This window comes from Papaver somniferum, chromosome 10 (assembly GCF_003573695.1).
Source record: "Papaver somniferum cultivar HN1 chromosome 10, ASM357369v1, whole genome shotgun sequence".
Lineage (NCBI taxonomy): Eukaryota > Viridiplantae > Streptophyta > Magnoliopsida > Ranunculales > Papaveraceae > Papaver > Papaver somniferum.
This window is the reverse complement of record NC_039367.1, coordinates 137517977-137588933: the sequence shown is the minus strand read 5'-3', so window position 1 is coordinate 137588933 and position 70957 is coordinate 137517977. Positions and strand designations below refer to the sequence as shown.

The 70957-nt window shown below is 37.8% G+C and overlaps 3 protein-coding genes, 4 long non-coding RNA genes, 13 other non-coding genes and 1 pseudogene across 24 annotated transcripts in view; 16 read left to right on the top strand and 5 right to left on the bottom strand.

The window, feature by feature from the left end:
• Positions 1 to 21172: 21172 nt before the first annotated feature.
• LOC113318124 (uncharacterized protein At1g51745-like) lies at positions 21173 to 25834 on the top strand. 2 transcript variants are annotated; one of them, XM_026566251.1, is made up of 4 exons: positions 21173 to 21253; positions 21613 to 21883; positions 22050 to 23005; positions 24279 to 25834. In XM_026566251.1, exons 2-4 carry the CDS (start codon positions 21705 to 21707, stop codon positions 25427 to 25429), a joined length of 2286 nt encoding a protein of 761 aa, XP_026422036.1. In that variant the 5' UTR covers positions 21173 to 21253; positions 21613 to 21704; the 3' UTR covers positions 25430 to 25834. The 2 variants fall into 2 exon arrangements, with proteins under 2 accessions (XP_026422036.1, XP_026422037.1); XM_026566252.1 differs by lacking the exon at positions 21173 to 21253 and adding an exon at positions 21266 to 21414.
• A 646-nt stretch (positions 25835 to 26480) lies between these two features.
• On the top strand, positions 26481 to 30329 carry LOC113318338. Its single transcript, XR_003344438.1, has 3 exons — positions 26481 to 26711; positions 26809 to 26897; positions 28566 to 30329. It is a non-coding gene; the product is annotated as an uncharacterized LOC113318338 (long non-coding RNA).
• LOC113319885 lies at positions 27083 to 27172 on the top strand. The gene has a single exon (XR_003345861.1). It is a non-coding gene; the product is annotated as a small nucleolar RNA snoR31 (small nucleolar RNA).
• Positions 27261 to 27362, top strand: LOC113319850 (annotated as a pseudogene).
• LOC113319809 lies at positions 27602 to 27692 on the top strand. The gene has a single exon (XR_003345795.1). It is a non-coding gene; the product is annotated as a small nucleolar RNA R24 (small nucleolar RNA).
• On the top strand, positions 27766 to 27856 carry LOC113319808. Its single transcript, XR_003345794.1, has one exon. It is a non-coding gene; the product is annotated as a small nucleolar RNA R24 (small nucleolar RNA).
• LOC113319811 lies at positions 27946 to 28036 on the top strand. Its single transcript, XR_003345797.1, has one exon. It is a non-coding gene; the product is annotated as a small nucleolar RNA R24 (small nucleolar RNA).
• Positions 28184 to 28265, top strand: LOC113319840. Its single transcript, XR_003345821.1, has one exon. It is a non-coding gene; the product is annotated as a small nucleolar RNA R11/Z151 (small nucleolar RNA).
• LOC113319846 lies at positions 28374 to 28484 on the top strand. Its single transcript, XR_003345826.1, has one exon. It is a non-coding gene; the product is annotated as a small nucleolar RNA Z152/R70/R12 (small nucleolar RNA).
• On the top strand, positions 28869 to 29009 carry LOC113319902. Its single transcript, XR_003345874.1, has one exon. It is a non-coding gene; the product is annotated as a small nucleolar RNA snoR134 (small nucleolar RNA).
• LOC113319839 lies at positions 29123 to 29206 on the top strand. Its single transcript, XR_003345820.1, has one exon. It is a non-coding gene; the product is annotated as a small nucleolar RNA R11/Z151 (small nucleolar RNA).
• LOC113319922 lies at positions 29297 to 29378 on the top strand. Its single transcript, XR_003345893.1, has one exon. It is a non-coding gene; the product is annotated as a small nucleolar RNA SNORD25 (small nucleolar RNA).
• Positions 29500 to 29640, top strand: LOC113319903. The gene has a single exon (XR_003345875.1). It is a non-coding gene; the product is annotated as a small nucleolar RNA snoR134 (small nucleolar RNA).
• On the top strand, positions 29758 to 29838 carry LOC113319843. The gene has a single exon (XR_003345823.1). It is a non-coding gene; the product is annotated as a small nucleolar RNA R11/Z151 (small nucleolar RNA).
• Positions 29976 to 30084, top strand: LOC113319816. The gene has a single exon (XR_003345800.1). It is a non-coding gene; the product is annotated as a small nucleolar RNA Z103 (small nucleolar RNA).
• Positions 30204 to 30328, top strand: LOC113319847. The gene has a single exon (XR_003345827.1). It is a non-coding gene; the product is annotated as a small nucleolar RNA SNORD14 (small nucleolar RNA).
• Positions 30330 to 31045: 716 nt separating the features above from the next.
• LOC113318337 (class V chitinase-like) lies at positions 31046 to 32464 on the bottom strand. Its single transcript, XM_026566480.1, has 2 exons — positions 31333 to 32464; positions 31046 to 31233 (listed from the first exon to the last, which is right to left on the bottom strand). Exons 1-2 carry the CDS (start codon positions 32429 to 32431, stop codon positions 31211 to 31213), a joined length of 1122 nt encoding a protein of 373 aa, XP_026422265.1. The 5' UTR covers positions 32432 to 32464; the 3' UTR covers positions 31046 to 31210.
• A 1708-nt stretch (positions 32465 to 34172) lies between these two features.
• LOC113317540 lies at positions 34173 to 36727 on the bottom strand. Of its 2 annotated transcripts, XR_003343625.1 has the most exons (5): positions 36474 to 36727; positions 35922 to 36281; positions 35495 to 35818; positions 35149 to 35257; positions 34173 to 34666 (listed from the first exon to the last, which is right to left on the bottom strand). It is a non-coding gene; the product is annotated as an uncharacterized LOC113317540 (long non-coding RNA). The 2 variants fall into 2 exon arrangements; XR_003343624.1 differs by having other exon boundaries at positions 35922 to 36726.
• A 7365-nt stretch (positions 36728 to 44092) lies between these two features.
• LOC113316454 lies at positions 44093 to 47094 on the bottom strand. 3 transcript variants are annotated; one of them, XR_003342994.1, is made up of 10 exons: positions 46808 to 47094; positions 46643 to 46713; positions 46435 to 46519; positions 45998 to 46168; positions 45703 to 45790; positions 45433 to 45524; positions 45205 to 45350; positions 44953 to 45113; positions 44721 to 44858; positions 44093 to 44463 (listed from the first exon to the last, which is right to left on the bottom strand). It is a non-coding gene; the product is annotated as an uncharacterized LOC113316454 (long non-coding RNA). The 3 variants fall into 3 exon arrangements; XR_003342993.1 differs by having other exon boundaries at positions 45998 to 46519; XR_003342992.1 differs by having other exon boundaries at positions 45998 to 46713.
• A 7021-nt stretch (positions 47095 to 54115) lies between these two features.
• On the bottom strand, positions 54116 to 55410 carry LOC113317605. The gene is made up of 3 exons (XR_003343761.1): positions 55270 to 55410; positions 55112 to 55162; positions 54116 to 54287 (listed from the first exon to the last, which is right to left on the bottom strand). It is a non-coding gene; the product is annotated as an uncharacterized LOC113317605 (long non-coding RNA).
• A 14968-nt stretch (positions 55411 to 70378) lies between these two features.
• LOC113319559 (class V chitinase-like) overlaps positions 70379 to 70957 on the bottom strand; it is a 1471-nt gene continuing 892 nt past the window's right edge. The window contains exons 1-2 of the mRNA XM_026567812.1: positions 70705 to 70957; positions 70379 to 70577 (exon numbers count right to left, since the gene is read on the bottom strand). The exon at positions 70705 to 70957 is cut by the window's right edge and continues 892 nt beyond it. Of these exons, the coding sequence (XP_026423597.1) occupies positions 70555 to 70577; positions 70705 to 70957 (276 nt within the window). The 3' untranslated portion in view covers positions 70379 to 70554. The remainder of the gene's footprint in view (positions 70578 to 70704) is intronic.

Sequence of the window (70957 nt, the reverse complement as noted above, 5' to 3'; positions counted from 1 at the left end):
ACTAAAGACACAAAGAACATGAACAAGAGTGATAAAGAAACAGTTGCATACCAAGGCCTAAGCCAAGGGCAGTGATGTGAAGAAAATAGCAAATGAAAGAAAGAAAACAGTAAACAATGGAATGAGTCTAAACATGAAAAAGAGCAAAATAAAAACAAAACAGTGAAGATAAGAGGATGAACTCAACTAATCATGCCAATTCTTCCTTAAAGCAGGTAAAGGTAAAGGTTCAAGCCTGCCTTTTACCTAAGGTGTTTCACCAATGGACAGTTGAATCACAACTAAAGTGTCAATCCTAAGCACTAAATGTCTGACTAAAGCACAATTAGTCAGAGAATTTGACAATATCAATAAGGTATGAGTTGTGGTAATATCACATAGTTTTATCCTAACTACAATGCATACATGATATGCACTGTGAGAGTAAAATGTGGTTTACCTTGATTCAATTATATCCTAGAACATTTCACACATCTAAGAATGACATGAACAACATGAGAACATTACAAGACAGAACAGAACATACACATTAAACAGGACAGGAACAGTAAGAACAGAACAGAATATGTTTTGAACAATAACAGAACTAAAACAGAACACACATGATAACAATGCTAACAGAATGGATGGAGAAACAGTGAACATACATAAATTCAGAACAAAAATTAACAGAACACAGTTCTGGACGCTGGCTATTCCAGCATAACCTTTACATCACACCCACAGTCCCCTTTTTATACCCAGACACCCAATTTGGGTTTTCCCCCAAATTACAAAATTAGGGTTTGGTGAAAATCAAAATTAAATCAAAATAATCCTACCTAATGTCACTGAATCTACTCAATAACACTCACCCATGCCTCTATTTCTAGTTGTAATCATCAATTCCTAAGAATCCCCAATTTGTAAAATTAGGGTTTCTTGTTGAGAAATAGGAATCGAAATTACTCACCTAACAACTCTGATTTCTTCCCAATAGTCTCGACCCATGCTTCCTCAACGTCTTCTGCTCCTTCCCATGCTTCTACTTCTTCTCTAGCCCTAGCTATTGTACCAATTTCTTTCCTAGGGTTTTCTGAGAAAGAAAAGAAAAGAAATTGGTAGGATAGATGGCTAGAAGATGGGGGGAATGATTATAGTGGAGTTGGTGGTGGTGTTTAGGTGGCTATGGAGTAGGTGGTGGCGATGGCAGTGGCAGGGTGATGGTGGTGGTTCTGCAACAGGGATGGGTGAAGAAGAAAGAAAGAAAAGAAGAAGAAGTGGTCGATTTGGAGGTATAGGTATTAGGTTTTTAGAGTGTTGAGCGGCTTCATCAAATTTTGATGTTCTGTGACTCTGAGCTGCGGGATGCGAAGATGGTTGGTAGATCTAACGGTGAGATGAGAGATGAATCGATGCAACCGTTGGATTTTGAAACGCAACGAAGTCAACGGTGTTAGATGATGTTAGGTACTGTAGTGTAGATCGGGAGTATCTAGTTTTGATGCACAGGCCTAGAAGCGATCGTTGGATTCAACTACAATCTAATCTGAAGGCTTGGAATTTATGCGCTGTGGTGTTTGGCAGAGACTTCAGATTTTGATGCTCTATGAATGAGCGACCGTAGGATGATGAGTTGGATCCAATCTGACGGCTGAGAATGGAGGCGGTTTTGGTTATAGAAAATGGGTTTGGGTAAGGGTTTTGGGCCTTGGGTATGCCAAGCCCATATCTTCTTTAAGAGAAATTCTTACTTCTTGAGCCCATTTCTAGTCTTTTGGGCTTATGCGCACCATTCTTCGCGGCTTCCTTGTGTAATTCCTCCCGGATTTTCACTACTTTTCTGCTCTTTTCGTTCCGCAATTCATCCAACCTTTATTTACAACCTAAAAATGCAAAATTAAGTAAGAAAAATATTTATTCTTGAAAACAATGAAAATACAGAATATGGGATAAAATGTAGAATTACTGCACAAAAGATGAGTTAAATGCCAACAAAAAGGGATAAATATATACATTATTTGGCACTCATCAAATACCCCCAAACCTGAATTTTACTTGTCCTCAAGTAAAACAAAACTAAGGAAATCCTACCTATACCACTGTCGCTGGTCTCTCGAATGCATTTAGCGTATGCACTAAGCCTTTTAAACCACTAAGTTTCCCTAGTGGACGAGTTAAGTCTCGTGAAGGTTTGCTTAGAACGTACCTACAAAGTTCTAGGTCAAAATATAAGCTCAGATTCCATCAAATGTGACATGTGCAAGTCAGTTAAGCTCACAGAAAAATGGAGATGTCAATCTAGCTATCGAAGGAACAATCCTAGCACTGATAACAAAAAAAGACATGTGATAAGAGTGTAAAGTGTATCTACACATGTGTAAAGAAAGATCGGATGTTATGACTACTAATCACCAAGAGATAGTTTCTCAGGCTAAGAACCAAGGTCGAAATCTAGCTAGCTGTCCGGAATTTACGAGAATTGTGAATGAGTTGGAGGTATTTCACAATTACTCGCGTTGTACATCAATGGCATACACCCTCCTTGCTTATTACAATGAAACAACAAAATGACTCTTTACATGACTCTTATTTACATTGACTACTCTCTTTTATTTTTGGAACAAGAGAGGATGGAATTGATAAATACTTGATTTTTTTGTATTTTTCTGATTTTTTTTTTTTTTTTTTTGAATAAGGAAACACTTTTGATACAAATACAAAAGAAAACAAAAGATTACATGACACTTTGCAAGAGGTAGCCCTTTTTGATGCACCCAGTTAAATTCGATGGTTGTCTTTCTTAATGTAACCTCCACCTTCTATCCCAACCAACCAAAGAACAAGCTAGTCAAGTTTCGTTCAGTATTCTAAAGTGATTGGCAATCGTAACTTCCTATCAAACACCTTGAAGATCGAGGCCATACATGTATTGGTAGATCGTGCGCGTGCAAATTTCTTATCACTATGTGAATTGTGCTAGAATCAGGGTGCCTAAATATCTAGACTAAGACTCCTAATAAAAATACATATTTGCACAAGAGTCAACATTTCAAGGTAAATGAGCTCCATTTTTTATGATTTTTCATTTTTTTAATTTTTTTGAATTTTGATTTTTTAATTTTTTTGGAATTTTTCAATTTTTTCAAAAAGAAGGAGTTTTGTTTTCAATTATAGCATATTATCGTGGTATCTACTCTATACCCCCAAACCTAAACTAAACATTGTCCTCAATGTTTCAAAATATGGAAAGGATTAAAATGCAACATATGGAAAGGGACATGCTGAGTAGAGTAAAAGGAGAGAGAATACCCGATTTCGGCGAAAGCAGAATTAAAACTCCGTTATTCAAGGCAAAAATCCAACATATTTCAGCCGAGATCATATTGGATTAGCAAAATATATACAAAAGGAACAAAAGGTTTTTAAAATTTATCTACTGGATTATATACAAAAAATTCACCATACACCAAAAGTCTAAAGAGTTGAGGATCAACCCAAAAGAAAAAGTGTAGAGACATAGAAAGTTTCAAAACACTAAAATTGGACTTAAATGGGAGTGAGAGTGAAAAACCGAATGAATCACCCCTAAACCTAAATTTTTCAATAGGTTTACTTTTAAGCACAAAATCTAACAATTTTAGGGGTGCAGGATTCACAAGGTCTAACTGAAAATGGACTTTGTTCGGGATGGGCAAAGAAATGCATTCCAATTGTGGCTCTTTAAAAGTGTTATATTTTGAAACAAAATAGTCCAAGAGGACTTGGGAGGCACACAGTTCCAATCCTAGATTGGGAATTTTCAGAAAAGTTGGTTTAAAATTTTTGTTGCAAACCAAATCTAGGTTGGGTGGAATAATCTCGATTTGAGATTTAGGTAAGAAAGTGGGTACATCTAAAGTATTTTCATGGGTACGATCAATAGTACCAACACATACTTTCCCTAAATCAGAAACAGGTAAAACATGCTCACATTCATCGAACAAAACATCAAGACCTAAATCAGTATCATGATTGTTCGAAGTACTCAAATCATCACCGGAAGAAATAACATTTTGTGACTTAGGCAAGGAATCAGACACATCAAATTCGTCCTCATGCATAATAAAATTAGTGTCTACAGAAGATTCAACTATTCCTATGTCATGTTCATCTTCACAAAAGAATTGTACAAGCTTGATCTGTCACATGACTAAATAAGTTCGTAAACTATCAAAACAGTTTGTGAACTAAATCGTCGTCTCGTAACTTTTGGAATTTTTATATTGATAAGTTCGCAAACTGCGCGAAACAATATGTTTACTTAAAAATAAAAAGTGTACATGAAACATCAAAAATCATCTAGTTCGCGAACTGAGGAAATCAGTTCTTGTACGCTACAATACTGTCTCAAAAAATATCCAGTTCGTGAACTGAATCAGTTCAATTGAGATTTAAAAAAAATATCAAAGTCTTTACATTACAAGTTCAAGTTTGTGTTTTGGTGAAATGTTGGTGAACTTTAAGAACTAACTTAACTACTCCTTATAGATTGCAATCTTCTTTCCAATTTTCATCATAATATTAAAGTCACACGATGTGTCTCAGTTGATAGAAAGGTAGATATTATGAGCAAATAAGATATTCGGTCTTCACATACCTTTGTTAATGAAGTTTCTGTTGATCCCGTCTTTAGTCTTCAAATCATTTAAGGTCGATTGGTGAATTATGATTCTCAACTACCATGCTCTAATCCTAGCCCGGGACTGATTTTAGTAGTCTATAAATCAAGACATAGTTTTGATCAACTAAAATCGATAACTCGATTCACACACCAATACTTGAGAGTTTCACCCAGCGAAAGTCTAACACTCTTCCATCATATCAGAACCTCGACAATAACCAAAGAACACAAACTTGCACTCAAGCTAGATATTCAAAAAGCATGTGATAGCATAGACTGTGGATTTATCATGAGAAGATGTACCAAACTAGGAGTCCTGGACACCTTCATTGAGTACATAATGTTGTGTATTAATTTACATGGCAGCGAGAGTACTCCCACTATATATATTGTACAATGGACCAATGAATAATTCAAACCAAAGACACGGAAGCATAACAACGATCTCAGTAGGCTAGACCTTCGGGGCCAGGTTGGTTAAAATGAACACAGACAGAGCAGCAAGAGGTCATCTCATACGTGCAGAAGATGGTTTCATCTGCAGGGACTCGCTGACTACGACCCTCACAACTTTGGAATAACCTTTGGGGATTACAACTGCACTTATGCAAAACCTACGCCATGTTGATGAAATTCGTAAAAACAACAGAGAAATAATAGACAAAAGTCTGCTTCATAACATATCAGAAAAGTAATTAATGTGATTCATTAAAAATAATATGATTCCTCCTTGGTACCTATTAGGTATGATAAAATAAATCATGCAGCAATGAATCAGATACGAACCCTGCAATAACCCATAACTGCATGAAAGGAAACCAAACGATGGATGGACTTAGAAACCACGCAGCGGTCGGAAGCCAAATGAGAACTTTTTCAAGCACCATCTGAGATTATATGGTCCCAATGTTTTTAAACAAGATGTATTGAAGGGGTCATATCCTCCTCATTTAACCTCTATTTAATTTATCTTTCAAAAGTCATTCAGAATTTACTTTTCAGACTAACTTCTTATTTGTCGTCTTAATTAAGTTAAAAAGTTATTTTTTTATGTAATAAGTTTGGATATCGGAATCAAATGTGCATCAGAATCAAAAATATTTTGCATCATAAGTAGTTAATTTTTTCTTTTGCCTTTACAAGTCATTATGAAATTATAATCGCAAAACTAATTTTTTTATTCAAGGTGTATCTAAATCATTTAAACAGGTTCTTTTGCAAAATTTCCTCGAACTACTAACAATTTCCATTGTAGTTTTATCATATCCAAGATTTTTTTTTAAAAAAATACCATAGTTAATTGTTGTTTTTCCTTAGGTCTAAACATGATATCAACAAATGTCATTGTAGTATACTAGTGTAGACGATGATTTCCCACGACAAAAAATTAAGGAAAAAATGGTTATTTTGGAGCCGACCAATTTTGTTCCAAGCCATTAAGGCATTAAGCTTGCCAAGGTGTATTTGGGTCTAGCGAGCGTGCCTGAATTTCCAACCTATGTGTGGGTAAAATACCCGACGACCACGTGTCAACATCCCAAGGGATGAATATATGATGAGTAGATGAGGTTGGAACACCGAATCATCCGTGGAGAGAAGGATTTGTCTCAGTCGAGGCAACTGTACAAACGCCGCATGAATGACGCGTGTGTGTAAACGTCTAATCTGCTCAGACGGTCAAGTCTAAAAAGCAAGACCGCATTTAATGAAGGATAAGAACAGGACTTGGGTAGTTGGGCATCGTGAAAGAAGACTCGTACAATCTATACTACGACCCAGAGGTGATGAAGCACGAGGTTCTCCACAGAAGGGAAGCACGATCCAAGGGAGAGCGAGATAACTCGGAGGGAGAACCAAGTATGCCACCACGAGGGACGGTATAGAGCGAGTCTGAGGGATCCAGGACGAAGGATGACAACTCACCCAACTCGGATGATCAAGCGACCACGAGTTTATTCTATCTATAAGTACCAGTCCATGTACCAGGAGATGGACAACTTATGTAATCTTGGATGGTTTTTCTACAGAGAATTCCTGAGAGAGATTTATATAGAGAGAAAGTGAGAAATCTAGAAGATATCTGTAACAGTTTCAAGGGTAAGACCTTATAATTAATAAGAAAACATCTTCTTCTCCGTGGACGTAGGTCTTCATGGCCGAACCACGTTATATGCTTGTGTTAATCTTTACATTTCATGATATTTACATCTTGTTCATGATGAATATTGTATGTTTAAGTAGTTTTTAGTCTTTAATCTTACTTGGGTGTAGTAGTCAAAAAATATGCAGCTACATTTTGGCGCTAGAAACAGGGAGGTATGAAGATGTAATCTACCTCCCTAACAACAGCTCTATATTGTTTTCATAATCTCTGTAAGAGAAGTGTTTTCACACTACAAAGTAGATTTATGTTGAGATGAATGAGTAGAGATCGGACTCAAAAATGATCTCCAGGATCTAAGAAGTCTAGGAGAACCTCAAGATCAACAGATCTACGTTTTTTCACTAATTTTATTTAAGATTTCTTGTTATTTTCAAGATTTTCAAAGTGTTCCTCAAGTAGCTCAGGAGAGTTGTAGGTCGGAGTGAATATGAAGTTTTAAACACTTCGGTGCTCAAACGATCTCTTCCATGAAAGAGCTGGGAAGAGATGCTAGTCAGTAGACTACATAAGGAAGCAATCACCTTATGAGAGTTGAAAAAGACAAACTTTTCTTGATGTTCATCATCAAACTCGCCATAATCTTGGAATCTCCTTCTTAAGAATTTGAATTTAAGTCAAGGGGAGGAATTAATGAGTATATAATTAGTCATCAAACTCAAAATTTTGTTTGAAGTCATAAGTTAAAAGATGATGAGATATATTTCCTAGAATGGGAAAACGTACTCAGTCGTCATAATTATATTCTTTCCCTATAGGGGTATGGCTTGTTGAGGGAGATAGTTCCTCGAAAAAAGAGGACTGAAAAAATACCTTTTCTCCATCATCAACACCTCATGCAAATAGGGATGTTTTGACATTTTTACATGTCTCCAAAATCTACTGCAAAGTCTTCCTGTACTAAACTGTCCAGTCTGAGCTATGACTTAGTAATTGCATGTGACCTGCAAATATAGGGTCCCACTTTTCTAAAAGAAAAGACAAATTAAAAATTATTGCATATGTTGCAGGGAAGGTAATGGTTATGCGACGATCTACTCGTGCGATCCAAGGAGAAAATGGTAGATCCCAAACAGAAGGACTCGACGATATGGAGCCAGGCGAGTCTCTGATCCCAGGCGAGGGACAACCCGATGACCAATATCGGTAAGGACTAACTGATAATTCTAGCTCCGAAGGCGAGGGAAACCCTTCGAGAAGCATGATGATATTCATCTTACTCAGCTAGGAGGGTTGAGTCGCTTGTCGAGGCAAGCGGCAAATGGTGGGGTCAAGAAGGACAACCCTTCAGACCTCGCTGATGCTAATGCTTCTTGCAGCCATCCTGAAAACCCAAGAGTCACAGGATAAGAGAATGATGAACTTAGAAAGGTGAAATAGAAAACTGGAACGGAGAAATCGCAGGCTAAAACACAAAGTAACAAAGAAGGTACCACTCACCACCATTGAAGAAGTCCCGGAGGAGGAAAACCCTTTCGAGCATCTGCAAGACAACGAACGAATTAACATCCCTGACACCTCGAACGAGGAAACATCGGATCGATTCCCAAAGGGAAGTGGAGGTGTGCCTGACCACGAGGGAAGCCTATCCGAAGGGTCATCAGACGTTGATCCCAAACACATACGAAACAAGAACCAAATCGACGATGTAAATATTGACTACGAGACCGAGAATCTCGCAGCCACAAACCCAAAGCGAGGGGAGAGATCGAGGTGAACTCGCTCTAAAATCTTGTCATACATTGAACAATCGGACGATGACTCAGCGCGATCAAGGCATCGCCCCCATGAACCATCTTTCTCTCCTGAGAGAGATCTGGGAAGAAGAAAGAATGCCGAAACCAGGCGTGATGAGGACGAACTCCAAGCCCGAGTCAACTGACTCGAGGCAATGTATAGATAATCTACATAGAAGCAGGAGAACAAGAAGTTGGCAGTGGTCATGCAAGAAGCGGGACAATCTCCCTTATCTGAAAATCTATTAAGATTGCCATTCCCAAGGAAGTGTTCCCTAACGGTGTTCACACCCCCATTCAAAGGAACATGAGATGCAATTGAACACCTTAAGACTTATCGTATGACATTGACCCAATGGGACCACTACGATGTGGTGTTGTGTAAATTTTTCCCGGGTAGTCTAAGAGATAAAGCCCTATTATGGTATAATAATCTACCCAAAGGATCAGTCAAGTCGTTTGCTCATCTATCCGAGCTGTTTTTAGAAACATATATTCATAACAGTCGAGTCCGACCAGAAGTTGATGCGTTGTTTCAAATATCTAAAGGACCGAACGAGTCGCTTCGTTCCTTGGTCACACGATGGAGAAAACTCTGCGCTGAGATCGGAAAGGTCCCTGAAGACTATGCGATCTTAGGTTTCAAGAATAGTCTTAGAAAGACAGACCCTCTTTTTGTCCGCGTGTATGAAGCCATGCCAAAAATCTTGGGAAAATTAAGAGAAATCCAAGAGGACTACATAGTCTTGGAGGAACTCCAGGATGGAACTTGTGATAAGGTGGCAAGAAAAACTAGTAGAGGAGCAAACGTGGTAGAACCACAGAACCCACCAGTGTCATCCCAAGAAGCAGGGCGATCCAACAATGGGTCAACCCAGTTCGATAACTGTCGGACTGGAGGATGGAAATGAACCATTCCCAACAGAAGAAAGGCAAGTTCATTGACCCAGTTTATACAAAATTGAATACCCCCATATCCGAGATCCTCAAGAAGATCGACGGACATCATAAAATCACTTATCCATGGAATAGAGGTCAGCAACCAGAACAAACTAAAAATAGGACTGACTTCTGTGAATTCCACCAATTTCACAGCCACACGACAGACTCGTGTAGGGACTTAAAAAGGCATTGCAAGATATGATTAATGAGGGAAAACTCCAAGAATACATTGCACAACCAACAACCCCACCCACCTACTGGGGCACCCGTACATCGTGTGGAGATCCCTCGGGAGGCAAAGTATGTAGGCTGCAATACCATTTCCCACTCGGCAATAACCACCCTCATACGAGAGGGAAATATTACCGGAAGAATTCACAAACGAAACTTCAAAGGTGATGAAGTTTTCAGTGTAACCAGAGAACCCACAATTGAAGATTGGATGAGGGTGCCCATCAAATTTTCTGCCTCGGAGGCACCAGAAGGAGGACAAAACCATAACGACCCGCTAGTGGTCACGATGGCCATCGCACTCCCCGAGCAGGAGGGCGAAGAAGCGAAGACTAAAACACTACCCTGGGAAATGCCCAAAATTTTGATCGATGGTGGTAGTTATGTCGAAATCTTGTTCTATGAAACATTCAAACAAATGGGCCTCAAAGACGAGTGCCTCATACTCTCGACTTACAACATATTTGGATTGAACGGGTCATCAACCCGTCCAAGAGGAGAAATAACGTTAGAAATCCGGGTTGGAAGAATCCTTACCTTAACCACTTTCTGTGTGGTAGATGTATTGTCACCCTACACAGCCATTGTCGGACGATCTTGGGTCCACGGAATCAAAGGAGTGGCCTCGACTTACCATCAAAGGCTAAGATTTCCTATGCCTGATGGAGTGGTAGAAATTATTGAAGACTCTGGCGAAGCAAAGTATTGCTACAAGATGGACGTCCAAAACGGCGAGAACAAAGTAAATTCTCCAAAAACACAGGCGAGGAGGGCTAGAAGTATTGACTCCTCAACTTCATGCAACACCATAACCTCGGGACCGTCCATACGACCCTTATAGCAATCACAGAACCTCCCCGATGAGGGAGAAATCGAACCTCGTCCTCATAACAAGGTCGGAGGCACACCTAAGAAAAGTCATGGAGAGTATCACACATGAATTAACCTTGAACGGAGAATGTTGGTCCACAACCAACAAACAACTTTTAAGGTGCTAACTCAGCCAAGATCACGATACATCATGCTATAGCCACCATCATCTGGCAACAACAAGCCATCAACAGGAACCATGGGAAACTTTTCCCAAAAATTGTCTATTGATTGGATTATAGACGTTGCGTCCACGAGCGCCTTACTATCCTTATTGGACAGTTTCTCGGGTTACAACCCTTGCCTCGAACAAAGATGTCCACCTCAGTCGGGCACAACATACACAAAGGGAGAGCACACCCTCTCCAAAGTCCTCGGCGATACATTAAGTCCTTGGCCATCCGTTAAGATGGCACAAATATTGCCAAGCCCAAATAGGCTCTTAAGAAAGGTTACCTCACAAAGTAGGCTGGAAGAAAATCCCAAAATGTTGCTTCAAACTAATGAGAAGCATTAACGCAATTATAGCATATCTCTCACTAAGTACAATATACATCCTATGAAGGTTGATATCCAGAAGTCAGGGCTTCGAGCCCCTCCTTGTAAGCAGGTCATACGACCTCTCTCGAAATGTACTAAGGGATCACACCCTCTTTTGGAATTAATAAAACTACTCCTTCTGTGTATTGCTTGTTTACATTATGTAGATTTAAATTCTTATCATCGCATGTGTTTACTTTCCCTTTCCGATTTATATATGCATATAGGATAGTTGCATCATACTTGCATTTCCAACAAACACACCAATACACTCAACAACCATGGCACGGTGCTGGCCATACCTCCCATTCTGCAACAAAGCAGTGCGGGTAAAATCACCCCAAGTTACCTTACACGGACAACAGACCTAAGGTAACGTCGTCCCGATCATGATATCGGACGATGTCCTGATATGACAGGAGATACCCAGATTTGACAACTCTATCTTACGCCATAGTAAGGATTGATCAACCAAGGTATCACCCTTGACAATATGCTCCAACAGCAATCTCAAGGAACAAGTGCTCCTACAATTGGCACTAAACAAAACATACAAGGCTAAACGAAGTTGCTACAATCCTAGTCTAACACCATAAGAGATAGCATGTCTAATAAAGGAATTGATCACTCCTTGGATATGTTACCCGGGGTTGGACCAACAATGTACAATCGAAACTCTTTCACAGCCAAAAACGAAGGTAGTCACCAAACGGCACTGTCAAAAAGCAATTAGTGAAAATATCAAAGGTGCCTCCCACATACGAGGACTTACCACAAAATAACAACAAAGTCATTCCTCCCACAACTGAGGACTTTTCAATAAAGACTAAAATGTTTCCACAAATGTGCATATGAACCTACAAGACTTTGTTCAACATGAGAAACTAGGAGAAAGAGGCTAAAATGAGCAAGCTTGAGTTTGTTCACCATCAGGAGCCCCTTGATCGTCTTCCCCTTCATCCTCGACGTCAGTAACAATCTGCACAGGATCGGACTCGACAACCGGGGAAGGGACCATGATATTCGCAGCAGCAGTAGCAACGGCTCGTTGACGCTCTCGAAGGACAGCAGCCTTACAAGATTTTGTCATCAACACCTTATACTCAGCATGAAGGTTATTCAACTTCTCATTCTTCTCCGCTTGAGCAACATCTAATTCTTCCTCATCACTGTTCACCAATTCACTAAGATCCTAATCAAGGCCCCTCCTAGCCACCCTCTCTTCCTCCAATTGACGCTCCAACTCAGCCTTTTGCTTACAAACCTCTGCAATATCAAAGCAAAAAGATTAACTGATGCCAAATATCATGGTGAAACAATACACAAACTGATGTATAAGTGACCTTCATTTTCAAGCAAAACGGCGGCTAAATTCTGTTCTAATCGAATCTTTTCGGCATCTAGAGCACTAAGCCGGGCTTCTACAGGAGTTAGGGCCATGTCACCATGAGGACACGATCGCATATGCCTATCACGCTTCTTCTCCAGGGCAACATACTCCCGCTTAAGCTTTCTCAGTTCTTCCCTATCACCTTCAGCTTGTGCTATGATGGGCATATGATCACATTTCCAATTGATAAGCCCATCTTTCTGCGCTCGAAGCACCTTGATTTCATCTGAACTCTCCACAGTTGTTCTCTTATCTTTCTCAAGCAAGTCTCGTAGCTCCACAGTGCGTCTCCGATGTACCTCAACATCCTCACGCAACTTCACATTCTCTTGCTCTAAGGAATCAATCTTACACTGATGCGCGCTGACGTCAAGTCTAAGACCACTGCGCTCTCTAGCATGTCTATGACCAACATTATCTAACTGCCCCTCCAATCGTTTGACCATAACTACCAATACATGGACTATTTCAGAAGTCTCATCCCTATCAAGAAGGTGCAATATTAAGGATATGGAACGGGTAAATACCTTCTAACTCCTTCTTATCCCGGTGAAAGGCTGATGCTTCATCCCTCGCCAATGCCAATGCAGTACGAAGTAGTTGAACCTCTTGCTCAGCAGCTTTGGCCTTCCTCATAGCAACACGAGCCTCGGCTAGCATACCAATCCTCAAATTGTTGAGATAAGAGTACAACAATACCAGTGAAGACTGGGGCAAAAAAAAAACCGAAAAATCATACAGTGATGAAAAACTGAAACAAGTTAAACACCGCATACCGATATCACCAGCTGTTGCTCTGCAGACCTATCCAAAGACGCCAGAATACGATCTTGCTCGTCATCGCTCAGCAGAGCATACCTATCCGAGTATATGATCTTCATCGACTCGGATCCGCCACTAAACCAGGGCGTAGAAGAAGAAGCACCAGACGGACCCACTGGAGCAGAAAGAAAACCACTAGCAAAGTTTCTTGGTACACTCGGGGTACCACCACCAACACTCGGAGTCACAATAAGACCATCGCCTACCTCGTCACCAACACCTGCACCCCTGCCAGCGATATCCCTCGCCTGGGGCAAAGTTATCTCCGATACAAAGGAAGCACCAGGATCGGAAGGATCAACCAACAGAGTTTGATCAAGGTCCTCGAAGAATGAATCGGAGAAATCCAACATTTCATTCTCACCAAACAAAGCATCCACGTCCACGTCCACTTCTATGACATGTTCAATAGCAGCAGCAGGAGCATTCGACGGCCCAACACCATCAACTAATCTTCTCCTCTGCCAAACCACACAAATACATTGGTTTCTAAGGAGAAAAAAACAGGGCAAGGTATATATATATACGTAAAATATCAGGACAAGTATTTTTTACCTTAGCATCCTCACTAGCTCGGGCTGACTGAGACAAACCCCTACGAGGGATAACCCACTTAAGCTCTCATGGCCTATAGGCAGGCAGATGGGTGTGCATCTCAGGAACACAAGGAAGAACATTACCAAGCTCATCCCAACCATAAATGTAAGGGCTCACAATTCGGATAGGAGCAATATGCCACTTGGGATCGTGAGTCTTGCGAATAGTACGCTGAGTAGCAACAGGAGGATCCAAATCGGATAGATACTGGGAATCTCGGGCACTCTTCCGAGACATAGAAATCCCAACTCCAAAGCCATCATAAGTATCGGATTGGTGGCACCGGTAGTTCTCCACAAAAGTATCAGAGTTATATAGATCCTTCTGATCGGGAGAAAATCGATTCAACTCGTGCTGAGTAACCTTGCCTTGACTTCGGAGATTACACTCTCGGGCGATCCGACAAAAGTTATCATTGGGCTGATAAATGGCTCCTTGGTGTTCAAGCTTACATAGTACCTTGTACTAGAAGGAATTCAACGGACAGTACAGAGGAAGACGAAGGCCGGCGTCAAGTTGACCCACCGAAACTATGATCTCGTTAGGACCACAGGGGTTCTTCTCGAAGAGATCCTTGGAAAGAACACCAAACTGCCCCTCAGGAGTGGCAAAAGAAATATTGAACCGCTGGAGACGATGCCTAACCCTCGCCGAATCCAAAAACGCCTCATCAGACAGGCCGGAGAAACGCTCAGAACTGGGGGCCCTCATCGGAGATTTTACAGGACTGATAAGAAAGCAAACGGAAGCAAAGAAGTAAGAACAATGGCTAACATGGCAAAGAAAAATCAGATTGAAACAAACATACACCGACAAGAACTACCGTAAACAATGGCGGCAAAAGCTTCACAACCAGAGCAAACGAGGGAGGTTACCAGTCAAAATGACTGTAATAATCACATAACCCAAAAAAGGGAAGAAAGAAATGACAAGAATCATTGATACTAACAAAACCGGATGATTACAGACAAAAAGAGATCGGCGATAATCATCGGAGAAAACAAAAGTAAAGAAAAAGAGAAGGGACCATACCGTCTTGAAGAGCGAGATGGGGAGTTCCTCCCAGACATTATAAATCTCTTTATAGGAGACAAGAAGTTAAGAAGAAACAACAAGAGACAAAGGAGAGAAAGAATTAAAAAGATCTAAAGTCTGAAAAGAGATATTAAAGGCGACATTCTCTCCTCCCAATAGATTTTATAAGAAACCAAAGGACCACCAACCGGCGCCTCAAGTCCTACGGGTAAAAGCGCATTAAAGTTGCAGACGTGGCATAAACCAGGGACGTGGCGGAAAAGTTGCGACGGTTACATAGTTTTCTTCCCATCATGCCCTCGGCAAGTTGTAAAGGAAAGGAGCAAAATGTGTGGGTAAAATACCCGACAGCCACGTGTCAACATCCCAAGGGCTGAATATATGATGAGATGATGAGGTTGGAACACCGAATCATCCGTGGAGATAAGGATTTGTCTCAGTCGAGGCAACTGCACAAACGCCGCATGAATGACGCGTGTGTGTAAAGGTCTAATCTGCTCAGACGGTCAAGTTTAAAAAACAAGACCGCATTTAATGAAGGATAAGAACATGACTTGGGTAGTCGGGCATCGTGACAGAAGACTCGGACGATCTATACTACGACCCAGAGGTGATGAAGCACGAGGGTCTCCACAGAAGGGCAGCACGATCCAAGGGAGAGCGAGATAACTCGGAGGGAGAACCAAGTATGCCATCACGAGGGACGTTATAGAGAGAGTCCGAGGGATCCAGGACGAAGGATGACAACTCACCCAACTCGGATGATCAAGCGACCACGAGTTTATTCTATCTATAAGTACCATTCCATGTACCAGGAGATGGACAACTTATGTAATCTTAGATGGTTTTTCTACAGAAAATTCCTGAGAGAGTTTTAGATAGAGAGAAAGTGAGAAATCTAGAAGAGATATGTAACACTTTCAAGGGTAAGACCTTATAATCAATAAGAAAACATCTTCTTCTCCGTAGACGTAGGTCTTCATGGCCGAACCACGTTATATGCTTGTGTTAATCTTTACATTTCATGTTATTTACATCTTGCTCATGATGAATCTTGTATGTTTAAGTAGTTTTTAGTCTTTAATCTTACTTGGGTGTAGTAGTTAGAAAATATGCAGATACACTAATACGAGTCTCGAAGCTAAACCCAAGATGGGGCTTAAGCTCAAGCCTAAGGAAAGGTAAAGCTCAAAACCTGAGTCAGAGACAAAGTTCGATCCTAAGCTAAAAACGAGGCTAGATCTTAAGTTCAAGACATAGTAAAGATTAAAGCCTATGTCAAATATCAATTATGAGGTTAAAGAGACACTCAAGCCTAAGATAAGGTTTAAACTTAGCTCATGAAAGTATTCAAGCTAACCTCAAGATGCATCCTAAGCTTCAACCTCTTTCACCGTTATCAATCACGACTAGGTCTTAGCCCAGCCACATACCAATTTATAGATTCATGTTAGCTCTACATCTAGTCTCACAAAAAAAACTCAAGATTCGGCAACATCTTTATATCTTAAGCACATTGTTAGAGCATTGCTCGGTCGAATTCGCAAGTGTTTCTATCTCAAGCTTGTTTGTCAATGTTAGTGATCAAAACTATAAATCTTGATTTCTAGACTACTTATAGTGATGTCTCGGACTAGGATAGATTGTGTAGTTGAGCATTAGACTTCACGGTGTTCATCAATTGAAGACGAAAAACTGCTAAGGAGAGCTTGTGGAACTTCATCAACAAAAGGTATGTGGAGACTAGAACTCATCTATCACTTGGAAAGTCTATTTCTACTCTATCTCCTATATTGAGAGAAAAGTCGTATAACTATATAGTATTCGATTATGCACATTTGAGATTTCGAGCCGAGTTTAACTCGCTTACATATTTCTCGAAATATGTGTTGGTAAGCTTTTGCTTCAACCAAGTTCATCTTATATTCTTGAAGAAAGTCAAAAGATGTTCATGTGAAAATTGTCGAGTAACATCTTACATGGTTTGTGTGATACAATCATTTGGTGTAGACTTGAAATGTTTCGTTATGATTATTTCAATAACTTGAAAATTGATTTGATGTTAATAGTGTGTGAAAACGGCTGTTGTCATTCTCTAAGAAAGTTTCAATGATTGAAATAGAGTTAGAACTATTGGATTATGAACATAGTATGCATTCTTGCATGCATGTGATCCATGACCAGAACTATAGTATGCATACCCGTATGCGTACTTGTAGTTGTGGAATTTTGGGTACCAAGTACACATACCGGTACGCGTACTTGCGTAAGGTATAGGTCCGGGAATTTATGATGGGTTGGAAGTGTACTAAGGTATGCGTACCCGTTCGCACACTGGAAAACCCATACTCAGACCGGCTACTTAGGTATGCGTACCCGTATGCCTACTTGAGTGGTTAAAGTTCTAAAATCGGTTGGCTCATGAACTAATACATTTATATATTAAGAAATGCATTCTTTGCAAACCGTGGATATAATGTTCATGAATTGATTCGAGTGAATCAAACCGATTTTGCGTTAATTGTGTTCTTGTATACTTCTATGAGAATATAACAATTGAACAACTCTTTAACTAGTTTCATTTGAGTCATTTGAATTAGTTGTGATTAAGATGAATAAGGTTGATATGAGAGTGTTCATATAGCTAACCTCAGTTAACTATTGTTGAGCCAACATGGTGTGCACGTTTAGGTACGTTTACTCAAATCTAAATGAGGGTACATTTCATTTTTGCATAACAAGCTAAATTCAATCTAACGGTTGAAAGATATTAGCTTGAGTCTAATCAGTTTTTCATCTAACGGTGAATGTTGAATGCTTTGTTACCAAGGTAACTTAGATTACAAACCTTGATTTGAAAACTATATAAGGGAGAAGAACTCTAGCAACTGGGAAACCTAATCCCCACACCTCCTGTATGATACTAGTTGCGACTAGAGTCGATTCTCCTTTAACCTTAGGTTTTTCACGAAACCTGTAGGTTAACGACTTAAATACTTCATTGGGATTGTGAAGCCAGACCCAACTATTTTATCTGTAGTTGTGTGTTCTGATCTTACTTCTACTATCATGATTGAGTATTATCTTTGATAGGATTTGCTTGAGATTTATCTCCGATAAGTAAGATTAAAAGTAGTCACAAACATCTTCGTCTCATCGTTTGTGATTCCAAAATATCTTGTTCCTCTACCATCCAATTAAGATTATTGTGAGGTGATTGATAATACTAGGTTGTTCTTCGGGAATATAAGTCCGGTTTATCAATTGGTTCCAGTTCACCTTGATTTATCAAAAGACGGAACAAAACTCGTAGGTATTTCTGTGGGAGACAGATTTATCTATTCCAATAGACTTTTCTATGTGAGACAGATTTGTTTATCAAGTCTTTGAATTTGGGTCGTAACAACTCTTGGTTGTGGGTGAGATCAGCTAAGGGAATCAAGTGCGCAGAATCCTGCTGGGGTTCAGAGACGTAAGGGGCGCAACTGTACCTTGATCAGTGTGAGATTGATTAGGGATCAACTACATTCCAGTCCGAAGTTCATTGGTAGTAGGCTAGTGTCTGTAACAGCTTAATATAGTGTGGTGTTCAAAGCTGGACTAGGTCCCGGGGGTTTTCTACATTTGCGTTTTTCCTTGTTAACAAAATTCTGGTACCTGCGTTATTTCTTTTCCGCATTATATTTTGTGATATAATAGAAATATCACAGGTTGTGCGTGAGTTCAATCAACTGCGAATCCAACCTTTGGTTGTTGATTATATTGATTGACACTTGAACATTGGTCTTTGGTACCGTTCAAGTTGTTTCACATAATAACCAGGCCGTGGATTTCTATCTGTTTGATTTGCTGATTACATTGTGAAATAGAGATATAAACTCTTTGATATACTTTTCTCTAGATTGAGTCTGACTGTCTAGTTGATTCTCTTGAAACTATATTGGAGTTCGTCTATTCAGATTGCCGAACGAAATACTGGGTGCGGTTGTTAGACCCCCGTTTTTTCACATATCTTAAGACAATTCACCCCTCAAATTATGCAAGCTGAGCTATATGACCTTCGCAAAGGAATTAAGTTTTCAAATCTCTTCAAAGGAAGATACAATACCATAACTGCTCTTACAGACCGGACTTTCCCCCGCTTTTTTCACAGACGGAAAGCCATGCTAGGTCGATGCTCGACCTTATCCTTCGTCTCTTATCGTCCAATCAACAGTCATCCGGGTCAGCACTTGACCCCAACTAGATGAGGCCACAACTTCTTTTCAAGATCGACCGTGTCTTTTCTCCTCTTTCGGGTGAACAATCGACTAAACTAGGTTGATGCTCGACCTCGTCCAACCTTGTGCTCTCACATGACACACATGGATACATAAAGTTACTATGAACTCTCTTCACGCACGAGTATTCCTTTATTTAAGAGGGTATCACAACATACACCATATACATAGGCTAACTAAGTCGCAACATGTGGGGATGTATTTAAGGTATTAGTATTACGATCTATGTCTTGGTGAGTATCATATATACTTCTCACACATAAGAAGACGAATTGGTTACGAGGAGTCAAGTACAGATGATAGACTCAACTCATCGATCTATACTTTGTTATTCCTGGGATTATAGATGAGGTGTTTATCATATCCCTAATCCTTATGTAACCGACTTGAGATTAATTAGTATTTTGCAACTATAAATATAACAACCATCAATCATTCTAAAAACAATGCTAAAAGCAACTTTCTCTACAAATTTCTCTCAAAGCTTTCTTTCGACAACTATCAGCAACTTTGATTTCTTGATATCATCGGCTTCCCTCCGTACGGTCGACCCAGATATCTCATCTATCACTGTGAGTCTGTGACTGAAGCAGCATTTGAATGAATTTTCTTAGTCCAGACGAATGCTGTTGGTTATCAACCTTCCACACACATCATAAACCCTAACCATCTTAATCTCGTTTACCCCTCTTTATTTTTCATCATCTGTAAGTGGTAAAGTCTTTGGGTTATCCTATGTCCGAAATTCATCAACACCAAATTATTTATCAATCAAAAATTAAAAAATAAAATTCAACACGATATTTAAAAAGGTACACAACTGCGTTGGTGCACGTCTTATTACATTCATTAACCAGAAGCACATTTCTAGAACATTCAAAACTCTAAATATGGACATTCTACGTCCAGTAACTGAAAACTCATTCCTTAGAATATGAAAATCGAGGTATACTTTATATGGATTTTTTTGTTTTTTGCGTTATGCTCTCGAGCTACTTGAAATAAGCACTACAATTTTACCATCCAAGGAAAAAATACCATAACAATTGCTTTTCCATGTATTGAAAACTGTATGACAACTGATTTAGTGTCTTCTCATATTCAATAACCGAAAACTCATTTGGGATATTCCGAAACTTCCAAATTTTCTTTAACTGAACAATTATCGGTTCCTTCGCATTCTACCCTAGAGATCCTTAACGTGATTCCCACAGTTATATCATCCAAAACCAAATTCACTATAGTTGTTAGCTTCTTCCATTAGCATAAACAACATATCACTTTTCCACGATTTAAACAAAACAATTGTTATGATATCTTTGCACATTTATTAACTGAACATTTTTGTTTTTCACCCTCGATGTACCCTTGAGCTACTTGGAGTAAACACTATAATTTTACCATCCAAAACCAAAAACACACACTATAATAATTGCTTTTTCAGAAATCTAATTGTAAATAATACTACATCCGTTTTTAAAAAAGAGATACCAATATTTTTCATTTTTGCCTAATAATACTACTTCCATTCCTAAAAATGATGTACTATCACTTTTCAATTTAGCCTAAAAATAGGTCAAATTGGAAAAACAAAAGTAACTCTTTTTTAGAAACGAAGGAAATATCTTATCTACACCATACTGGTTCTAGTTTACCATAAAATCACATCTTAAATTCAAAAACACCAAAGCAACCATGTAAAACATTTACTACCAACAACAAATTTTCACCACGGTAACAGTCCCATAAAATTTTTCACTGTATTATTCAGTTAAAAGGAAAATTAATTTCTAAAATGGCAAGAAACACACAACAAAAGATTAACATGAAAAAGTGCGCATTACGCACGTGAGACAAGTTAGGAATCCCTAAGGGAATCTATCTATAATACGCCATCTAGAAGCTCAATACGCACTTTCAACGCCATTTTCTTTCCTTCTCCCCTTTCACTTCTCTGTTAACCACTCAGTTTCATCAGCACCAGCAGCAGCCTCGACACACAATACGGTACGCCTCTTCGCACAACCGCACCTCCCTGATCTTACCTCTGAACAATCCCTAGCTTACAGAGTACAGATTTTGTTTTCTAGGGTTTTTACAGAACGAACCCTAATAATCTTGTGCTAAGATTTGGAAATCCTTTGTAACTTTGGGGTTTATTACTTAGGGTATGTTTATTTTTGTGTGTTCGATTCTGGGTCTGTGTTGGTTTTTTGAGATTTTTGTTTAATCACCTGATCTGATTGCATTTTGGGTTTAGTTTTGGGTTTTATAGAAGTTTGGATTTGGAGTTTGATTTGCATGAGAGATTTGTGTTTTTGTTAGTATTGAGGGTTTTCTGATGTGGGTTTTTGTTTTATTTGAAGGTTAAGTTTATATATATGGATTTGAAGAGGAGGAGTGCAGGCTGTGGAGTACTAGTTTTAGTGATTTAGTTTTGTTTGTTCATTTTGAGGAGATGGGCAGCAAGTCGAAGAAGGTCGATCCGTCTGTTGGTACTTTAGTTTGGGTTAGGCGCAGGAATGGATCGTGGTGGCCGGGGCGTATAATGGGGATGCATGAATTGCCTGATGCTTGTGTCCTTTCTGCGAAGAATCAAACTCCGGTGAAGTTCTTGGGCCGAGATAATGCAAACATGTAAGTGTTTCAATACTCTTGTTTATGTGCTTTTGTTTGGGTGCTTATAACTCGTAGTGTATGGGCGACTGTTAAATTGTAGTTTGGTAAATATCTGACTTAGTGTGTGAGGTAGTGGGTAATGTGATGTTGTGTTGTTGACTGTGATTTGCATCCTGACCTTCAGGGATTGGTATAACCTTGATACGACAAGAAGGGTGAAAGCATTTCATTGTGCGGAGTTTCGTGATTGCGTTGAAAAGGCGAAGGCTTCTAAAGGTTGTCAGGTAATGGTAGGTAGTAAGAGAGCTGTGAAATATGCACGCAGAGAAGATGCTATCCTTCATGCACTCGAACTTGAAAAAGAAAGTGAGGCACAAAAACATGAAGTGGTTATTAGAGCAGTTGGTGGTACAAGGAAGGAGCACAAGGATGTGGACGCTGAAGGAAACAAGCAAGAGCTAACACAGTCTGGTATTTCGTTTGAAGACCCAAATGATAGTAACTTGAAGTTACATTCTCTGTTGAAAAAGAGAAGGAAAACTCCTAATGATTCAGAAGATGATGGAAGTGAAGGGGTCAAGCGTATGAGGGGTATCAATGATCTGGTAAATGGCGTAGTAGCAAAAGGAAAAGCTAATGTAAAATGTAAAACTGAAGTGTTGGTTCCAGTGAAGAACGCTCCTTCAATCAGTGAACCTAAAGAGGAAGATAAGTTAACTCATGTATTTGACAGCAAAAGTTCTTTCTCATTTTTGAAAAAGAAAACACAAAATCAGGTGGCCAGTATTTGTGAAACCCTGAAGAGAAAATATCGTCGCCGTCAGCTGAGAAAGGTTTTGGAGCATTCAACATTGGTGTCTGTTCCCGTTTTTTGTGATGAGGGTTCTGGTTCAGTGCCATCCTACTATCAAGAAATAAAGGATAGAAAAGATTCTATGTTAGATTCTATGGTGGATAGTTCTGTGTTGATATATAGCAGTAAAGACTTTCCAACAGGTTTAGGTCAGAAACATACTTCACCAGATGCTTCTGAATCAAGGAATAGTGAACTCTCTAGCATATCAGAAATCCCTGAGGATGACTTTTCTGATAGCAGCTTATATGATGTGCCGTTCGTTGATGATGAAACACACTGCCAAGGTAATAAGTTTTTTCTAACTTGCAGATTTTCTCTTTACCAGTCTTCCAGTACATGCCTTCTTTGTATGTATTCACTTTTCCTGCCCAAGAAGGTCTTGTTGCCTTGTACCACTGTTAAGCATTATGTATCAGTTCCACCTTCCCAATCTTTATGTTCCCAGTGATCCCTTGTGGCATGAGCCCGCGTTTATCCTTTCTACCAAATTGCGAACAGTTGATGTCCCTCATGAGCTCCATTATTTGGCCTGAATTTGAATTTCGTCTATTCGTTTCAAGAAAGTAGAAAATGCATGCTTTTGATTTCTGATTGCATAGTTCCGTTCAGTCAGGGTAGCTAACTACAAACTTGTTTCTCGGATTCTGAATCTTGAGGTTTAGATATGGGCTGTAGTTAAGTATGGGCAAGTACTTTTATAGGCATCTTCTACTCTGCCGAAATTCACCAGCGTATAAAAGCAATTGTAAGATGCTATAAGAAAAATACCATGTTATTTAAACATATCTAATTTTAAACATAAGTTGTGCAGCATAGAAGATCGCATCCTTCAAAATCTACCCCAGAATATGAACTTTGTTAATGCAGGGATTTGAAATTTGACATCTGCGTCTTGACTGATTAACCAGTAAAAAGATAAGACAGGAAAAAATGATTTCCAATTTTCTGGGTTGCACTAATATCGCCGCGGGTGTCCGACACAGCGGCGTGTTCGCGTGTCCAATACGGCAATTCTGAAAAACTATAATAAGGGGACACAGCGGTATATGTTGAAGTACCGTCAATTTTTAAGATATATATAGAAATGTAAACGAGAAAACCACACAACTGTATTTGTTTTGCACTTGTTTATAATTGCACAAGTGTATTTCTGCTAACACATGCATGTTTTCAACTATAATCTTCCTTAGAGGTAGGTGACCTTTAGTTTCAGCTTCCTAGTTTATAGTAAGATAAAAGTGTTTTAGGTGTGTCCGAGTATGCGTGGCTGTGTCCATATGGGGACACACGATACGGGGAGCCCCAATAAGTATTGGTGCAACCCAGCCAATTTTTGATAGATATTTCAGAGTTTTAGTTTCAATCTGAAATCCGTTCTTTCGAAGATACCCAGAGAAGAATGATGGCTCCTACTTTCTGTTCCCTAAAGGAAAACTTATCTGTTACCCATAATAGATTCTTTGCATCTCCATACCTCATGATAAATATGTTTTTGCTGATTTGGGCATTAAAAACAGATTGTTTTGTACTTCGCTGATTTGGGGATTCTGGTTGCAGGTGTGCCTCTCGAAGTCTATGAACCTACAAGGCTATCTGGTCAGTCTAGCCAAGTCAAATCTATATCTTTGAGCTGTGAAGGACTTGATAAATATGGGTCCACCAGTTTCACTACTGAACATCATTATAATAGCAGCAGGAAGACAAAGAAAGGTACTTCAAAGTGGCAGTTGAAAGGAAAGAGGAACTCAAGGAGCCTGGGTAAGAAAATGAATGATATGCTGTACCTGGGAAACCCAGAAAACAGGGATGTTGAAGCAGATGATTTTCTTCCGGGTACAAGTCACATGGATGAGTTATATGTAGATGTTAACCCTGAAATTCATGCTGATACCTTGGATGAGTCCTTTTTGTCCGAGGATGATGGTGGTGGCTGGAGTGAGCACGATGATGATGATGTTGCTGACCCCAGTTATGACTATTCCAGCAAATTTAAGAAACAAAGATCAAAGAAAAGGAAAGTCAAGATGTCAGCACATGGAAGAGGTGGGAAATTCATGTCCTTGTCAAGTAACAAATCTGGTGTTGCTAAACCACAGACTGAGGGAAGTTTAGCAGTTCTGTCCCTAAAGGATCCAAGGTCAGCTTCCCATCATCAATCTTTCTTTCTTGGGAACTCCAGAAATGATGTTTCAGATGTTTCGAGCATTAACTTCCAGTGGGGATCTTCACTGTTTGATGTGAATTTGGAAGTAAGAGCGAGTTACAGTGGTCAGAGTGTACCGCTGGTTTCTCTAATGAGCAAATATAGTGGTAAAGCTATTGTAGGTCATCCTCTCACAGTTGAGGTTTGCAGTTATGGTTACTGTGATATCTTGTTGAATAGCGTAAATTATTCTCCAATGGAAAATTTCTCAGATCAGCTAATACATGTTGAGGATGAAGCGGTTGCTGGTACTTCGAGGACTGAGCCTAGTTTGTACTTCTCAAGGAAAAAACCTGGTAGGCATTCAAAATCTTCAAAGAAGTCTTCCAAGAGTAAGAAAAACGGGATCACCTCAAAAAAGACCCGAAGCCTCTCTTCATTCAGCGGTCTTCCCAAGCAAGAGGCAGGAAGGCAAACACTGGTCGAGAAGTTGAAGGGTGATAATGTAATGGCTTGCATACCGCTTACGATCGTTTTCAGTAGGATAAACGAATCACTGAGCTGAGTAACTAGAAACGTTTTAGATTCAGCCTGTTGGGTTTTCCCCATATACTTTGCAGAAGAAACAAATTTTTGTTTTTCCTGTTTTCAGCATTGTATATTCTGCCGGCAGAGGTTAAAAAAGAATGTAACGATGACGACGAGTTCATCCACTGGCAGAGGAAGAGAGAAAGAAACAACGATGACCGAGTTCATCCATAATATTTCATCAGACTTAGAAATAGAAACTGGTAGCAGTAGTTTTTCTTTTTTTTTAACAATGTTGGACTTGCCGCTGTATTTGGTGCTTGGTTCTTAAATCTCTTCTTCTGTTTTTTTCAACTTCAAGGCATGGATGTAGGATGTTTTGGAATATGCTTTGTATATGATGTAATATTTTTAACTTGAGATGTAAAGAAACGTTCTTTCAGGAATTCCAAGCAGATAAACTTGTGATGGTTGGTTTAAATTTTTGGAAATGAGAAACAAGGATGTTATTACAGGCAACTTCCATGCTTATTGCGTGGAATGGCGGCCTGTTATGGAACCTGCATTTTCCTAGGCATTCACATTCACACCAATGGAGGGATTACGGTGTCATGAAGGAGAGCCTGCACCAATATGCATGTGAACGGAACGTTCATCTTACGTGTATGCGCCTTGTTGATAGGTGCCTGCGAGACCTAAGCCAAGGACAAGCTGAGAACTCTAGCAACTCCAGATGTGCAGATTGCCAATACCTGTCTAGATAAACCCAATGGTACTACACAACATGATTTTGTGCCAGAGCAGGCGATTCTTTGCAACTGTGATTGTAGCCGGAAGGAATAACATTTGAAGCAAAATTTGTCTTGCACAGTAGTTTGAAACTCGTCGACATTGCCTACTGTACATATACTTCACACAGCAGTCCAGGACCTAAACTGAGGCAACTCTGGCAAACCGGGCAAAAATTTCAAAGGACTTTTTGGTAATTACAAGGGTAAGGATAAAATCGTAATTTGAAACTAGGGTTTAGACGTTCCATCTCTATAAAACTAGGGTTTATATCTCTTAACCTCCTCCATCAACAACAATCAACACCTCTCTTCTCTCCAACCTTAACCTCAAACCCTAGCTGCGGTTTTTCTTTCCACTCTTCTAAAACCCTCATTAATCACTGCCAATGTTTTAGCTTATCATCTGAATCAATAAATCTGTCTGATTTCATCATATATGTTTGTAATTTCTGGTGGGTTTTGATCTGTTTTTCAAATCTGTACATGAAGTGAGGGTTTCTTTTGCAATGTCTGCTTACACAGACTCAGGTATAATGATGTTTATTTTCTGTTTCATTGATTTTTTTTTCAAGTTTTTGATTTGATTTTTGGTAATGATTTTAAATACATTTATCTGATTTTATAGGGAAATAAACAAAATCAAGCTTGAAATTTGCTTCATAAATCAGTTGTGAGGGAAGAATTGAGAAGCATGGCTAAGCTGTTTTGAGTCTGGTATATCAGTCTTTACCCCAAATTTTAGTTATATGATTTTTGTCTATTGGAATGATTTTGGCTTAGGTTGTAAGAAGTCTCTAATTCGGTTTAGCATTCTATGGATGTCATAATTCCAATTTGGTTTAACAAGCTCCCGAATTTTCAATGGTTTCATCGATTTGATTTTTTAATAGTCAATTATACAGATGAGGATGAATTTATATACTATAATCCAACACTTGATCTGAGGAATTTGTTTCCCTTGATGTTAAATAGTAAATTTCTGAATCTGTTATGTAAGTTTGACGTTCGGGTTTGTTTTTTTTTTTTGTTTCTTTTTGATTGATTTTTTCTTTGGGTTTAAAGATTGAATTTATTTGTGTCATCAAGTGATGAAACTGAAAGTTATAATCTTAGGACACCTTCCTACACAGCGTAAGCCAATGCTGTGAATGAGAAAAACATTTCTATTCTGATGATGGCCTTCTGTTTCGCTTTTGCAACACTCTTTGGTTATTGTACAAATGTCTCAATTAACGAAGAGAACTATAAGGCTATGATGGTATTGTTGTGTCTTTTTGACACTGAAAGTGTACTTTCATGTACATTCCTTATGATGGAACAATTAGTCGTTTAGGTACTCTTGCTTAATGGGTGATCACTTTTGCTGGCTTGGTGCATTGATAGTTGAATTTTACTTGTACATAATGGTTTAAACTTATTAAGCGGTGATGAGCAGCTAACATGTAAGAAAAACTCATGTAGGAAGTGGGATTTTCAATGAAATACTCTTACGCTTGGCTTCTGAGCTTTAATTGTTTTAAACTTCCTTTGGCAAGTGATTTTAGGCTGTAGTTTTCCGATATGTTTGCTTCTTTTGGTTTCAAAAGCAGTGATGAGCAGCTAACATGTAAGAAGATCTCATGTAGGAAGTGGGATCTTCTATGAAATACTCTTACGCTTGGCTTCTGAGCTTTTGTTCTTTTGCTTGTTACTGTATGATAAAATCTTGTTTCATTTCAAATATAATATTGGTTTTTTAACAAAACGAATGAGTATCTGTTGTTAAGCATTGATGAGCAGCTAACTTGTAAGAAGAACCCATGTAGGAAGTGGGTTTTTCTATGAAATATTCTTACGCTAGGCTTCTGAGCTTACATCCACTCAATATGAGACCTGTTTGTAACCATATCTCTGTGCAGTTTTCATTTGGTTCAGTCATCGAAATCTTAGCCAAACCATTATGGATAGACTTGGTCATCATTTCTCAATAATATTTCCAATGTCAATAAATCAGATTAAAATGGCTAATGATGATAAACTCTTTATCTTAGCGGATTTCAGTGAGATTTGTCAATGATCTGAATGTTACACACACTGAAGCCTAAATCTGTTGTTATTGATTACTTGACTTACTTCAAATATTCAGGTTTAGTTTCTGCTTCTTCTGATTGTTTTTTAGTTACAACTTGAATGGAATTGGATTCTGATTTTGATGCAATGATGAGTTGAAGCACACGGGAGTGTGTTTAGGGCAGTGGGGAAGACCTAAAAATCTTTCCCGTGAGCCTCTAACAAAAACGACTTCTCCTTCCACTGAGCATCCTATTTCTCTTCCTTTTAAGTATACAAATCTTCTTTAAAAATAATCAACTTAGATCTAGTTTTTTTTTTTTTGATATTTAGGAACAGAAACTGATTCAAATGGCTCTAAATCTGAGTCAACAGCAGGTGTCTTTCAATGTCAAAACCTGACTGCCGCTTAGAGCCAACATTAACTTTACCAGAGTAAGATTGCTTGTAACTCACTTATATGTTGCTAGCCACAATATCTGGCTACATTTCCAGACCCAAATATGTTTCATTTACTTAGTGCCTCTCTTGGAAATATTTGATTTAGGATTACAATTTTGACATCTATTTATTTTCAAGTTTTTTTTTTTTTGGAGATTTGTGTGCCTTTTTATAATATCAGTTTCCATTTATTATCTGCATGTTGCACCCCGGGCTTCTCTGAAATATACAATGACGAAAAAAGCCCCAATGCTCATGCTAAATTTTAGCTGTTTAGTGTTGCAGGTTCGCTTAGTTCTTCAACAGCTTATTTGTGTCAAAATAACTGCCACATTTCCTTATTGTTTTAGTATTAAAAGTTGCTTATCAAGTTACGGTTTTGTCGATGTCATGTTCTGGTTTAATTTGATTCTATATCAAATATACAAGTATCTACTGATCAGATTAAAAGGCTAATGATGATAAATTTTTATATCTTAGCGGATTTCAGTGAGATTTTATCAATGATCTGAATGTTACACACACTGAAGTCTAAATCTTTTCTTATTGATATACTTCCATAACATGCTTCGAAATTATATTCTCCCAAGTACTGAGGTTCTGTTTTGTTTAAATTAGTATAAAATGCCGATGATGACTACACATAGACCTGTAATGATTGCGGAGATGACCGCACAATTTGAACATCTAAGGGGCTGAGGCATTTATAAGTATTCCACATCTGTTTAGTCAAGCTCTTTTGTTATTTTTTTTGGAGGTTTGTATTCTTTGTTTACAGCATGTTAATTTTTTTCCGTTCTAGTTGGTTTCATTTTCCATGTATTGTCCGCATGTTGCACCCCGGGCTTCTCCGAAATATATGATGACGAAAAAAGCCCCAATGCTCATGCTAAATTTGTGCCGTTTAGTGTTGCAGGTTCGCTTAGTTCTTCAACAGCTTATTTGTGTCAAAATAACTGCCACATTCCTTATTGTCTTTGTCTTAGAGAGTAGTTTCAAAAGTTGCTTATTCAGTTCATTGTTAAGGTTCTGTTGATGTCATGTATTCTGGTTTGGTTTGATTCTATCAATAGATTAGATTAAAAGGCTAATGATGATAAATTTTATATCTTACCGGATTTCAGTGAGATTTTATCAATGATCTGAATGTTACACACTGATGCCTAAATCTTTGCTTATTGATCTACTTCCAGAACTTGCTTCAAGATTATTTTCTTCCAAATATCGAGATTTTGCCTTGCTATTTTGTGGTTGCTATGGTGTCACATTTGGGCTTGGATTGTTTTTCTGAGGATAATTAAGATGGAAGTGATGATCCTTTCCCCAGCTGATCGACTAAGATTATAATGTGCGTTTTGTTTAAATCTCTTTTTCAACAGAAGAGGTTTTCCAAGCCAGTACTCTGATCCATCTTTACATTCCTCTATATATAAAATTGTTTTTTATTTATTTCTTACAAAAGCTTTTATTTGCTTACTGTTGGCCATGTAGATTTGATCTCTTTTGCTGTTAAAAAATGAGTTTGTTGATTGTTAATGATGATAAATCTAAGGCTTGTTTCTCAAGAACATTCGCAGTTGCCGCCTAAGAGCTTTCGCCTTTCGCCGGGCTTGAGAGCTAATGCTGCTTTATTCCTTCCTTGGATGTCTGAAACATCTTTTACAAACTTTACTTTTTACTTCTTATATTCTTCAAGCATGATTGGCTTGTTTTAATTTCATTTGGTATCTAATCCTGCTTCATTTCAACAACTAGGAGAGTCTGGATGAAGGAAATATTTTATGTTGTTTATTTTACTCGAGATGTTCAGGTTCATTTGCTCAGTAATTGTTTAGCGTGCGGATGATGAATAAAATTCATTATCAGCAATTGTTTGTGTACTCCTTATTTTTTCTGCTCATTACGTTTGCTGATAATGATTTTTTTTTCCTATTCCTTTCTAGACTGTTATTTTTTTTTTCATTTTGCAGGTGTGTTTGCTACCAAGTTCCTTTCTACTCTAGTGTTTACGCCAGTTTGTATATTTGGTTCATCTCCATTTGCTTGTTTGGTGTTTATTTGAGGTCTTGTGTTTCAATCCTTAATTCAGAAGGTGGACTTTTTTTCTCTCCATCAGAACTCGATATTTAGTTGTAACATCATAACTTCAGCTAGAAATCTGAGATCTCTGACAACATCTAAGACCTCAATTACAATGGCAGATCCAAGATACATCGATTCCGATTTTCAATTGGTTGTTATTATCATGTTTGAGGCTTGCCTCTTTTTTGAAGGAAAAAAAGTGTCACTTGTTATTGGTTCTCAAGATACTTTTTTTTCTGCCTTGTCACTTGTTTTTCCCTGATTCACTTACCCTCGATATATTTGTTTTTATGCCCCTGATTCACCCATTTGAATCAGATAAATCAAGATACCTTCCTTATTTTCTGCCGACACATGCATTTTATTCAGTTGTGAGTTTACATACAGATATATATAGGGCGTTTCAAGTAAATGTGCAAGCGCAAGGACGATGTTGTATGGCCTGTGGTGTATGTCTACCTCTGCCATGACCTTAAAGCTGTTGGAAATAAAAAAAAAACCAAAATAGATTAGTTGACATATAATCACATACCTAAATACTGCGGGGATTAAAAGAAATGTCAAATATGTTTCTTACCTTGATTTGTGAGTTCCAAATTCTTGTCTTGGCCAATTGCCCAGAAGAAATACCCACCCATGCTATTATCTCGAGCATATTTAACCTTGACATCAATAGTTGTAGGATTGTCATATCCAACCCAATCGGTTCCGCGGTAGGAATACATAGATACTGTCTGCGTATCATAAACCACTCGAGTCCCACTAACTCCATTAAAATTCACGACATCTGAATAAATTAGAATCCCTGCTCCGGGACCAACCCCGACTGCAGCTGCACCAATTCCATTCACATTCGGATCCTTCAACTTCCATGTTTTCCCGTACATTGGTAATCCCATAACTAATTTGTTTGCCGGCAAGCCGGCCTGTATCCATGCCTGAATTCCGGCACTAGTACTAATTTGACTTGAAGGGTCGTAAAGCAAAGCATGTGCACCAGTCTTGGATGTATCCCAATCTCCACGATAATCGTAACACATTAGGTTGACAAAATCGAGGGAGTCACGTACTGCTTGCGCCGGGTACGTTGTAAGCTCGCTTGACAGGATATAAGCGCTTGGCGTGAAGTAAACAGCTGCCGTTAGAAGAAGCCTTGGTTTCCCCGTTCGACCAGTCTCATCGTTAACAGCTTTACGCCATTCTGTGAGGAGAGTTCCTAGATTGACCATGGCTGCTTGAGTTAACGGGTATTCCCAGTCAAGGTCGAGTCCATCGAAACCATATTTACGAGCCACTTGAATAGTGGAATTGATAAAATTTGCACGGCTAGAAGCACTACTAGCCATAGCAGTGAAAACACTTGTGTCTGAACTTCCTCCTCCAATGGATAACAGAGTTACTACACGAGGAGTTTTCGAAAGAAGAGATGTAGTAAAAGTTGTCATCCATTGATCGTCTTCTGGTTTTACAACTAGCTGGTAATTTGATGAACTGATTCCGACGAAAGCGTAGAATACATGACTGTAATTAGAGGGTATAGCTGATGGTGGAAGTGTGTTTCGTAACCATGAAGGCCAGTAAGCGCCTCTTACATCAACGGAAGTAGTTGAAGCAAACATGGCGGTAAAGGTGAAAAGGAAGAAGAACAGGATTGAATTAATCATTGGGTTAGCCATTGAAACTGACTAATTTATTTTGAGATATTAGTTGCATAAACACTGAACTATTTATAAGGGCATGCATGTGGCTGCTGTTTGTATATGGATTTAATAAAAAAGAAGAGAAAAGTATATGGAGATATTTATTGTCCACAACGCATGCTTGATTGTTTTACTAGTTGACGGTGTATCCCATTTGGTCACTTGTCCGACTTGCCATGAACTTCCTTGGTCCTTATCTTCTTTCGCTGCTAATCTTAGTCACTTTCTTCGTGGTCCAGTTGGCTCGGGAGTGGGTTCAGAGTAAGTGTCCGATGGTGGTGATCCCATTAGATCAGCAGGGCCTAGCTAGTACTTGGTGCTATAATGACAAATGAACATATATGTCCCATTGTTTTGTGGTTGAAATGGGAGGAAGACCAAAGACTTGGATAAAAATGGTGGGCTAGTTGCTGGTCCTTTTCATCAACCATACAATTTAGTGGGATTGTAATGGAGGAGGTTGAGGAATTTCATGATTTTCCATCCACTTCTAATATATTTGAGCAAGTTGAAGGGATTTTGCACGAACATACGCATAAACAGGTTTTTTGAGAACAAGTTGGCAAGCGAGGCGGCTGTCCCCTAGTATGGACACTATCACACAATTTTTTCTACTCCGAGAAATTATGGCAAATTTGCATTTGTCATTTTAGAAGCTGTTAGGGGCGTCACTTTTTGGAAGTGACCCCGATGTTATTTAAAATCATCCATCGAGATCTCAAAGCTAGCAATATACTTTCAGACAGAGATGAAATCCTGAAATTGTAGATTCCGGCATGGTTAGGCTGTTTGTGCTTCAACTGTTGGAACAGTATGAATTTTGTCGTAAGTTTTAGTTCATAACTGTACGTATCAAACCAAATCTTTTTCTACTTTGTGAATAATTTAAAGGGAGGAGAAAGGCATGGAGACTCTGGAAAAAGGGATCTGACCAAACTTTGAAGGACACATTCAAGAAAATGTTCCCACAATTCTCTGATCAGTCATGAAGTACCATCACCACCTGCATGTTTTTCTGGCAGTACTAAACATATAGATCGAGCCTTATATCTGGGGTACAGTGAAGAACAAGGAGACATTCTACCGTACTAACTCCTCTTTCCTTCCCAGCATGGACAAAAGCACGGTAAAGAGGATAGAGTTGCCACCAGGGATAAGTTGCTTAATTGGGAATTGGCAGGAAGGAAACCAATGCATTGTCGTCCGTTCAGGGTGGGAAAATTGTGCCTAAAAACAATAAGGTATAATTAGAGTTAGAGCTCAAGATGGCCAAGAAACAATTATGCGGATTCCGAGTTGAGAAGCCAAGTTCTGGCCCAAACCGGGAAAGAAATCGAAAATATTGGAAGTTGGTGACGAAGGATGAGATTGGCACCAGCTTAGGATATGGCTGTGAAGTTGGTGACAATTTTGTTTTGTGAAAATAGAAAGGGAAGAATGTAGCCAAACATACGAAATAACAAGTCGGATTACAATTTAATTGTCAAATAAAGCAAGACTTGTAAAATAGGAAATAACAAGATTGGTACACCTGCACTCCGGTTTGATGGATCTTATGTGACTCATGTAGTTTCCAAAAATCCCACAACTACAGCCGTTGTAATGATAACTAGTGGATTGCTCGTGACATAATGGCACGGGGATGGAAGGGTACTACTTTCCATTACACTGTACCTAAACGCTGCAGCTAATTGTTTCTTCTCACTGTTACTAAAACTTTAGAACACAATAACCAAAAGAAGTTGTATTATCTTTCCAAAAGATGTTACATGGACACTAAACCAAAATTACAATAATTTTTATACGAACACATTTATGGGCACATGGAAGTAACTTAAGCGGCACATGCAATTTCACAGAGTATTAGTTGAGAAGATAGACGGGCCTTTATCGAAACTGGCAGATCCTCTTAGCAGAAGATGGAGGGGCAATACGACCTTTAGTGAAACAAACCGGGGAATTATGAAGCTCATTTGTACCAAGGCCACTGAACAATTTTCCCAGCAGTAGTAAAATAGTCGGCGTAGACTATCATTAAGAAAGCAGCACTTGTAGCAAACTGTAAACTGTTCCATCTCCGGAGGAATAGAAGACCACCAGCGGCTTCCTGAACATTCTTGCTACCTTTCCAAGGCATGGACACATGAAATAATCTGCCTCATTTTTGGAGTTGCTGAAACACTTCTCCTTTTCTTTCCCTTGCATCAAAAGCTGCATATAAAGTAAAATCAAGTACATTAGGCTTAACGAAACGGGTGATCCTGACCTCAAATTACTGGCAACAAAAATCGATAAACACGCTGGTACTTGTCAGGGATTGATCTTTTAACAAATATGCTACCAGGTCAACTATTCCCGTGGGGCTTTAAATTCCTAATAGGTCGGATTCAATTACTCATGAAGTCATGAGAAAAACAAAAGGTCAAGAGAGATGTGTTGCTAGTGTGCACAGCACAGAAGTTATCAAGCATGAGATAACAATTTTTTTAAGCAGCCTATGTGCCAGTCTCACACAAATCAAGGACGCAATATATGACTGACGCCACAAATTTTCTTTAAGTATGAACATGAGGGACAGTTCCATATTTTTGAACATACCAATATTGGAACTGAAGTCGCAACAATTTAACTTGAGAGAACAATGTAAACATTAGAAGAAAAAAAAAGAAAAAGAAAAGAAAAAGAGAACTTACTTGTACACTAAAGATAACGAATACAGACATACAGTTGCCTGAGTTTCACCGGGGAATAAAGATTCCTATGGAATTAGACTGCATCCCCCATGTAGAGATTTAAACGAACCTGCAAATAGAAGCGATTAACCATTTCAAAATCGGTTACCATTACTTAGAGTCAAGGTTTCCATGGTCAATTAAGTAATGTCTCAAGTCTCAACTAATCCATTATTGCAATTACTTATATATCATGGAAACACTAAACTCAAATTAGACTTAACTGTGAAAGGAAACAGTAAACTAAGTTGGAATTTTTATGTGTAATATAAATCTGACACACCTATAGAGGAATATCAAAACTTACCACTACTTAGTCCTGCAATGTGCTCATTATTAGTTGCATCACCTACTCTTGTTCTTCGTGTTTCATAAGCTCTACGGCGTTGTTCAAGGATCAGCTGTTTTTCATTTTCAGTCACCAAATTTCTTCTTTCTTACATTGCAGAACGGGCTTTTTCAAGGATCTGATGCTTTTCATTTTCAGCCATAGAACTTCTTCTTTCTCTCATTACAGTACGACGCTTCTGTAACTGAAGCTCCCTTTGTTGCAGCTCAATTCTTGGGCTTCGGTGGGGAATCAATGATTCTGCTTTATTCTCTCCAGCTAAATTAGAATCTAGTATACCTGCTGCACATGTAAAAAAAAACAATATTATAAGCTTATGTTCTGATGTCGTTACTTATGGGCTGAGCATTTACTAAAGATAAGTCATTGAATTCAGTAAGCTTACAACTGGTTTCATGGTCATCTAGTTGACGATTTGCTGCACTAATTCTTGCGCGATAAGCAACACAACATCGTTCATTTCACTCCTTTTTCCTTCGGTAATTGAATCTAGTTTTGCCCTATGTTGAGTACGACGCAACCACCTTTCTTTTGCAGTATCAGTGTCTGTTAACTCTCGAACTCGAGCTAGATCAGCAACTCTCGGACTTCGACGTGGATGAGAACTCGATGAATCCATCCACAATGGTAATTGAAGAAGTTATGCAGTTGAACAATGGTATTCACTTGGACATTTACACAAACAGGAGATGTGGATGAGAACTCGATGAATCAATCCAATTCTACCGTTTCAACCAATTCAATCCTATCATTTCAAACAATTCAATCATATTATTTCAACAAATTCAATCCACACCCAATTTCTAATTTAGAGTATGATAATAGAAAAATACAAACAGTTAATTTAGGGTGTAGAAAGTGGAGAACGATGTTGTTGTTGGTGGTGGTTCCATCGATTAGGCATTTACAAAAATACAAACAGTTAATCAAACGTTACCGGAAGTGAAGAGATGAGTTTAATAACCAAACCAATCTGGAAGTATTTGTGGAGATACTTCTGATGTGATATAATCTATTCACCCAATTCCAATTTAGGGTTACAATTTCTGAAGTGATTTAATCAAATCAAAACTCTGAACCCTAAATTCGAAACTAAGTACAGATTATTCGAAGTTTAAGGTGGGGAAATTGACGAGGATGAACATGGATTTTGATTTCGGTGGTGAAGAAACGAATGGAGAGAGATGAGGCGATCACTGGTGCTGTTCGATTTTGTTTCAGGAGTAAGAATGATAGAAATTTATTTGCCCCTTAGTTTGTTAGGATTTACGTTATTCTGAGAGAGAAAACAATTCACGGAAGGTCATTCCCGTCATTTCGTTGTTGAACCAAAATTTGGGTCACTAACACCAAACAAATCGTTTTGCTTTATATTATCGAAACTAGTCATAAAAATTCAAGGTGACCAAACTTGTGGTACAAAAACCCCACTCAAATGTTGGGATCCATTAAAACACTATCGTAAATAAAATTGATATAAAAAAACTCCAAATTTTTAAAAATTGATACAAAAATTCCAAATTTAAATGTTGGTTTCATCATAAAATTTGATGAAACCAACATTTAAATTTGGGGTTTTTGTGTTAATTTTGTTTTGATGGAGTTTTTGCGTTACTTTTGTTTTGATGGGTTTTTCGTGGAAGGATGGTTACACCTCTGAGGTTATAACTCGCGGACCGTTATATTATAGATAACACAAAGCTTAAGTCATGTATATCACCACTTTGACGCTAATATGATTTTTACAAACACTTTATATTGACTGTATGTGATTCTTACAATGATCACAAAATTAGTTTGAATACAACAATGGAGGAACACAAGATAGCTAAGTTCTAATGGATACCTGTTTTCTCTCTTGGTGGTTTCCTAGTATTCTATATTCTCTCTCCTTTCTCTCTATTATTTTTGAATCCATATATAGGCAAATACATCAGTAGAGGACAACTAAAGTTCACGTGTAAGATCTCTGTTGACCGATACTCTTGCACTTTGTCTTATTCGCTAGGATTTTGAGAGCTGTCCCTATCTGTCGCGTTGATGCTTCGTGCTTCTTCCAATGAATATCGCGTCGTCTCTATCGTGTGACAGCTCTTCGCGCTTCTTCTCTATTGTCGCGTAATCATTATTCGCCTTATTTCTTACTTCTTCGTGCTTATGGTTATTTTGATTGGAACGAAGTTGTAGATTTGTCTTGTGCGATATTTCACCCCTACATTTTGTCTCTTCTCGCATTGTTCTTCTGCAAGTGGAATAATGCGAGAATCTTCGGTCAGGTTTCGTGCCAGTCCTGTCTTTCCGTTTTCTCTTTCTTACTCGACACACTTCTGTAATTTCCGCGTAACCGATACACGTGTTATCTGTTTCCTCCTTTGTCGGTGGTGCGTCTTTATTGCTCTTCTTTGAATAAATACCTTAAGGAGAGGAGAATATTTTTTTTTAATCTTTCTCTTTCTCTCCTGTTTGATTTCTTTTCTTTTTCTCGAGTTTTATGGCTTTTATGGAGAACTGTGACGCGTCTCTCCCTGCTACTGCTGTATTGTATTTTCGGTGAGTCCTTGCCTCAGTTCTTCATGCTTTGTATTTCTTTTGTTGTTTTCCGAGATTCCATGTCGTTTTATTTCTTATTTTATTAATCCTTCTCTTCTGCAGATCTGGATCCTGTTTTAGTAGGTTTAATCAAGGGGTCTATAAAGGATCTTCATCGTGATTGGGGGCCTTCCAAAAATGTGTTTTTGTCTTCTTTTGTTCCAAGCATGATGGTATTTCCTCTCGATTGTACGGTGCCCAATTTGATCCTCGGGTTACCATGTGGAAAGGATTATCCACCGTGCCTGTTGGAAGGGTCTGTTTTGCCGCTGCGTGCTTTTTACCTTGAAGTCACCTTGCAAAGATGATTACTTTGCTGTTTGGGATCATGTCTTAATTCCAATTACTAGGACGTCTGGTGGATTTGATGCGCTACTGGCGATGATGAATCTTTACACGGCAAGAGGGACTGAGTGGATGTTCGTGAGAAGAGATTTTGGTTGTGCATTTTTTGTGCTCTCTCCTTCTGTTTTCTGTACAATTTTTTCGCGTCATTACTTCACGGCTGTGTTACTTTCCTGTATTCGATTTTTTGAAAAAGACGTATTCGAAATCGAAGGCTTTTTATTTTCTGTGTGTGTTATTTTGCGAAATATGGTTTGAATATCTAACTGAGGAGGTGGGAAGCATATGAAATTTCTAGTCTTCCCATACTTTCCTCTGTTTCCTAGCTTCGACGGAAGATTCGTGGTCTAACATGTTATGCAAACTAAACTATGCATGTTAAAGTGGTGGAAAATAAAAATGTGCGACTGAACTCAAATTCTTGTGAATATCAGAACAACGCAAACATTATATTTTGAAGCGAAAACTAAGTTCATTTTTGGCTCTCATGCGGGTGAGATTGTGTCATGTTCTTGGGGTTTAGTATGTGTGCAAAGCAAGTCTCTATTATGATGTTATGATTGGATGTGGTGTGTGTCGCTCTTCCCTTTGGTCATCACTTCGTTCAGATCTCCCTTTATCTCCTTTTCCGTTCCATTGCACATTTCTCCCAGCGAATGTCCATTTTCTCCTGTAAATGCTCGTTTCTTTTTTTTTCCCTCGTATGATAGCTTTGTGGTATGGTTCTCTTCATCTGATTGATAGGAAGGGGTTTTGCTGATACTGCTTATAGAGAAGACGGAGGAGGTGTTTGAGGAAATTTCTCTCCCTAGAGGTAAAGGGTTTTATAGGAAATCTTCTTCAAATAAGACGAAGGAATAGTGTGTTGTTTATCAGGTTCTCATGGTGGACAGAAAAATGATTGTGATGAGGATAACAAACAATCTTTAAAAGATAATGGTTTCTAGCCGGTAACTGGAAGGTGAGGATGAATCCTCCCTGTTTCTAGCGCCAAAATATAATTGCGGAAAATCCCACAACCACACCCATTGTAATGATAATAACACAAAACTTAAATCATGTGTATCAACTCAAACATTAATGATATTATTCACCACTTTGACGCTAATATGATCTTCACAAACGATTTATATTGACTGTATGAGATTCTTACAGTGATCACAAATGAGTTTGAATACAACAATGGAGGAATACAACATAGCTAAGTTCTAATGGATACTTCTTCTTTCTCTTGGTGGTTTCCTAGTATTCTATCTTCTCTCTCTATTATTTTGAATCCTTATATAGGCAAATACATCAGTAGAGGACAACTAAAGTTCACGTGCAAGATCTCCGTTGACCGATATGCTTGTAGTTTGTTTTGTTCGCCAGGATTTTGAGAGATGTCCCTATCTGTCGCGTTGATGCATCGTGCTTCTTCCAATGAATACCGCGTCGTCTCTATCGCGTGACTGCTCTTCGTGCTTCTTTTCTATTGTCGCGTAATCATTATTTTCCTTATTTCTTACTTCTTCGTGCTTATGGTTGTTTTGGTTGGAACGAAGTTGTAGATTTGTCTTGTACGATATTTCGCCCGTACAACTCAAGTGGTGTATGATAGATACCAGCATAGACAACATAGCGTATGTATTCTTACTGTGGAATCGATAGGATTGGATCGCGAAGGTTAAATACGCTCTAGATGACGGCGTTGATGGGTATTTTTTCTGAGAAATTGACCAAGGAACTAGGAACTCTCCATTCAAAAAAATTGACCCTTAGAAAACCTTATTTGGATTCCTATTATCTGTAATTTGCAATAGTTGTTGGATATTGGATGTTTATTAGAGGGCATACCATGGTTGTCTAAAGAAGGCATAAAATATTTGCAAATTTGGGTGTTTGAAAATTAAAATGGTTCTTTTGTGGTTCTAAAGTTTAAGGGAAAAAGACTATGTTGTATATGTTGCGGTAATGGAACTTCTAGCACATATTGAAGACAACAGCCTTTCCTTCATCGATTATCCAATGAAGAGCTCCTTTACTTAGGCCGTGGCTCCAGTAAATGGTAAAATTTTGAAGTGGGGATTTCCTCCATTAAATTCCAACAATTGAAGTTTGCCACTGCTTAAGATTGTATGCTAAATCTGGACGTTGGGGTTTCATGGTGAAGGAGGGTAACTGAAACAGTATCCTTGCAACTAGGCCATATACATTTCTTAAAAATAAATATATTTACTACAACCACTAAGAAGAAAGCTCTTAGTATTCATGGTTTTTCCCGCATATATACAACAATATCCTTGCAAATTAAGTTATTATAAATAACCTAGTAATATAGCAATTTAGCTAATTGGAAGTTTTAACCGTAATTCAGATTTTCAGTTAATTTCTGCAACAACTGAAAATCTGAAAGAAACTTACGAATTCATATGAATTTAGAGATCTCTTTCTTCCTTCACTTCGGTTTTCTAATAATCACTGCTTTCTGTCTTCCTGGTAGATTTTGCTCGTTCACATGAATCTATTAGTTTCGTATCTTCTTCTCCTAATGCTTTCAAAGACACCAAGGTATTCATATGAGGGACTCCAAAAAGAAATTTCTCACCAAAATTCACAAGTACTCTGGTAGATGAAGCTTTTGGGGCATAAAGATAGACATTTTTGTCACGATAATCGCAGCATAGAAGCCCACCACTCTTTGTAAAAGTGATCGGACTGATATTGATACAACTAAGGTCATCACACTCTTTACTCCAAACCGCATCCTGATTATTTACATTTTTCTTTAAACACCACATGTCCCAGTTACCTCCAATATATGTTTAACATGCAAATAAAAAATTGCCTAAAACCAGTAGTCCAATATCAAAAGGTAGCGGGAAACAAGGTGGTGATGCAAGTTTGTGAAATTCTTCATCAGCCAAATCGAAGGAAAAAAAATACTTCCTTAGAGGTGCACCCAATGAATAGCTCCGTTCATAAACATGCCAAATCTTTTAAAACTCTTCACATCGTACTCCTTGTTTCCCACATTTCTCCATCCAATGCCACTGCCAAGAGTGTATACCTGAAAAATTCCAAAATATGGATATTCCCGGAATTAAAGATTCTAACAACCTTGTACTCATTGGTTCAAGGACTGTAATCAAATCCACTTAGGAAATATCTTTCAACAGATTCTGGTTTTGGAAGAAGAATATATTCTCTGGTTATGGGATTACAGATATAAACAGGTTCATGAATATATGCATTGAAACAGAATAAACCATTACATGATTCAAGAATGCAACAATTGTTAGATGGAAGTCTTAAGTTGATCCTTGTTGTTCTATAGGGGCGAAATATCGCACAAGACAAATCCATAGCTTTGGTCTAGCTAAAACAACCATAAGCACGAAGAAGAAGAAAATTAGGCGAAGAGTAATTACGCGATAATAAGGAAGTAACGCGAAGAGCAATCACACAGTAGGTATGACGCGACATTCCTCAAGATAGATGCGAAGCAACAACGCGACAGACAGGGACATCTCCCAAAAAGCCTGACAAATAAGACAAACTGAAACATGATCAACTAACATAGATTTTGCACATGAACTTTGGTTGTCTTCCACTGATGTATTTGCCTATATAAGGGTTCAAATAATAGATAGATAGAGAGAGGCAGGTTGAGATGAAATTCAGTCAAGTAAGAGACATAAGAACCATTTCTAGAGAAAACAAAAGAAGCCATTAGAGCTTAGTCCTTAATTACTTCATTTTATCAATTGTTGTATACCAAATGTCTTTGTGATTATTGTAAGAACATCATACATTCAATACAAAGCACTTGAGAAGATCATATTAGTGTCAAAGTGGTGTATAATATCATTAATATTTAAGTTGATTTCCATGACTTAGGCTTTGTGTTATTATCATCTCAACGGGTGTAGTTGTGGGATTTTCCACAACCACATTTTGGCGCTAGAAACAAGGAGGATTTATCCTCACCTGATGGTTACCAATTGAAGATTGTCACCTTTTGAAAACCCTTTGTTATTCTCATCACCTCCATTTTCTGTCCACCAAGAGAATTCACTTGTTGGTTGTTTGAAGTCATCATTGCTCTGAAGATCTAAATCACTTTCCTCCACTGTCCCACCATGAAGTATTAACAAAATGTCGTTACGATTTTGTGAAACACCCAGTAAATTTATCTTTGCCCTCTATCTCTATCGTAAACCTGTGGTAGACACAACACTATTTCCTTGTTTGGCTCAGAAAAGTCCCTATTTTTGATTCAGAAACTTTCCCTTGAACCTGTACTCTCCAAACATAGAAGATTCTAGTGATGCAAAGAACCAACTTTAACAGTAGATGCAGGATGGAACTGGCTGCTGTCACGGAAAACCCGCAATATTGGACGAAATGGGTCAATCTGTGAAGATGAAGCCTTCTTTTGCAAGAAAATATCAGAAAATCCATGAACAAAAGGCATCCATCTAGATGAATCATTTTTCAGCTAGGAAACACATATAATGCTTTACCTTTTCACAAGAATAAGAAACACGGAAAAACTCTCCAAACTTATTTTGATCCCTGGAAAAAAGTATATGTTCATTGCCTCTATGAAAGATCCAATACCATTTTCCATATAAACTTTTCCTTGACTCCCTCTTCATGATATTCCTCATCCAAATAACTCCTTCATTGCTGATTAGAACTTGAAGATTTTTTTTTTGTATCCCTTGTTTTCTCATCAAAAAATACACCATTAGATCTCGATGAAAAAATAAAAGATTTAAACTTACAATCTATAATAATTTCTTTCCCTGAGTGAACATGCTTCCTCCTAGAATTTTTCTTCCTTCAAACTGTTTCCCAGTCATGAATCTCAATCTCCCTTGTTGTATTTGATAATTATGATATTCCATGTTGTACACCACAAACCTTGTATGCCCAGCTTATTGATCCTTCTACCATCTTCATCGTACCTTGTAGACCCTGTTTGATCAGCTGACCCTGCTTTCTCTGTTGATTTGAATCCAAAAACCCTAATCCATGAAGTTGAGAAGAAGAACTTCTCACCATTTTGCCGCGAGAAAACCAGACATTCTCTTTTCTCTCTAACTAGGATATGTAAAATTTTTTGTTATTACAAAACTTAGTTAACACTACACCAAATGTAGTGTCTCGCAACAGTAACTGGCAATTGCAAAAATGGTCGCAACAGTTTACTATGTTACGAAAGTCGGTGTTGCAATACTGAGACGTTGCGAAATTTAGGTCGCAACAATTTCGAGGAATGTCAAATTTAGCAACTGTTTTTAACTGTTGCGACTAAGAGGTTCGCAACAGTTTGGTAGTTGCAAACTAATTCTAACAATTGCGACATTGGAGTATCGAACAGGTATTAGCTGTTGCGAAGTTTTTGTAACAACAAAAATAGTGGTTTTGACCAATAAAAACCAGGTCAAAACCAGTCAAGACCAATAAAAACCAGGTTAAAACCAGGCTTTACTACCTTCACAACCCAAACACACGGGACAACAATCACTTTAAGAAAGTGACAAATTACCACCTTATTCTTTAATTTAACATCTAGGTTTCCATGTTACCTATAAAGTTAGCATTCTTCATGCTTAAGATACATACAATACAAAATAAGAAAAAACATCGCCTAAGATTTAGAAATTGATTCAAGTACCCATTCTAATGATAAAACAGAAATTCAACAGGAACTCGTTATTGTAAATCACAAATCCATGTCAACAAATTACAAAAGAAGATACCTTGAGCTTCAATGAAAGAAGAGGAAGAATAACAGTTCCTTTCTTCTGCAAAACTTTCCCAATATTATCCCCTACTGTTGCTGCCAACGTGAAACAAATTGGTTTCCACATCTTTCTCTAAGAATTTTTCTTCTTCTTCTCTGGGTTTTGAGATCTTGGAGTTTCTTCAAGTTACCTAAGGAGCACCAACTCCTGTTCTCTACGGTCGCGTTTGCATATGTGAAGCCGTATATTAAGGAGCACCTGTTTCCATAGAAGGAGTTGTTAAGAATACATATGATACCCATCAAATACAACTTTAACAAACTAATATACACAATCTAATTTCCATGCCATCAGAGATGTGAATAACTATTGTACAAAGAAAATTACGGAACAGAGAAATGAAACAACTTTTTATACATATTGACCAAACTACAAGCTTAATAATCTGAGGCTATAAAGGAAAAAGTCAAAAAGTTGTGAGGGATTAAGGGAAAAAAGATCAGAAAAGCATCTACCTGAATTGTCGAATCACGTTCTTGTATCTGAATTTTCTGGTCTTCCTCCAGTTGCAAAATATGGGCAACTTGATTTCTGAGTTGTGTGTTTTGATCCTTCTCAATCTTATGCTTTTCAGACAACATCAAATTTTCTGACTGCAGCAAAAATGATGCAATGAAGATAATGTCGAATTTCCCTAGACACAACCTAAATAGAACGTTTTGAGATATTTAAGAACTTAAGAAAAACCTTTAGATCTGCCTGCAATGTAGAGGAAACTTTCTAGGCCTTCTGTACTTCATTGAAAAGAAGAATACATTGCTCATTTGCACCTTTAAGCTCATGCTTTAGTCCCATAGACTCTAAGCTTCAAATCTTGAACTTCTTTCTCCTTTTCATACAACTGCTTCCTGGCATCATTTGTTTGCACAATAAAGAAAACTTTGAGGAAAGAGAGATCAACATCTCAGTATTCCATCAGAATATTTAACACAAACTTACTCTCCATTTCTTAATTGTTTCTCGATTCCCAATATTTAGCTCAACACTCCGATCTCTTGCAGAGAAAGTAAGAGCTGACAGTGTCTTGGCCAGAATAGAAGTATTGGGACAGAAATTTACGATCAACAATGTTTTTGAGCTTCCTCCTGTAAAAGGTTTGACTTTAAAACTCCAACAAAAGCATCATATCTAACCAACTTCAGCACTTGAGTAGAAATAACTGATTACCTATTGAATCTTCGAGTAGTCTTGTAAGTCTAGAGTTTTCATAAGGTATCATCTCCTTCTTCGAGGTCAACGAAGACAAGACATCACCCAAACTACAAGTGAAATACCAAGAAAGTCAGAATCTTCCTGTATCACATCAAATAGCTGAAACTTTTGTGTCTGGCTCTACACGTAAAAACTTCATGTTTTGATGAATATGCGGAAATTTGTTACATCTAAGCTAGAAAATTTCAATCAATAAACATGTTGAGTAATAAAAAGACCACTTACGCAGATAGCGATTTCGTCACATGAAACAAGTCTGTAATATGCTCTCCAGTAGCATCTTCCACGAGCAAACCTTCACTTCCTGCCAAGTCTACAAAACAAAGCTTGATGTAAAAAGTTTCACTAGTGATCCAATTGTTGTATTGAATATGAATATTGATAACCCTGAAAACAGCATAGCCCATAGGCATATGACCTATAAAATTTGAGAACCATGTGGTTTGCCATAAACAGGTAAGAAGGGGTTTGGGACAGAAATGATGCGAAATAGTCAGCAGACAAAGTAAAAGAACCATACAAATGAGAGACATTGAATTTTGATGTGTCTGCCCCTATGCTGAATTCCCACTTTCAGGACTTTGGAGAAGTCCACTGGATTTTTAACTTTCTCCCGCACAAGTTTTACAAAAGAGTCTGCTGACCTCATGCGCACTTTTGGCAGATCATTGTCAGGCAACAAATCTTATAGCTACAAAGAACACATCAAAACATAAACTAATATAAGCTGATAAGAGTATAAGGGTACATTAGGAATTTTGTGAGTATAATCGAATATAACTTGTTCGTTATAGAGTTCAAAGTTGAAATGTACACATAATATTGGAAATCACCTACTTAAGCCCCATGTGTATACTTCTCCATTCATTATACATAAAAATACAACTGAAGCTACCTGCTTTTACATCTTTGATACTTAACAAACAATCAAATTCAACAACTACAATCATATGTTACCTGAGACTGCAATACAATGTTCCCATCCAACGACAACCCTGACATTAGAGTTTTCATTTGGAAGAGGAAATACTTCTTCAATTTCCTAAAATGATATCTCAAGGGTAACCAAAACTAAGTAAGAAAAAAAGCTCCAATCTTGAAAATCATAATGAGCATTTCAATTGACTAGTAGCCAATACAAAGTCAAAGTTCAGTAAGTAATTACCCCATATTTCAAGAACTCCCATACCGTTGTCACATCATCGGTTGAACGTTATGTAAATAGCTTTCTAAACTCTAAACAGAAAACAGAAATACATACTCAAATGAGCAAAACCCCAGATTTTAAAAGTAAAATTTACAAAGAAATGGTCCAAATCATGGAGAGTACCAGAATTTGCAAACTCTTGATGTGAGTTTTTTCTGTTCAAATGCTCACCAAATATCTCATGACTTTTATGCAAACTCAAATCAGATGAAAGCCCATCTTTTCATATCTGATATTAACTCTAACTCCACCTCAATCTCGTAAATTCATCTCAGTGAAGAACAATAACAATTGGATAAGACATAAAATTCTTTAAGAAAATTGAAGAACTCTAACTCTTCAAGCAATCGAAAAAAACACAATACAAATGAACTTTACCACAAACCCATTAAAACTCTACAAATATTTAACTTATGAGATGACACAACCCTAAATTTAAAAAACAAAGGAGAATCTGAGATTTGTTAGTCTAAACCCTAACAATTTTTTTTTTTTTTCAGATTGAAAAAAAAAAACCCTAATAAATGGTCGGAATGACTTGGGATTTGATATCTCTGAAATCAACAAGTCATTCGACCTTAATCTCGGAGAGATTACTGATTTAAGACTTCATAAGTTCTCTGAAATCATGAACCCCAAAAATAGAGAAGAGAACTAGAAAAGAGAATCAGAGAAGAAAGATTAAAAGATAAAAGAAGCAAAAGGGTTCTGATAATCACTATCAACGTCATCGCGGTGTGTGAATGATCGATGATTGAATCTCCAGAGTCCAAACAAGAAGTTGAACCCTAAGAGAAGAGAAAGAGAATGTCGAATAAGATTTTTGTTCGATTTTTAATCTAACCCCGAGTCAGTTTTAAAGCTGACTGAACATCTGGATGGGCTGAAACCAAGTAAGATTGAAAGTGTGGGAAGCACACACACAAGTCGCACGCGGAGAACACTATTCTGTTGCGAATTGCAACTGGATCAAACAATTGCGAGCTTCGTAACTGTTTGAAACTGTTGCACATTTTTTGCAACTAAAATTAGCAACTGAAAATTCGCAACAGTCTGTTGCTAATCTGAGTTGCTAATCCCTGAATTTGGTGTAGTGTAATAACAAAATGTTGTCCTTAACTAGATTACCACGCTCCCAGAAAATACCACTGAATATACCATTCAAAGCATTGACAAGATCAATGAGAAAAATCCAACTCCCATGAGGAAAAAAACTATGGGTGTAATCTTGGCTGCAACTCCCCATCTGACAAAGTTAAAAGGAGAACTAGTTAACTTCTCTGTCACGCGTTGTTTCCTCGGTATCCCGGACAAAACAAATAAACTTAGTTAAATGAAGCTTAAAGATCGATTCATGACCTTATAGGCGTATAATATGGTAGTTATACGGTGACAGATCTACTATGAGACTTGGAAGGACAACCAAACTCCATATAATCCCAATGATCTTTACTTTGACCTACTTGTGGTTGTGGAAGAAAAATCGAAAAACTCTATATACAATCTTATTCGAGGATCTTAGGTTTTATGCATACAGGTTACCGAAAGAAAAAGTTGGTGGTGTACTTGGTAGTATCCTTTCCTTTTCAGATGATATTATCAAAAGGAAGGTACTATTGGTGTCTAAGTATACTTATTAGTGGTTCTTTATTTGAGTCTACTTGTTATTCACGTGCAAAGAAATTAAGATCCTAAATGGCGCAAATCCATGGAAGAACAATACCATGCTCTTCACAAATGGCACTTGGTCTTTAGTTCCTTGCAGGAATGGTACCAGGACTAACATGTTATGGGGTCGAACAAATTTTGTTCCAGCATTCGTAAAAAACTGAAATTTCGATCGATACTGAAGATATAGTAACCTATAGTATTATGAAAGAGGTAGGATCCCTTCACACTCTTATTTTCACACTATCTCACACGGTGAGAGACATTTTCTTAATCGAAATCAAACGGTAACGTATTTGAAGCTAATATTTTGGGGATATGCTCGTCTTACAAAGCTCTATATACCCCAAAAAATGAGCTCACTCCGAAATATCGAATTTCACCATCTACAAATCTTAATTTTATCGGTTAAATATTATTCGACTTTCGATGGTCAATTTTCAAAGTAGTAGATGGCGGAATTATACGTTTCAGAATGAGCTCATCTTTTCTGGGTATGTAGATCTTTGTAAGACGAACATATTCCTAAAATATTAGCTTCAAATACCTTAATGTTTAGGTTTGGTTAAGAAAAATGTCTTTAAACATGTGAGATAGTATGAAAATAACAGTGTATGCGGATCCTAAAATACTTATATTATGGCTGCACATTACCTAACTAGTGAGAACAAATTTATTAATTTAACCTTGACCCGTTCTAAATATATGATTTCATGATGCTATAGAAATTTGCACCCACACAAGTCACTATAATTACAAACACAACAACTATATTCTCAGTGTGAATCAAAATCTACTGGGTGCATGTGACCCCACATACACCCACCTCCCTCCACCCCTGGTCCCTAGGATTTATAATATGAAGTAGTTTATAAGTTGGGGTTTCGTATAATACGGAGAAGCTTTTAATCCAGTTATTGAGCCATGTAGTATTAGTGTTGTTCACTTTGGCGATTACACACTTTGGCATGTCCGGCAGCTGTGGAGAAGATATGCAATCTTGGAGACCCAAGATCGAAGCAAGGAAGAGCTCAGCGGTCCTCGTCTCCGAAGGCTGAAAGTAACTCTTGGGAGACCCAGTCATAACTCTATAAATAACAACCTTTAATCCTGAGACGAGGGAGATTTTCAGCGCAAGAGGAGGAGAGCTCGGAATAAAGTCAGAGATTTTCAAGGAATAAAGGTTCCTTGAACCTTGTAATACTAAACATCAATAGTAAGATCTCAAACTCATTACCCCCATGGATGCAGGCTACGGCTGAACCACGTAAAATTTCTCGTGTCATTTATTTATCTTTCACTTACATTTACAACATTGTTGAGGCTTTATGTTAACTTAGTTAATGTTTTTACTAGGTAGTCATCATACATTTATTCAACCTTAAACGATGATTTCATTAATGCGTGCTGCTAACCCGACTAGATCCACCAGCATGGTTTCTTAGCAGTTACATATACCCAGGGGATGCTTCGTATAAACCTTTTCGATAAGGAAACCATTCATGAGTAGACCACTCAAGAATGGTCGAAGATACAATTAGGTGGGTGGTTGAACGCATTTAATGTTGAGTACGAGAACACTCCTGCACACGTGTAATGACTCTTTACAGCTGGCTCATCACATGAGTGACTGGTGGGGGAGTTCTAATCGTCCATTCAAATTCACCTCGTGATCTGTGAAAGGCGAAAGTGATAGATCCTATACGTATGTCATAATTTTACTAGCATACTCCTACTCTGAGATCCTGCCGCATGTACGACGAATATTTTGTGATTACAGTTTGCCCATTGATCTATTCCGATTATCGGGGGCAATTTGGTTATTCAACTCTGTGCTTAGGAAGTGTAAATGACGGAGATGAAGTCTGTTTTCTAAGACTTTATAAATGGACCATTTCGCAGCTTTCTCCCGACATTAATTGTCTGAATATCCATCCTCTTAATGGATATTTGAATTCTACAATCAGCGATTGAAATAAGGCGTCATGCCAGCATTTCCGTTAGGAAATTGCATATTCTTTGATGAATCCATAAACATCATTTTCCTTTTGCACGAATGACTGACAACGCATGCGCAATTGGTTTACTAGTCCACCACACATAGGACTGTTCATGGTCGGTTTTGGTTCAGTTTCTAGTCAAACCAAATCAAAACCAATACTATTGGTTTCTAAAAATCTAAACCAAACCAATCCATTAACCATTGGTTCGGTTTCCAAATGGTTCCAGTTGGTTTCGGTTTGTCCCATTAGTTTTTGGTTAACCAATAATTATGTAAAACCAAAAAAAAAAACACACAAATTTACAGATATAAAAATCATAGTTGCCGATAGTACTGGTTTACACAAATTTACAGACAAAGAAAAATAAAAAAAATACCAAGAATAGTTAAAGCTTACTCCAATTCTAGAGATCAAAAGAATATATATAATATATCTTAATTTAGTTATTGACAAATAAAAAAGAAGGAAGACGGGAAGAAAAAAGTCGAGTAGCAGCGGCTATAGTTGGGGGTGGAGACGGGAGGCGACTGAGAGTATCATAATGAAATATTAGATTTAGGGTTTCTATTTATCCTCTAAATCAATGGGTAGAATCTAATACTTGTAAATGAACGGTAGAAATTAAGTTTAAAAATTAATCGGTTTTCCAATGGTTTTTGGTTCGGTTTTAGAGGTCAAACCAAAACCAACATTATCGGTTTTCCACTTTCTACACCGTAACCAATCCATTAGAAAATGGTTTGGTTTGGTTTCTTTCTAATTGGTCTGGTTTGGTCCGGTTCCAGCGAAAAACCGAAACCATATTCAGCCCTAACCACACATGTTCAATTTGTTTTTTATTAGTCGAGGACGTATCCCATTGGGTCACTTGTCCGACTAGCCTTGAATGCCCTTGGTCCCTTCGTCTTTGGCCGCTAGTCTTCGTCAACGTCGCTTCCTTTGTGGTCTCGTTTAGAGTCCGATGGTGGTAACGTTATTATCCCATTAGTTCAGCTAGCAGGGTCTAGCTACTACGTACCGGTGCTGTGATGATATAACAAATTTATATGTTTGATTATTTTGTGGTTGAAATGGGAGGAAGATCGAAGACTTGAATAAAAATGATGGGCCAGTTTCAGAGTTTTCTTCAACAGTACAATTTAGTGGAACTGTGAGGAAACCAGTTTTGAGGCGTACCAAAAAATTTGAGGCATACTCAATATTTACCCTAACTAATGTAGGTTGATAAGGGTGTCTAAAACTAGTTAAATTAGTTATATAACCTTGATTAAATGATAAATTTACTCATTTATTTATTTTATTTTATTGATTATATCTTTTAAATTTTATTAAAAACTTTTTTTTTAAATATTATTTTTAATATTTAATTATTTATTTTTTTAATCAAAATAGAATTATTTTTTTTTTCTTTTCTTTTTTTACTTAAATTTTTTTATTATCAGTTTTTTTTAATTGTTATTATTATTATTACTAAATATCATTATCATTTAATATTTATTTTTTAAATATTTAATTTCAGATAAGATTTTATTATTATTATTTAATTTTAATTCTTTTTTCTGAAATTTAAATATAAAACCAAAAAAAAATTAAAAATTAATTTTAAAATAAAAATTAAATTTTAAAAATTAAAAAATATATATGTTAAGGGCATTACGGTCATTATCAAATATCGTTGATATCGGGTTATTGGTTTTACTACCTAGTGACTCTATTTTGTGCTTATTGAGTATGCCTCAAAAATAATTGGCATGCCTCAAAATAAGTTTCCTGTAAAGCCAACCTTGGAACATACTTTCTTTCTAGGGCTAATGATGATAAATGTAAAGCGAGCCTTGAAGTCTAAAATAGATCCCACACATTTATTAACCATAGCCCAAAAAATTTAAGTTCAAATGAAAATTCAAAAGCTAAAAAGAAAAACAAAACAAGTTTTAAAACTTTAAATGTCCCTTTTACTCAAAATCAAGGTAAATATACGAAACCGAGGTAATAAAATTACTATTTTTTATTAATGTATTGTCTATGTGTTATATCGTAATATTTGCATTAAGGATTTTTTTATGTACTTTAATAGAATCATCAAGATGCGGTCCGTCTACTCAAACCTACCGCCGCACCAACAAAAATGCTTGCGTGGCCTTTATCCGGTGAATGTGAAAGGTTCAAGTCAATTGTTGCCAACTCGGGGTTAGTTAATGCCGCCGAGAATTCATTGTTGGAACATGATCGTGTGGCCATATAGGCGTTCGTGGAGAGAATGTATCCTGAGACCAATACTTTCCATATGCCGTTTGGGGAGATGACGATTACTCTGGATGATGTTGTGCAGATTCTTAACCTTCCCGACCAAGGCACAGCTGTGAAGTTTAACTATACAAAGCAGTTAAGTTGGGCACAACTTTATTCTCTAACTAAAAAGTGCTTAGGTTGGGATGAAGAGACAACAACAGCAGAGTTTAGGAGGCATGTAAGTTACAGAACAAGACAGATCAACATTACAGCTTTGATGAATATGTTCGGAGGCACCTTGGAGAAGGAAAAGAATGGAACGTTAACTGATGAGCAAGTGAACCACGCTGCCACCGCATATCTCCTTTGTGTATTGGGATGTTTCATATTCCCCAATACTTCTGGAAACCGGATCGACACCAACCTTATACAACTTTTGGATCCTCTCCATGAAGTCGGTGACTATTCTTGGGGCACGGCATGCCTAGCATTCTTGATGGAAGAGTTGAGAAAGGCTTCGAGGCTAGGAACCTGCCAAGTTGCCGGGAACGTGGCTCTATTGCAGGTTTTATCTTTAACTCTATAACTCACTCTATAATTATTCGATAGACAATACATATGATGCATATTCATAACTCCAAATGACGCATATTCGGTAGGAAATGATCCATCTCTTTTTCCGAATGTTGGTTATTCGGTGGCTAGGTACTTATTTTGTTTTCCGATTATATATAATCGGAAATATTCTTTTGATATTAGAACCGAATATACAGGCCAGAAAAACTATAGGTTACTGAACTCCAAATGACGCATATTCGGTAGGAAATGATCCATCTCTTTTTCCGAATGTTGGTTATTCGGTGGCTAGGTACTCGGTTTTATTTCCGATTATATATAATCGGAAATATTCTTTTGATATTACTACCGAATATACAGGCCAGAAAAACTATAGGTTACTGAACTCCAAATGACGCATATTCGTTAGGAAATGATCCATATCTATTTCCGAATGTTTGGTATTCGGTTGATAGGTACTCAGTTTTATTTCCGATTATATATAATCGGAAATAATGTTTGGAAATTACTCCCGAATATACACAATCTATTTACTAAAACATGGTTTCTTATGTATATAGGCATGGATCTATGACCACTTCCCTATCCTGAAGTTGGCCGGAGAGAACCCAGGGTGGTGCAAAGTAGAGCTGGCAAACGGGCGGGACGGGACTGGCTTGTACCCAATCAACGAGTTACGGGTTAAAACGGGACCAAGCTTGCGGGTTGTTATTCTTCACGGGTCGTCATTTCTTCAACCCGCGCCCGTAGCGGGTAAAGCTTGCGGGTTCACGGGTTAACCCGTCTTGTTTAATTAAAAATTAAACAACTTAATTTATGAAAAGATTTACAAGGACCAACACACAAATTACAAATATTCCTTGTAACTCCTAACATCCATCTAATCACTGGTTGTTTAATAACATTAAGATGAACTTTTCTAAGAGCAGTTTTATCAGGATCAATCCCTCAATAATGAGAAAGTTGAACTAGATATAATAGACCATCTGAAATTTCTTCTCCTAAAGGTTATTTCTCTTCTTCTTTCCAATCTGGTAATCCTTTTGGTACTTCGCCTTTCAATCTGGTAACTTTTCTCCTAAATCTTCTATTCAAGCATCTTGTGCATACAACATATTCATCCCCTTACATAAAAAAACACATCAGTAAGCATTCAAAAGATAGCTAGTCAGTTTAGCAAATGCATCAGCAAGAAAAAATGGAAAAACTTAAGCAAAAATCGGAGGTTTAAGACTTCAAGTCACTCTATTGACTTCACAAAAAACCTAAATTTCCCCCCCCCATACTGGTGCGTTTTCAGATGATATCAACCAATATGCTCTTGTACAGTAAGAGCATACACATTTAGAGCATCTTATATACATTCCCTATCGCCTTTTAATACATGGAAGAGCATATAAATTCAACCCATCAAAAACTAAAAACAGAGAGATATAAAATGAAATTCCCAAAAACATATACAATATCATTGTTCTTAATCTATGTAAAGTCTTGTCTGATCAAATCCTATACATTGCAATCTACATTGTGCACAACAGCACATGGCAACAATAACACGGAGAAGTAAGATTAAAAGTTAAAGCTCGGAGCCAATATGTTTAAAATCATGGCTAGATATACCACAAGTATTACACATTCAAAACTAAATAACAATTTATTTAGACATTTCCACAAACAATTAAATCTCGTAAAACTACGGTGTGATGAAACAGTTCAAAATGTAATTCACATTGAGGTTTGGAATTAAACCCATGAAAAACTAAGCAAATAGTAACGTTATTACTTCCCTGAAATTCAACTAATTTCAATTATAAACCCTAATTTGAACAGAAAACACCCGAATTTGAACACCAATTTAACAACTGACTTTAATCAAACATGCAACTCATAGATAAATCATCATACTTCATTAATTTGGGAACAAACAGATAAGGGTTTTATTACTTACTTGATCCAAATCGAATTGTTGCAGAGTTCTTCACGAAATTGTTGCAGAGTTCTGAAATTACATCAAACAGAAACCTAAATAAATAAAAAAAATAAAAATTCAATCAAATCTTAGGATAGGCATCGAAAATCAATACCAACAAAAACCTATAAAGTTACCCTAAAATTGTATTCACTTCTCGAACCTTTGATGCCGAGATTTACAAATTTATTGAATCACTTCATCTTCTTTCCTTGTAATCTAACTTAGATTGGCTATGCTTAAGGAAAAATTGCAGAAGAAGAGAAAGAAAACAAGAGACGATGGGTTAACAAAGAAAAGAAGTTTTATTTCGGCATTAACCGAGGGGACACGCGTCATACTAGGCCAGCGCTATGTGACATGCGGTATATGGGGAAATTACGGGTATACGGGTTGTACCCGCGGGTTTACGGTCCGATCCGGGTTTACCCGTTTTCCTACAAGCCGACATTTCTCCAACCCTAACCCTGCTTGTTTAGAAACAAGCCAAGCCGGGCGCGGGTTTTTACGGGCCGGATCAAGCCAACCCGCGGGTTTTTGGCTTGTTTTCCAGCTCTAGTGCAAAGGTACTCCTAGAGGAAAAAAGTATATATTTGAAGACAACCGTTCTAGAAAAAAAGAGCAGCAGTTGATTCGCATGAGGGAGATTTTGGACCAATTGAAGGCCTCGAACGTATGCTTTGATCCATAGAAGGAATATCGAGCCAGTGGGCATATAAATGTTCGGTCGGACTTGTCCCTTTATTTTGGACCATTGTGGCACCCCACAGGATAAGTGATGTATAACCCCTCTAGGGTGATGCGACAACACGGGTATATACAACATCAACCTGTGGAGAAAATGGGGGATTACTACAAATTGGAGTTGGAGTTGTGCTCTTGTAGTGGTGATAATCTCACGATTGTTCACACAGGTCCACCTACTGTTCTTGATAACTGGGATAAGAGGAATGAGTTCATTATCGACACTGGTAGACGAACCACCCGAGGTGATGAAAATTCTCCAGACTATATGAGTTGGTATAACAAGGTATCACATCCTTTGGTTATCCGTGAAATCAAATCCAACACTACTGCGGCGGGTTCAAGTTATAATTGTATCATCAAAGACAAACCAGCTGGTTATGATAGACTGGTGCGTGTTCTTATATTTTTTTTCATTTTATATTATTCCTATAAATCTTAGGTAATTACCATTTGATGTTATCTCATTACGTATAAAAAACAGGTGAATAGGTTCAAGCGTATTTCCAGAATGTTAATTGCATGCCTGAAGAGCGGAGATCCCATGCCAGCTGAGAAGATCAAAGAGGCTAGAGATCTAGTTGATAATATGGATAACGAAGATTATGCTGCCCAGTTTGGGGAGAAAGTCACGAAGAGGCATCCAACCAAGGTAGCAGTATCAAATACGGGTAAAAGAACTCGAACTTCATCGAGCGCTGAAGGTGCTCCAACTGAAGGTGCTCAAACCCGTGGTCATGCAGGACTGTGAGGTAGTCACGGTCGTAAAGTAAAGAAGAGCATATAAATGACAATGATTTGTGTTGTACATTCGGAAGTTTGGGTAACTAAGTTAGACAAGTTCAAATGACAATGATTTGTGTTTTTAGACAACCCATATTCGGAAATTTGGGTAACTAAGTTAACTTCCGATTATTTTGAAAAGTACCAGTTTTTCCCAAATTCTGATTTTTGGGCCATCGTACATTCGGGACTTTAAAAAAAAATTATCCTCCGAATATTACAAGTTCAAAACAAACCATGCCATGGCTCTAGGTGGTTCCAAGGGCCAATATAGAAGGTTAGACAACCCATATTCGGAAGTTTGGGTAACTAAGTTAACTTCCGATTATTTAAAGTTCAAAATTTGAAAAGTACCAGTTTTTCCCAAATTCTGATTTTTGGGCCATCGTATGATGAGTGCTAAAAAGTGCATATTTCTATATATTTTTCTTGGCATTTAACTCATCTTTTGTGCATTAATTCTACATTTTATCCCATATTCTGTATTTTCATTGTTTTCAAGAATAAATATTTTTATTAATTAATTTTGCATTTTTAGGTACTAAATAAATCCCGGTTAACTCACGGAGTGAAAAGAGCAAAGAAACGGCAAAGACTCCCGCAGAAAGGCAGCGAAGAATGATGTTTGCAAGAGCCGGATCAACTAGAAGTGGGCTTGAAGAGGAAGAATTGTCCTTAAAGAAGATATGGGCTTGGCATACCCAAGGCCCAAAATCCTTACCCAAATCCATTTCCAATATCCATACCCATTTCCATGAGAGTCGTCAGATTGGATCCATCACATCATCCAACGGTCGCCTCTAAGCCGTCAGAATTGTTGTATCACACATCCAACGGTCGCTGCAAGCCTGTTCCATCTTAGCCGTTCGATTTAATCCAAATGTGATCATCCAACGTATCATCTTCGCTGGGCATCGAATTTTCTACAACCGCTCAACACTACAACACCTAACACCTATACCCGCAAAACAAACACACCCTTCTCCAATTCTACCGACTCCATCTTCTCCCTCACCGTCTGCAGAGAAAACGCTGCCATCACCAACTCTCTGCCACCACCACAACCACCACCGAGCTCTCAAATCACCAACAACCCCATCACCCCATCATCCATCACCTATTCCCTTCTAATTTCAGAAACCTAATTCACCTAATTCACTCGCCTCTTCTCAGAAACCCTAGGCGTGTGAGTTTGGTAAATTAGGTTGAGAAATAACACAAATTGGAGGCATGGGTAGCATCAGGAGAAGAAATAGAGGGATGGGTCGATGTACAGAAGCCATTATCAAAGATTAGGTAAACTGAATTTCAATTTTCAGAAACCCTAATTTACTGTTTTGGGGGTTTTGCTTGTAAAGTGTAATTGAGTATAAATATGGGTTGTGGTTGTTGTGTTGAAGGCAAGCCTGGACTAGCCAGTGATTCACCCAAGAGGACTGGAATAGCCAGTGCCTCAAGGGTTAGTTTTTAGTTTTTAGTTTTTAGTTCAAATGTTTTTTTTTTGTTTCAGTTCATGTTTTAGTTCAATTCTAGGGTTTCAATGAATCCCTAGCCTGCTGTTGTGTGTTGCTGATGATGCCACTCTTGAATGATAACATTGTCTATGAAAGATTCAAACTTAGCATGTCATCATGTTACTTTCACAATGTATGCATTGTAGTTAGGATTATTCCGTGTTGATAGAGCTACCACTCATGCTAAACCAGGTCAATGCTGATCCTTAGACTAGTTGTACTTTAGTTAGACAATTAGTGCTATGGGAAGATATCTTAGTGGGTTTGAAAATTCTAATGGGGAAACACCTTAGACATAGGTAAGACCAACATCTTAACCCATGTCATCACAAGGACAAGAGTTGTCTACTCAGCAAATGCATGATGTAGGTTAGAGGTGGAATTAGAGACCCTAGTTCACTCATCTCACCATTTAGTTTATTCACTGCCATCATCTTATGTCACTGCCTTTGGCTCTTTGCCACTGTCATTCTTTGTCACTCTTTGTCACTCACTGCCACTGTTACTCTTTGCTTCATTAGTTCACTGCTTAGAGAATTAGCTTAGGAAACTTCAACTTACACACACAAGTCTCTGTGGATCGACTCGTTCTTGCACAAGCTACAATCGACCCTGTGCACTTGCAGGTATTAGTTTGTAGGCCTTTTAGAAACCTACCAAGTTTTTGGCGCCGTTGCCGGGGACTCGATGGCGGCGCATATGTTGTTTTTATTTCCTTGCATCATTTGCTGTTTACATTGCATTCTTGTTGTTCGCATCTTCATCTTAGCTTTGTTTGCATCATTGTAACCTTGTAAATATTAGTTACATCTTACATTTGGTCTTTGCATTGGCATAAACTGCATACCAACCATTTTTTTTCTTGACATATTGCATCTGTTCATATTTGCATTCTGTAGTTTTAGTCTGCATCTTAGTTTAGCTTCATTCTGCACTCTGCAATTCTGCATTGTTCAATAGTCATCTGCTTTCTTAGCTTCTTGTCATTCTGCATATTAACCTGAAACTGAAACTGCCTTCTCACTTTGATTGCCAACTGCACTGCACATCTGTAGCTGTAACCAGCACTTTTGTTCTACCATTTCCCCTGCCACTTAACCTGCTTACTTAACTAGAACTGAACTCATAATTTGAGTGTTCAGGTAGCTGGTGCAAAGAGAAAAGAGCTGAAAATTGTCCTTGTGAAGCCATTGTGGTGTTGCAAAGGAGAGGAGAGGAGCTGCAAAGGCAAAAAGCAACTGTTTTTTGCAAATGCAATCAAGGGGTACTTGAGAAGCTGTTGCTAGCAGCACTGAGAACCAAAGACTGCAGCTGTTGAAGTTGCTACACAGTCAGTTCTGTGGGCTTGAGTTAAACAAAACACTGCTGGTGCCAGAACTGCTGCCTGAAGCCTGCTGGGCCTGTTGTTGAAGCCTGAACCTGCTTTGCTGATCTGTTGAGCTGGGCTGGGTTGGTGCTGTTGGAGTAGAAGTTGTGACCCAACTGGGCTTCAACAAGAGCTAAGGATGATCCAAAGCCCAACTGGGATTTTGCAACCAAACTAAACAGCTGGGCTGTGCTTCAAAGGTAAGCCTAAATCCATTAAGAGAACCCAACCTGTGGGCTTGTAATAATTTTTTCCATTTTTTTTGTTGGGCTTGTAATTTAAGTTAACTTTTGGGTTTGTATTTGAGCTTAACTGTGGGATTGTCCCTATCAAAATTTTGGGTTTCAAAAACCCAACAAACAACCTAAACAAGGTTAACTGAACCTACCAACTCAGCTGGGCTTCATTAGTTTCTGGGCTTGTTGAAGTCGTTAGTGGGCCGTGTACCCAAACTCTAGGCCGAAAGTTGGGCTCTGTTTCACAACAGTTCCCAAAACCCATTGCCTCACCAAAGCACAACCAAAACAGTGGGCTTATCCCAATAAGAACCAAATTTTTAATCCCATAAAAACCAAAGTTTTCAAAACCCATAAAAACCAAATGTTTCCCATCAAAAACAAAATGTATGGTAGAATTTTCTTGTATATAATCCAGGAGATAATTTCTTAGTTAAATCTTTTGTTTCTTTTGTATATATTGTGCTAATCCAATGTGACTCTTAGTCGACATATGTTGGATTCTTGTCTTGAATAACGGAGTTCTAATATTGCTTTCGCCGAAATCGGGTATTCTCTTTCCTTTTTCTCTACTCAACATAATCCTCTTCATATGTTGTATTATAATTCTTTACATCTTTTGAAACATTGAGGACAATGTTTAGTTTAGGTTTGGGGGTATAGAGTAGATACCATGATAATATGCCATAATTGAAAACAAGAACTCCTTCTTTTTCAAAAAATTTAAATTTAAAAAAAAAATTAAAAAAAGATAAAAATGGAGCTCATTTACCTTGAAATGTTGACTCTTGTGCAAATATGTATTTTTATTAGGATTCTTAGTCTAGATATTTAGGCCCCCCTGATTCTAGCACAATTCACATAGTGATAAGAAACTTGCACGCGCACGATCTACCAATACATGTATAGCCTCATCCTTGAGGTGTTCTATCGGAAGTTTTAGTTGCCAATCACTTTAGAATACTGAACGAAACTTGACTAGCTTGTTCTTTGGTTGGTTGGGATAGAAGGTGGAGGTTACGTTAAGAAAAACAACCATCGAATTTAACTGAATGCATCAAAAAGGGCTACCTCTTGCTAAGAGTCATGTAATTTTTTTGTTTCCTTTTGTATATGTATCAAAAGTGTTACCATGTTAAAAAAAAAGAAAAAAAAATAAAAAAATAAAAAAATAAAAAAATAAAAAAAATGATATATTTATTCAGAAAAAAGAATCAAAAAAAAAAGAATCAAGTATTTATCAATTCCATCCTCTCTTGTTCCAAAAATAGAAGAGAGTAGTCAATGTAAATAAGAGTCATGTAAAGAGTCATCTTTTGTGTTTTTGTGTTATAAGCAAGGAAGCGTGTATGCCATTGATGTACAACGCGAGTAATTGTGAAATACCTCCAACTCATTCACAATTCTCGTAAAGTCCGGACAGCTAGCTAGATTTTGATCTCGGTTCTTAGCCTGAGAAACTATCTCTTGGTGATTAGTAGTCATAACATCCGATCTTTCGTTACACATGTGTAGATACACTTTACACTCTTATCACATGTCTTTATTTGTTATCAGTGCTAGGATTGTGCCTTTGATAGCTAGATTGACATCTCCATTTTGCTGTGAGCTTCTACTGTCTTGCACATGTCACATTGCATGGAATCTGAGCTCATATTTTGTCCTAGAACTTTGTAGGTACGTTCTAAGAAAACCTTCACGAGACTTCACTCGTCCACTAGGGACACTTAGTGGTTTAAAAGGCTTATTGCATTCGCTAAATGCAATCGAGAGACCAGCGACAGTGGTATAGTTAGGATTTCCTTAGTTTTGTTTTACTTGAGGACAAGTAAAATTCAGGTTTGGGGGTATTTGATGAGTGTTAAAAAGTGCATATTTCTATATATTTTTCTTGGCATTTAACTCATCTTTTGTGCATTAATTCTACATTTTATCCCATATTCTGTATTTTCATTGTTTTCAAGAATAAATATTTTTATTAATTAATTTTGGATTTTTAGGTACTAAATAAAGCCTGGTTAACTCACGGAGAGAAAAGACCAAAGAAACGGCAAAGACTCCCGCAGAAAGGCAGCGAAGAATGATGTTTGCAAGAGCCGGATCAACTAGAAGTGGGCTTGAAGAGGAAGAATTGTCCTTAAAGAAGATATGGGCTTGGCATACCCAAGGCCCAAAATCCTTACCCAAATCCATTTCCAATATCCATACCCATTTCCATGAGAGTCGTCAGATTGGATCCATCACATCATCCAACGGTCGCCTCATCACCGAGCATCAAATCTTGAAGCTCCTGTCAAACATCATAGTACATAACTCCAATCTAAGCCGTCAGAATTGTTGTATCACGCATCCAACGGTCGCTGCAAGCCTGTTCCATCTTAGCCGTTCGATTTAATCCAAATGTGATCATCCAACGTATCATCTTCGCTGGGCATCGAATTTTCTACAACCGCTCAACACTACAACACCTAACACCTATACCCGCAAAACAAACACACCCTTCTCCAATTCTACCGACTCCATCTTCTCCCTCACCGTCTGCAGAGAAAACGCTGCCATCACCAACTCTCTGCCACCACCACAACCACCACCGAGCTCTCAAATCACCAACAACCCCATCACCCATCACCTATTCCCTTCTAATTTCAGAAACCTAATTCACCTAATTCACTAGCCTCTTCTCAGAAACCCTAGGCGTGTGAGTTTGGTAAATTAGGTTGAGAAATAACACAAATTGGAGGCATGGGTAGCATCCGGAGAAGAAATATAGAGATGGGTCGACGTACAGAAGCCATTATCAAAGATTAGGTAAACTGAATTTCAATTTTCAGAAACCCTAATTTACTGTTTTGGGGGTTTTGCTTGTAAAGTGTAATTGAGTATAAATATGGGTTGTGGCTGTTGTGTTGAAGGCAAGCCTGGACTAGCCAGTGTTTCACCCAAGAGGACTGGAATAGCCAGTGCCTCAAGGGTTAGTTTTTAGTTCAAATGTTTTTTTTGTTTCAGTTCATGTTTTAGTTCAATTCTAGGGTTTCAATGAATCCCTAGCCTGCTGTTGTGTGTTGCTGATGATGCCACTCTTGAATGATAACATTGTCTATGAAAGATTCAAACTTAGCATGTCATCATGTTACTTTCACAATGTATGCCATGTATGCATTGTAGTTAGGATTATTCCGTGTTGATAGAGCTACCACTCATGCTAAACCAGGTCAATGCTGATTCTTAGACTAGTTGTACTTTAGTTAGACAATTAGTGCTATAGGAAGATATCTTAGTGGGTTTGAACATTCTAATGGGGAAACAACTTAGACATAGGTAAGACCAACATCTTAACCCATGTCATCACAAGGACAAGAGTTGTCTACTCAGCAAATGCATGATGTAGGTTAGAGGTGGAATTAGAGACCCTAGTTCACTCATCTCACCATTTAGTTTATTGACTGACATCATCTTATGTCACTGCCTTTGGCTCTTTGCCACTGTCATTCTTTGTCACTCTTTGTCACTCACTGCCGCTGTTACTCTTTGCTCATTAGTTCACTGCTTAGAGAATTAGCTTAGGAAACTTCAACTTACACACACAAGTCTCTGTGGATCGACTCGTTCTTGCACAAGCTACAATCGACCTTGTGCACTTGCAGGTATTAGTTTGTAGGCCTTTTAGAAACCTACCATCGTACATTCGGGACTTTAAAAAAAAAATTATCCTCCGAATATTACAAGTTCAAAACAAACCATGCCATGGGTCTAGGTGGTTCCAAGGGCCAATATAGAAGGTTAGACAACCCATATTCGGAAGTTTGGGTAACTAAGTTAACTTCCGATTATTTCAAGTTCAAAATTTGAAAAGTACAAGTTTTTCCCAAATTCTGATTTTTAATCCATCGTACATTCGGGACTTTAAAAAAAATTATCCTCCGAATATTACAAGTTCAAAACAAACCATGCCATGGCTCTAGGTGGTTCCAAGGGCCAATATAGAAGGTTAGACAACCCATATTCGGAAGTTTGGGTAACTAAGTTAACTTCCGATTATTTCAAGTTCAAAATTTGAAAAATACCAGTTTTTCCCAAATTCTGATTTTTGGGCCATCGTACATTCAGGACTTTAAAAAACAATTATCCTCCGAATATTACAAGTTCAAAACAAACCATGCATGGCTCTAAGTGGTTCCAAGGGCCAATATAGAAGGTTAGACAACCCATATTCGGAAGTTTCGGTAACTAAGTTAACTTCCGATTATTTCAAGTTCAAAATTTGAAAAATACCAGTTTTTCCCAAATTCTGGTTTTTGGGCCATCGTACATTCGGGACTTTAAAAAACAATTATCCTCCGAATATTACAAGTTCAAAAAAAACCATGCCATGGCTCTAGGTGGTTCCAAGGGCCAATATACAAGGTTAGACAACCCATATTCGGAAGTTTGGGTAACTAAGTTAACTTCCGATTATTTCAAGTTCAAAATTTGAAAAGTATCAGTTTTTCCCAAATTCTGATTTTTGGGCCATCGTACATTCGGGACTTTAAAAAAAATTTATCCTCCGAATAATATAGTTGTGTTTAGAAATACCAACCTAATCGGTAGATAAAAATTTAAGTTCGCTACCGAATGTCCTATTCGGAGGGAATACATGTATCGTTAGCAACCGATTGTAGTGCATCATTGATACGAAACCTCAACGGCCATATTTTCAGAAACCTCAACGGCCATATTTTCAAAAATTAGAGCCGTTTGAACTCTAATCTATATAAGGAGGGTAACCCCTCTTAGTTATTATTGAGTAAAAAATCAGAATGAAAAACCTTTTCAATGGCAAGTCCATCATCAATCGACAACATACTTCGAAGATGCAAGCGAACAACTACATCAATTGCAGCAACGGAAGAGGAAATACAAAAAAGGAACAAACAACCCAAAAAAATTAAACCATCGTTAGTGGCAACGAAGGAGGAGGAAGAGGAAATCAAGGATAAGAAGCGAGGTCAAGAACAATTCCATCATAGAGAAAGATTAAAACAAGTTGAGGAAGAGACCGAATGGATACAAAATTATTACATTGTGAAAGATCTACCCAAAGAACAGCAGGACGATCGTATATTTTGGATTAACGTTTCATTCGGTCCTTTTGTTGGTAAGTACAAGAAGCCACGCCACAATTATGAACCATCCCATGTTTCTTCAAGGGTGCACCATGTTATAAAATTGTGCACCGAGTACAACCATATTCTTGCTAGGCACAGAGACGACAGGTTTGCGGCACAAGATGCTTATTCCAAGTGGAGAGGAGAGTCGTTTCTACATTTCGAAGCCGCGTTGATTGTTGCATCTCGGACTGGGAAAAAAGAATAACATGTGATGTTTGAGTGCTGTAAATTCAAATTTTTAATATTAATCGGCGGTTTGATAAAATATGGAATTCCCGAATATGATTAATCGGATTGAAGTGTCATAATACTGTTGTTCCGATTACATAGTTTCAAAAAAAATTATAGCCGTGCCTCGAAATACCCACCAAATCGATAGATATATATTTAAGAGTTCTACCGATTATAATATTCAGAATCAAAACGTGTATCATTACCAACCGATTATAATATTCAGAATCAAAACGTGTATCAAAGAGCCCGATTCCTACATTCGGGAGACAACATTGTATTTTTTGCGACCGATTAAATCATATATCTTCACACAAAAGTTTCCAAAAAACTTGTACAAATTACATGTTCGAAAAAAAAACGATCAAACATCGTCATCATCCGAGGGGATCAATTCGAGTAACTCAGCGGGAAAGTTTTTGTCCATAACGCGATCCCAATTAACCATGTTGGACTCATATTGTTTCACCCAATCCTTGCAATGTTTCACCGGGAAGTAATCGTGCCACTTACTCAACGGAGGTAACGGACAATCTTTCTTTACTCTTAAACCGATAAAATGCATTTCATTCACAAATGCCATTACGATTCTTCTATCTTTAACCGACTCGTCGCAAGCCGTTCTTGTGGGTGCAAACGTCATGCTAAGTCCATACATAGGAGGAACAAAGAAATGTACCACTCAATTCAAAACGTCCGCTAGGAGATATCCAAATTTAGGCATTGTCATCCAATACTTGGATCCGATTGTCTTCAATCTCTTTCGGCACTTCACACGCGCAACTAAGTCTTTGAACTCTTTTTCTTTGTCGTATCTATCTCCTCTCCTCATCATATCCATATAAAAACCCTTGTCCTTCACTAGTTGTACCGCCATCTTATTTCTTAAATATTGGCATTCGGTGACATCTTCGATACCCGCCTCTCTAAAGTAACCCATTTGTTCCGTAGCAACGTGAAACCCACAATTTCCATCCCCATCAACCTCGTCGGTCGACAAAACAAATGGAATGATAAGTGGAGGGAGTTGTTCCAAATACTCTTTGTATATTGTATATGTGGATCGATTTGGTCTTCCATTAAGATCTCTAGAGCAACGAATAGTACCTTTGTCCTCTTTTATAGTAAGAATTTCCATTGGTTGGGTTTGTTGCGAGGCGTTCATTTGCTCAACAACTTCTTCGACAACATTGGGTTGACTTACTTGAGAAGGCTATGTAGAGATCTTTGGCCTTACTTGTCGGGTGGTTGGTCCACTTTGATCATTTCTTGGACGACCTCTTTTCTTAGGTTCCCGCTCATCTTCAAATTCGTCTTCCGAACGCTCGTGCCTAGACAATATTATTTTATTAGACAAATACTCCTTCAACTCTTTTCTTTGGATGGTCCTCGACACTTCGGTGTTCGGCCTACCGGTGTTCTTTTGCTTACTAGGTTCATCAACCTCCCTTAAACAAGGGTGAAGGGATTCCTCCAAATTATGCATCAATATTTGCTTTTTGGTGTCGTTTGATGTAGCGTAACGCTCGGCTATTCGTGCACACAATTCCGACTCCAAGAAAGACGGACCATCAACTAATGGGGTGTTCGGGGGTGAAATTTAATTGCTTCCAAAATGGATGAATATCATTGATGTCAATCACTTCAACATACCTACCTAACTTATGAAGACACGGGAGTCCAATACCTATCATATCCTTGCAAACACAAACCGTATTCTCGTCATCATAAGTTTTATATAACTTCAATTGTTTCATCATGCGATTTATTGCCCATCTTGAAACTTTATGAACAACTCCCCTTAGAAGCAATTTTTCCTTAATATGTTCCATCGGGAATTGGTGTACACTAAATTGCATACATTTCCTAATCTTTATGAGATCACGATTGGTGAATTCATGGATTGCTTCTTGGATCGACACAACTCCATTTTGACTACCAATTAGTATTTTCTTTAGTCGACCATGAGACCCCTCCGCAATGCTTGTCGCCTCGTTCTTGAAGTTACGATATTCATATGTCCATGCAGACACAAACCTCTCCTTAATCGTTAACCATTGTTTTTTACAATACTCAACCGGTTTTGGGTAGTCCGTGCCGTATTCATCCTCAAATTTCTTCAAGTTACATTCGTAAATTTTCTCGGTCATCGACCAAACGATTTTGTCCCATGCTTTCATGAACATTTTCCAAATAATTCCATCCTCCTTCCACTTTTCTTCAAATAACCTATCCTCTTCCTTACGTTCTTCCACGGTTAATTTATTAATGCGCTCATCCTCTTCCTTTGACCTCCTGGTACCCTTCATTGGTCTTTTAGCTTGGAAATGATGATGGCAATTGGTTTTGAGATTGCATTTAATGTGCCACGTACATTGCAAGTTTTGGGCTTCCGGAAACACTACCGCTATTGCATGCATTAAGGCTTGATCGTTATCCGTTATAATAACCCTTGGAAAATTATCACCGTTATAAATGGACCTCAACGTCTCCAACATCCAAATGAAACTCACATTGTTCTCATGATCCATTAAACCCCATGCAATCGTAAACGTGTTTTTGTCCGAAGTATTCAACAACGGCATGTTATACTTGTTTGTATTATAAGTAGCATCTATCAACAAAATTTGATGAAAGCATTGAGCCAATTGGATCATTTCGGGATGTGCCAAGAAAATACGAACCACTATACCATCATTTTCTTCCCTTCTCAAGGTATATCCGTGTAACTCCGCTAACCACTCCGATTGTTGCATGACCGTTCTACCATCCCATTAAGTCCTTTTGATCGTAGCTAGGACCGACTTAATTGTAGACAAAGAAGACAAGTTGTCGGGGTCGTCCGCCTTTATTTTACTTAAGATCGCACTCACTTTTTGGATCCACATAGACCTCACCGTCTGCATTTGATGTGGTTTTAACTTGGCAACCATTACATGTCCAATTAAATCCAACGGATCATCATGGTTGTGACAACCGTTATCAACTTTATACATTTTATACTCTTTAACTTTAATACCATCGGGCTTATAGAAGACAATCCTAAATGGGCATCCTATCTTCTTGGTATTTCTTCGGTATTTCCTATTCGTCTTCCGTACGTACTTACTATTCTTTCCCTCGTGACTCTTTCACGTCCCACCTCGCTCACAAACCATTTCAAATCGAGTGTCACTAACATGTTTATTTTGAACTACCACGTACATGTTATCTTTTGCCTTGTTCATAAGCCATTCCTTTGCCTCCTTCTTACTTCCAAATGTCTAAATGTGCATAAAACAAAACAAATCTAATAAGCATAACCATTTAACATATAAATTTTGAAAAAAAAAAGTAGTAATGAATATACCAAATCGTTTGCATAGTATAGGGAAGTGTCGGGCCTCGAATAGAAATCATCAACAAACTCTTCAACGACTTGCATATGAAAGCAAAAAATTATTATACAATAATCAGGGGTAATTAAATAAGTCAAACTGCCGAATATACTATATTCGGAACACTATCGGTTACCCAAAACACCCGGTTTATGCAAATAAATGTACACAGTTTACTGAGTGCAAAAAATGATACAATCGGAAGCTAAAATATATAGTAAAACAGCCGAATATAAATAACCGGGAGATAACTTTAATCGATAAACATCCGATTTTCAAGTTTTCGGAAATTTTATTTTGAGGCCACTGTTATATACGGCAGTCAAATAATAAACTATTACCGATTGTAAAGGATAAGAATACTGAGTTTTGAAATTTTTTGAGGAATTCGTTTTTGGGGCCATTCGGGGGTAAATAACTCTACATAACTACCGAATGTAGATTTTTTTGGAAAACCAGTTTGGGGTTTTTTCTCATATTCGGCAGTACACTATTATCTTGGAACTACCGAATATACATATTTGGTACTCAGTGTGTTATATTCGTAAGTTTATTCGAGAAATTATCTACTGAATCTGGGTACTTCATGGCATTCAATGCATGCAATAATCGGTTTTTCTTGTTTACAAAAGCACACAAACGCATGCAAATCGAGTATTTGAGTTTCTTAACACAATACCTGTGTTTTACATGCATCGTTAGCTTCAATATCAGGCGATTCTCCATTTTCTTCCATGAAAGGGTCGTCTAGGTTTTCCTCTCCACAAAAGTTTGGATCATTCAACATATACCCCAAATCGTCTTCGCCATGATTCTCAACTTCTTCTTCATATCCATCCATTTTAGTAGTGATAAAATGGGTTTTCCCTTTTTTCTCTTCACCTTCTTCTCTATAACTCTAACAACTCAAAAATGAAAAAGAAATGGAAAAAATGAAACAGAAATCACTCTAATACTGCACCGATTACAATCGGAAGTTTGGGTAATATTTTGGCTTCCGATTTCAATCGGAGGATAAAAATGTTATCATATCCTCCGAATATATAAGGGTAATTTTGCCATTACGAATTACGCGAGATAAGGGCTGGCTACATTTTCCCTTTGGGTGACCTTTTTTGTTTTATTGTTGGCCCCTAAATCCTTTTGAGTGGCCCCTAAAAACGCGAGGAAAATAAACTCTTAACTTTTTATTTAATCATACTTAAAATTAATTATCATTGTTCTTTTAATATTCTCACAAATTGAAAAGTTGTTACAAACCCTAATTCTTATTTTTCCCTAAAACAAAAAAAAAAAATTCTCTAAAATAATTTTTTCTTAATCATGATTACATTAAAATTGAACGGAGTGTATGTTCTAATTGTTCTCTTAAAAAAGTTCCAAACATCAATACTAAGGTTTTGTTCTGTTCCTATGACCATTCTCCTAGAACTCCATACACATAATAGATGATGTATTTTTCTTCTCAATCACGACAACACTAAAACTAATTAAGGATATTGATTCTTATACAAAAACATTAACTATGCCGAATATGTTACATAAATGTAATTAGATAATTTTTTTTTTATTTGTTGTTATTGTTGATGTTGAGTTTGGGATTTAATGATTTTCTTATTATTTTGTGCTATCTATATATAATAATTATATATAATTTTGTGGGCTATGTAAAATGATTATAAAGATCCGTTTGGTTAGTATAAGCACTTATTTGGATGAGCTATGGTTAATAAATGTGCCAGCTACATTTAAGAGAAGCCTTCTCATTAATGGTCTGAATGTCACACAATCTGAAGCCTAAAGATTATTAGTTCTCCAGTCCAACATATTACTCTAGATATATACTTTATTTTCTGCCAACACTTGCATTATTATTCAATTATTACTTGTGGTAATGATTTTACATACATAGATATATGACATAAACAATGGCGACCAAGTAGGTACGTGCAATAATTTGCTTATTTCAATTAGATGTGCAAGCGTGATGAGGAGGATGTTGTATGTCCTCCGGATTATGTCTATCTCGCCCATGACCTTAAAGCTGTAAGAAACCAAAATCAAAAACCAAAATAGATCGGTTGACAGAATCACATATCTACAAAGAATGCAAACCACAGATAATGGGAATATCAGAGATAGTTTTTCTAAGTATCAAATGTGTTTCTTACCTTGAGTGGTGAGTTCCCAATTCTTTTCTTGGCCAATTCGCCAGAAGAAATACCCACCAAGTCTATTATCTCGAGCATATTTAACCTTCACATCAATAGTTGTAGGACTATCATATCCAATCCAATCAGTTCCACGGTAAGAATACATAGATACCGTCCTCGCATCATACACCACTTGAGTTCCACTAACTCCATTAAAATCTACCACATCTGTGTAAGTTAGAACTCCTCCTCCTGGACCAACTCCGACTGC

What these genes read in the sequence shown, in the direction of transcription:
- LOC113318124 (XM_026566251.1), top strand. Translation starts at nt 21,705, where the DNA reads ATGGGCAGCAAGTCGAAGAAGGTCGATCCGTCTGTTGGTACTTTAGTT. An exon ending in GGCCGAGATAATGCAAACAT is followed by an intron (nt 21,884 to 22,049) that starts GTAAGTGTTTCA and finishes CCTGACCTTCAG; the next exon opens with GGATTGGTATAACCTTGATA. An exon ending in TGATGAAACACACTGCCAAG is followed by an intron (nt 23,006 to 24,278) that starts GTAATAAGTTTT and finishes TTCTGGTTGCAG; the next exon opens with GTGTGCCTCTCGAAGTCTAT.
- LOC113318337 (XM_026566480.1), bottom strand. Translation starts at nt 32,431, where the DNA reads ATGGCTAACCCAATGATTAATTCAATCCTGTTCTTCTTCCTTTTCACC. An exon ending in TTTGGAACTCACAAATCAAG is followed by an intron (nt 31,234 to 31,332) that starts GTAAGAAACATA and finishes TATTTCCAACAG; the next exon opens with CTTTAAGGTCATGGCAGAGG.